A 72,089-nucleotide genomic window follows, 5' to 3' on the forward strand; every position below is an offset into this window, starting at 1 on the left:
GCAGAGAAATTCCCAGTTGCCTTCTGGCTCCTCAGGAGGCTCTCCAAGATCAGTACGTGGGTCTGACCGAGTCTCCTTTCAAACCACATCTTCTATGCTGGGACTCAGAACATATGAGATTTTGTGTGCTTTATTTAAGAACAGAATCCATATCTTAAGTAATAATAGGAATACTTTCAATGCCTTCTACATACTAGAAACTATACATGTATTATCTTATTTAACCCACATAGAAATTCCATGAGGTAGGTGCTCTCAATATTACTATTTAGTAGAGGAAGACCTGAATTGGAGAAATATTAAGCAACAAAACAAAAGCACTCAGGTGGTAAACTACAGAGCTAGGAGTACCTGCCTTCTCCAGGAGTCTTGTAGAAAAACTCTCTGACTCAGCCAAATCTACTAGCATTGAGAAGCTAGTGGTTCAAGAGATACATATGTGATGTACTCCATCGTAGATTCTGTTAAAATTATTACATGTTTGGAAATGTATCTTTACTGTTGACTACATGTTTTACTAATTCTCCTAGTCCTTTTCTCACCCTGATTTCTCAGACAGCATTGTCATAAATGCTGTCACAGCAGTGGCTATCCTAGGTAAAATGACTAGCTATTTTTTGAGGTTCTTTAAAATAAGGTGAGCATCTTGATTTTCCTGAAATAACAGCATGTGATAGAAGATTCATTCATCAAACTAATCACAAATCCCTACAAATAGGGATACATCTGGTTTTGCAGCCTTTGTCACACAGAGGTCATAGATAAGACTTTGTTGAATATATAGTTTGTAGCTGAACTTGGTTTGCATTCTTTTACTGGCTTTCATTTTGTTATGGATAATAAGATAATATCCATAGACCTAAAAGTGCAAAATAATTTTTTTCCCTTTCTTGTGCTTTTTCTTTCTTTTAATAAGAAAATCAGGGCTTCCCTGGTGGCGCAGTGGTTGAGAGTCCGCCTGCTGATGCAGGGGACACGGATTCATGCCCTGGTCTGGGAAGATCCCACATGCCGTGGAGCAACTAGGCCCGTGAGCCATGGCTCCTAAGCCTATGCGTCTGGAGCCTGTGCTCCGCAACGGGAGAGGCCACAACAGTGAGAGGCCCGCATACCGCAAAAAAAAAAAGAAAATCATAAGAGGAACACAGTAGGAAAGTGTCTCCAGTTCAAATTAAGAATCACATATTACAGCCAACAAAGGATAATGAAGAAACAGCTCTGTATTTTTATATTGAAAATTATTTTATTTTTTGGTTCAAAAGCATTAGTAGTTTATGAGATTCTAGGATGATTCATGGACTAAATAGAGGATCGTAGTTTATCTGCTTTGTGACCTATTTGCTAATTGTAAAGAATTAACATTTAAAATTTGATTCATTTTAATTCTTTGTGAATCTCAAATGAGCAGCTTGTTCAATAAATTATAAATGACATAAATGTTGTGTGGTTAAAAAGGAACACCAAGAATGAGATAATTATGTGTAAAATGGAAAATATAATGGGAATTTTGTCTGAATAAAAATAATATAAATCTCATTACTTGTTGCATTTAAGAATATGAAAATATGCATTATGATGAAAAATATAATTTGATAGTGCAGCTAAGCAGCAGTGTTTCTTCACAGGTAGTCATATAGACAAATTAAGAAAAAGCTGATTAGGCCCCTAAAGAATTAATCAATAATTAATGAGAATGAGACAGGAGGATGAGTGCATAGTAGCACTACTGAAGGATTATTTTATTGCAACATTCTTTGTAACTGAAAGTGTAGCTATTTCCTTAAATAAGATTTACAAATTGGAAGAGCAGGATAAAGAAGTGAAAAGAGAGGAAATAAACAGATACTGCCTAGAGGATTATTAAAAATGGATAAGGCACTAAAGTAACAAACATCTATTCTGGCCATGGACTTGCCTTTGGAATTTCACTCAATTAGAATACAGTATTGTCAATCAGTCACTCCTACAAAGACAAAAAAGAAAATGTCTCAAATGTTAAAAAAAGAGAATGATTCTCCAACTAGGTAGTGTCAGCCTACAACAGAGACAGGAAATACAAATGACATACAAATAAGTCTAAGGAATTTCATCTTAAAATGAAACCTCTTCTAAAATTGTCAAACTGCAAGTAAGGTTTTATTAAGATTTTTAACAAGCATAATACTTTTTTTAAATATTACAATGCAACTGATTATTTCTTCCAAGTAAGGAGACGGTGACCTGGAAAGTTAAGACAAGTCTTTGAAAACTTCAGAGAGATAGTACATGGGAAACACCTATAATTCTTTAAGAAGTCTTTCTCTCTCTGAAATTAATTTATGTTTTGCACTAAGAAGACCTAAAATATTAGTTCGTTAATATTTATCCCAATATAAAATATACTATGTCATCATTTTATTGGTTTCTTATACTAGGTAAGGATTCTTGGGGTCAAAAATTAATTCATAGGCTCTCAATTTTATTTTTAATTCTACCTGATTACTAACACCTTTCTCATCTGAAGAAATGTAAGAGGCATTGTTTTAATTAGAAAAGAAATTTAGCTGATACAAAGTTGGCAGATATACAGTTTTACTGATTTTTTTTTCTCTTCCTTAAGGAAACTGTTTACATGGTTAAGCATGAAGATCAAGAAATAACAATCGTTATGAGACTTTTACATAAGTTAAATAAAGTGGTCAATTCAATAGAAAAGCGAGATCACCCCACTCAATAAGTGCAGTTTTTTTCTACCTTGGGAAAAACAGCGATAAATATGTCACCTCACACTGTTAATGACTGTACATATTGTTATAAATAAACTTGCAAGATCTGAAATAATCAACCAAACTAAAAAGACAGCTTGACAAATTTAAGCACCTGCACTGAAGAAAAAAAGTCATTTAAGCAAATCTTTCACAAGGTGGCTCAGTTTTAATGACAGCATTTGAGCTTTGGTTGAATGCCCAGATGCTGTAATTTTTTTGCCTTGCTAGTATAGTGAGAGCTGAAATCCTAAAGTAGCAATGGAAGCAAGTGACAGCACACAAATTAGTAAGAAGTCTGGAACAGCTGACTCTTTTTACCTTTCACTACACTTGACTTCATGGGTTTTGGATTCATAATAATATATTTTTATTAAATATTCTCCTTGTGGAAATGACTGTCCTACTAAAAGTTAAAGAAATTAACAAAAAGAAGATATGATTTTGCCCTCCAAAAACTGTCAGGATTTTAGAAGCATAGCTATATCTAAGTAGGCAAAGTGAAATTGAAAGTTAAATTTATCTACTTAACTTAAGGAGAAAATGTCCTCCTCCATTAAAGGAAAAAGAAAACATTTCGACAAGAATGAATATCTATATTGTCCAGATACCTGCTCTACCTCACCACACCTGGTAAATACAGTGTTGTTTTAGCCTTATTATACTTAATATATACATCCCATTAAAATTAAAATGTAAATAGTGCTCCTGGTTTTTTTTAGTCACACCTTCTCATTAGACTTACCAGTTATTGTTCAGTAGTAGAAAAGTTTCTGGAGGTGCTTTTGAAGATTATTTTGATACTAGCTGGCTACCAAGCTGAGCAAAAGTCTGAATAATGGGTTTTAGAAAGTAAAGCTTCTTTTCTGTCTTATATGCAATGGGAAGATGGTATGAAGGGTCAGTGGAAGACTGTGCTGTGGAGTGGAACACAGCTCTGGTAAAATCAAAATAGCTGCCATTTACTGCCATACTGCCATTTACTGGGGATCTGCTGTTATGCAGGAACAATGCTATCTTTAAATAAACTTAGATGTTAAAACTTAACACTTTTGCCTCAGTGTGCCTGTTGAATTATGAGTCTACTATCAACACAAGAGCAACAAAAAAGGTTTTTTTCCTTATATCCAGCTAGTACATTAACACTTACAAAGAGCCTAATTTATGATCTAGTCACTTGGTAGATGGTAGAAACTAATATAATTTTTGAATTTGTTTTTCTTCCCCACTACACTGTACACAGAAAGTGTCATATTGTATTCATTGGTATATCTCTGGTGCCTAGCATGGAACATGGTAAATGTTCAATAAATATTCTTGAATGAATGAACAAATGAATGAATGTGGTTTTTTTTTTGTTTAGATGACAAAGCAAAATGAAGGAAGGGAAGGAGGGAGGGAGGGAGAGAGGAAGGAAGGGAGGGAGGAAGGGAGGGAGGGAGGGAGGAAGGAAGGAAGATTTACTCCAAAAATACTAGTATCGTACATTGTTTTTGCCAATAAAGCTTACTCAAATGGGCAAGTATAATAATACAATGCTTATGACTATACAAATATTTTTCCTTGGGAAAAAGTTAGCTTCTCTTTTATGGAGGAGTTCAGAGATGTAACAGTGTGATTAGTATTTAGCAAGTAGAAGTATGCTCTAGGAGAGTCATTGGAGCCATCAGTGGGTTTAAACATTTTAAGCAAGAGTCTGGCTTAACTGTGTCTAACTGGTCTAGCTGGGGGTGCTTTGATCAATCAAAAAATTAGAAGTTCACCACTCATGGGTTAGCTAGGTTAAAGGGGACTGCTTTAATTAAAGGGGACTTCTAATGCAGACTAAAAGAAGTACCTCCACTGTCTCAAGCTTCCTGAGTCAATGCACGATCCACATGAACAACCCTTGTCTGCCAATGAAAGAATAATTTTGGCTTTTTGTCTTTGGCACAGTCCTCTACTAGAGGGAAGGGATGTGAAATTAATTTTGTAGAGTAAATATCACTTTGAGTGAATTTGTTTGCATGTGTACCCTCAAAGGATTTCAAAGAAGGGGTTTGTTTAATAAGTGGAAATAATAAGTAAGTAAAATGAACAACCTAATTTCCACCTTCTGGCTAAGAATTTATATATCTGCTCCTGACCAGCCACTAGAAATGAAATAAGTAGCTCATTAATGAAGTTATGTGGTAACATGGATAAGTTATAGATTAAGTTCAATTTTAACCATATTGAAGCTTTGTATTTAAAGTAATATACATTAAATGTGTAAAAGACTCTGAACTATTCAGAAATTAAACAACGTGGCATGAGTTATTCAAAGTAGGATATATATACATAGGTCCTAAATGTATAGACATTATAGCAACAAATATAAGATCTCAGTTAAAAATTATCTTAGGAATTATTATTAATTTGGATGATCCCTCAAATTTTCAGTATCCAAAATTGTCATAATTGTACAATAATCATTTGGTAAAAGTAAAAGTACATTCAGTGGTATACCTTTTATTTGTGTCATTAAATTAATACTTCTATTTCAACAATGCTCTTAGTATTTTTGTTTTAAAACACACTACAGTTACTAAGAAAAAAGATTTGAGTAGACTTGATTTTTATAAGACATATTAATATGCATGTTTTCTTTTTTTTTTTCTTTTTTTTTTTTTTTTGCGGTACATGGGCCTCTCACTGTTGTGGCCTCTCCCGTTGCGGAGCACAGGATCTGGACACGCAGGCTCAGCGGCCAGGGCTCACGAGCCCAGCCGCTCCGCAGCACGTGGGATCTTCCCGGACCGGGGCACAAACCCGTGTGTCCTGAATTGGCAGGTGGACTCTCAACCACTGCGCCACCAGGGGAGCCCCGGAAGCCCCTACACACTTTCCTTTTACATGTAGTTATACATTCAAAAATTCAAAGAATAACAACCAGACAAAGGCTTACAAATGCAAGTTTTTACTATAAAGGAAAATTAATTGGAGCTTGTTCTCAGCCAAATTAAACAAAAACAAATATTAGGGCTTCCCTGGTGGCACAGTGGTTGAGAGTCCGCCTGCCAATGCAGGGGACACGGGTTCGTGACCCGGTCCGGGAAGATCCCACATGCCGCGGAGCGGCTGGGCCCGTGAGCCCTGGCCGCTGAGCCTGCGCGTCCGGAGCACAGAGGTCACAATAGTGAGAGGCCCGTGTACCACAAAAAAAAGAAAAAATATATATATTAGTGTGGTGTAAAGTGATTCAAATACTCAGAGCCATAACATTGAGTCTACTGCCCAGTGTCTGGTTGACCCACCCAGGGGAACACATGTTCATTTTGAGAGAGGTGGTGCAGGGAGCAGATAAAAATTACAGAGTGTCAGGTGAACTGGAGCAAGAAAAATACTAGTATTAAAGAAATTTTTTTTTTAATATTTAAAATGCAAGGTATCTGGAATTGGTTTTGAGAATGTGTATAGCCAAACATTTATTATAGATCTAGTAATGCATATAGTCATCCACTAGCAATGTTTTCTCCTAACCTAATTGGTTGGATCACACAACCACAAAACTATAAACTATTAACAAACAAAATCTGTCCATAATATTGGCTAAGTAAGTCATGTTTTGTGACTTATTTCCACCTTTCTACAAATGATAACCTATCAATAAAAATTTCAGAGCAATCCTGATGTCCTGTTGCTTAAACCAAGTGAAACACTCTTGCAGCTTGTTCGTCACAGGTTGTCTCATTCCTATAGTTTTTTAATAATAAACTTCTTGACGATATGCCTTGTTTTGAAAAAAAAACATTGATCTTCCTTCAGTGAATAACATGAAAATCCCAGCACTATTCCATTATTTTTAATTTAACCCTTTAGTGATGAACTTGCCTCATTTATTTTACTTATACATAGGAGCTACATCAAAATTACTTTGGAAACTTTAGGAAAAATAAACTAAAGCATGTCTTTTCCTACTGCGGTAATGTAAGCCTTCCATTCTGTTTCTTCTTATGAAACAGACAACTCCTAGTCTCACTCCAAGGCCAGTGGTAAAGAGAATGGAGGGAGGAGCCCCACTTCCCTGCCAGTGAATGTGTCACATGCTCATTTTGAGGTCTGGTGAACTCACTCCCAATAGCACATCTCCCTTAGAGGCCACAGCCAGACTCTTGGATTTTTTTTCATATTCAAGTATGTCAAAAATATTAAGAGACTGTGTGTTTCTCTCTAAAATGTTATTAAATCTGACTTCAATTTTTTGTGTACTAAATAGTCATAATATTCATATATTGCTTATCTTTTGGGGAAAGTATAAAATTTGAGAAGAGAAATAAGAGGAGGAGGTAAAAGTCTTTTATACTAGTTCTCCTTGTTGGTTACTTTTTCAAAACTTCAAAAGGCTGTGAGTTGGTGACAGGAGAGCAGGAAAGAAACTGTGTGATTGCAGTGGCAGAGAAGAAGAGAAGAAACCACAGTCAGAAGCAGTATGCAACACTAGCAGAAAAAGTTAAAGCAATAAAATGTAACCTAGGAAAAGGCATGGGAATCAGAATGTAGATGGGAAAAAAGGCTTTTGTGACAATAAATTAAATATTAAATCAGATATATAGAAAGCACCAAAAATGCACACGGGAGAATCAAGATTCAATATTTAAGTATTGTCCAAATAGAGCCTACAACCTCCTTACTATGATGCCACTTAGGCAGCTGAGTCAGTTTTGCGTGTAAAAGGGCTCAGTTTATCCAAACTTGGTCAGGAGCAAGCAGAGATAAGAAGGAATTTCAGCAGGAGGTGGCATGTCCAGTGAAGTTTGAGAACAAAATTAGAAATGAGATGTTTAGATCTTGACTGTAAAAATGGTCAGTAGTCAAATGACAGAAAAGTCAAGCAGAGACACAAATAGGCCAGAATCACAGACCACAAGTAAGATAATTTGTAACTGTGTCTCTGCGAAATTGTGTTGACCAAGTTCTACTGCCACAGAAAGATGAGCCTATGTTTCATGCATTATGATTTTCCTAGACCTGACATAATGCTAAGAACTATGCAAGTGTTCAGTACATGCTCCTTAGACCGAGATTCCAAATTAAGAAAATGGAGTCAAGACTGATAAAGAAGTAGGAATACATGTAACGACTAGGAAACATACGATTACAAGATCGGTTTCTTTGAAACACGATAGGGACATAATCTAAACCTCACTGTACATCCTTAATATGGACTATAGAATTTGACATCAGCTTTCTCCAATTGTTTCCAATTCTTTCCTAGCATTAATATGACCTTTCTAGCTTTTAACTGAGCACAGAATTACCCAACATATGTTAGAAGAAAATTGTCCATGGGTCTTTCAGGTTTCTACATATCTTTTGTTCCAGACTATCATTTCAAAGACGTTGAGGTAGCAAATAGCCTTGGAAGACAAGCCTGTCCCAATGGACAGAAGTGTTTCCCAGTCAGATAATAGAAAACAATGTCTTCCTCTGGGGCAAAGTTTGGGCAGGTTTTCTGGAAGTCCCTTATAAGGTTGAGGTTTCCTGAACACAGTGTACCTCAGCTGTGACATGGACCCACTGTGTGCATGGCATCCATATCTGTGAGCCCCAAGTGGGTGCTGGGGAGCAAGGGAAACTGATGCCCACATATAGCTCATGCTGCCTGCTCTGCTGTGAGTAATAAAGTCCTTTGCCTTTTCCCCAGAAAATCATGTGTTCTTCCATCATCTATGAAAGTTTGGCAGCCCAAGTGATTGGCTTTTAAGTGGGGTCAAGTCTCAGATACTTTACAGTTTTTGGTGGAATCAAGATTACATTCCCCAGCTTCACCTTCAGTTAAGTAATAGCCACAGAACTAACTTCTGACTAATGGGGTTTGAGCAGAAGTGTTTTTTTTTTTTTTTGTGGCGATACGCAGGCCTCTCACTGTTGTGGCCTCTCCCGTTGCGGAGCACAGGCTCCGGACGCGCAGGCTCAGCGGCCATGGCTCACGGGCCCAGCCGCTCCGCGGCATGTAGGATCTCCCGGACCTGGGCACAAACCTGTGTCCCCTGCATCGGCAGGCGGACTCTCAACCACTGCGCCACCAGGGAAGCCCCGAGCAGAAGTGTTTTATGACTGTCAGGACATGTTTTTATAATTAGAGACTATGGGCTGCTTATATTCTTCCTACTGGATGAAATGCAGATGGAAGTGTTGACGCTTTAGCATCCATCTTGGAATATAATTTGACTTTAGGAATAAAATCCGTGCAGTACCGAGCAATAAGATAGGTTCCATACTCTCTGACACTGTATAGGATTTTATAAAATACATTTGTATAATTTTCTTTTTTATTAAGCACTATAATATGCCTGTCATCTTGTTAAACAGTTACCACTAATTAACTCAATAAAGCCTCATAAAAACTCTGTAATGCAAATATTACTGTAATCTTCATATTAAGATGAGATAAATCAATGGTTATCAAACTTAAGAAATTCAGCCACCTAGTAAATTACACACAACCAGAAAGTGGCACACAACTAGCAAGTGGCACTCAATTAGAAAATAGGAGGACTGGAGTGCGACTCAGTCTTCCCAATGCTGCCAAACACTATGTCACCCATTAAAGTGCCACATGGGAAAAACATGCTTGTTCATCCCACTACCATATACCCAGCACCTAGCAACATGCCTGCGACAAACTAGGTAATCAGTAGTAGGTAATTAATAAATAGTTATTAAATGAATTAGCGAGTTAGTCAGTTAATCACTCTGACCCTCACTTCCCTCGTATATTAAACAAGAATTATGAAAAAAATTATGGAAATCTTGCAAAAATTTTATTAAGATTAGACAAAATACATAAGTTTTATTATATATCAGGTACCCAATTAATGGTTGTTGTAATTATTACATATGCATTAAGAAAAGTGGCAGTTGACTCACTCTGTTCTGACCTCTAATGACCAAGTTTGCTTCCAGGAATTTATTATATAAATATATTAAATAAATACAAAGACACTATATTTTATGCAAGTAGAGGTGATATTTAAATGTTAAAGCCATGTATTGCTACATTAAAGAGATATTTATAGCTGACATAGGAAATAAACATAGAGTGGATTAGATTTTATTGTCCTTGTATGTTTTATTCTTCATAATGACCATTCAGGTCAGAAATTGTCTCCTCTACAACAAATGACACATTATTTAGCCCTTACACAATGGTGAAGGCTAGAGATGAATACATTCTCAAACAGCTGCAGCACATAATTAAAATGCACATGTTGGTTGACAGCCTGCATCTTCCTAACCTCTAGCATTTTCATGGGTCTCTTTGTTAAACGCAAATAGAAATAATAAACTATCGCTAAATAAATACAACTGAGGAACACTCTAAACCCAAATTTCCAAGTATTGAGCAATTACAGTTGGAGACACTGAGAACTCCATAGATAATCTATCAAATCCAAAATAAGGAGAGGGTCATTCCAAGATGAATGGACACAAGTCAACATGAGGTATAGGAAAGGACAAGGATGAGATAGAACTGGCATGATTAAGGGAGAACAGGATCTGCATGGAAGCAGGAGAGAGATGAGACATTCCTTCTGTTCTTTCTGGATAAAGATTCAATCAAGTACCCAGTGGGAAAGAACTGGGTTAGTATCAAACAAAAATCACTTAGAATTATTTGTATAGCTAGGACTTCATGTTTACTGTATTGTAACTCATCCAATAACATGACTGCATTACTTATCAAAAATATATATATTTTTGTTCTTATAGAGATTTATGTAATGACCCTTTCAAGAGGTTTATTAACAACAAGTACCTGATGCTGATTGACACAAATGTCAATTGTCATTAAGTTTCTACTAAATAAGTTCTAGAGATCCAATGTACAACATGGTGACTATAGTTATTAATTACTGTATCATATACTAGAAATTTGCTGAGAGAGTAGATCTCAGGTACCTGACTGTAGTAACCATTTCACTGTGTATATGTGTATCAAAAGATCATATTGTACACCTTAAATATATATATATGTATATATAAAACTTTTGTTTAAAAAATAAATACAAATTGAAAGAAAAAGATTCTACTAAATATATGAGAATAGTATATTTAAAGAGCATCCCTTATAGATGGTGACTGAAAGCGTCCTTCTAAATTGAGAGTGCCCTTTCTTAGTAGATATACGAAAGATTTTAATAGTTGCAAATAGGAAGAAATAGCAAAGGATATACCTAACTCATACATGCAAATAATATTTTGGATTATTATTTGATATTTCTTTTTAAAATTATTCTCTGTCTGATTAAACAAATGATATATATCCTACAAGACATATTCCTTTAAAATTAGGGGAGAAATTTAGTAGTTCATTAGTATAACATTGTAGATCCAGTTCTCCCTTACATAGCAGGTACCATAAATATTGCCGTCCTTATTTCCTGCTACAGATTTTATAACTATTTTGGGATATGGTCTTATTTCAGTCTGATTTATACTCATTACTACATGCACTTGGTGGATGAGAAATTATCTGTCATCTTATATTTGACAGGATGTTCTCCTGGGCTGTATATTTTAGGTTCAAATATAGACTCTGCCTCCTTCTGTCATTTTGAGTCTTGTCTAGTTGGAATGAGTAACTGGGTGGAGAATACTATATTTGTTTAATGCTATACCTAGAAATGTTACTAACCTAACATAATCATTGATATACTTTATTTCAACATGTTAAGTGATCAATTTTTCCACTCTTTGTTACACTAGCTTCAGCTGGTGCCTGAATCTAAAATGCATACCAATCATTGTTTAGGAAGTAGGATCCAGACACTCCATATCGCTATGAGAGCTGGGACAGCTGTGTTTTGGACTAGGCACTCGATGACTGGTTCTGATATTTTTGTAAAAGCTACTATCTTTGAAAGCATCTTAATTAAGAATGATCATCACATGGCTAAATGATGAAGTCATTTCAAACTACAAAGTGGGAAGAAAAATTAATCTTTCCCTTGAAACCAGTTCTACAAGTGTTCAACAGAATTATTGGCTATGAAGTCAAATGTTATCTACTATTTTTTTCTTAGCACTAGATTTAAAAAAAAAAAAAATTCAGCATGGTTAAAATTTTGTATCTCTTCCAGGGACATATCATCAATCTTCTATTATAACATTATTTCCTAGGTTTTTTTTAAATATTAAAGTATATTATTATAAAATTTACATCCTTTATTAACAAAAGTTTTAACCTATTTCATTCTACCACTGGGGTGTCTTCTATATCAATAATTATTGAGTTCTGCTGTCTCTCAGTTAGAAAAGCCTTATTTCTAATATTTTCTATGACAACGTCCTGAAAACAAAATAAATTTACTCTAGTATGATTAGTCTAATTCACCTTAAAATGTGATTCAGATCATAATTATAATTTTTCAAATCTATTATTTATATAAAATAGGAAAATATTCTAACTCAATATTCCTGGATATACAACTCTGGTGAAAATATCAAAATTAAAAAATGACAGCATCAGGCTTCCCTGGTGGCGCAGTGGTTGAGAGTCCGCCTGCCGATGCTGGGGACGTGGGTTCGTACCCCGGTCCGGGAGGATCCCACATGCCACGGAGCGGCTGGGCCCGTGAGCCATGGCCGCTGAGCCTGCGCGTCCGGAGCATGTGCTCAGCAACGGGAGAGGCCACAACAGTGAGAGGCCCGCGCACCACAAAAAAAAAAAAAAAAAAAAAAAGACAGCATCAAATCCAGATCATTAATTTCCAAGGGAAAATATTTGAAAGACTATTTTGACTATTGCGAGAATTGAACAGTATCTAAACCAGAGCCAAGTATTGCCAATATATGTGGGTATATTAAAAAATATGTACATATCTGTAAAACTAAACTTGCAATGTTGATGTTGTTTCCTGGTGGATAATAAGGAAGAAATCTCTGCAAAGTAGTCAGACAGCATTGCAGTGAGATAGGAAAATGACATTGGCTCAAATGTTCTGGGGGAAAAAATTGTGAATAAATGTTTAAAAATTCAACTGGCAAGGCGAAATATAATAAAACATAGTCCTTCTTAGTAGGTTTTGTTTGAGTGGGAAGTTGATGACCTAGAGATTTGCCTTTTACTAGAGCAACCAAATAAATATGGTCCAAGCTCACACACTTTTGAGAGTGAAAAGGGACACTACTAATAATCACATCAGGACAATAAGTGCAAACATAGACCATCCCAATTAAACCAGGTAAGCAGACTGCCATAACTAGATGGATAATTTATAGAAATACTAGTAAAAGAAGCTAGAGTAGTACTGTGTGAGGCCAACTCAAGTACATGCTGAGATTCATGGACTACAGTTTGATAAATATTTTTAAAGAGGAGTTAATCCCATTCCATAAATTAGTTAAAGATTTTACTCCATTATAATTTAGAATACATCTACTGACTTCAGTTACATGAAATGTAATTTCTGGATGTTTCTCTTCCATTTCCATTGACCCTCTTCTGTCCATATTAAATGCCAAATGGGAATCAAAGGAAGAAAATATGGCTGAAAGAGATATCCATAGTTTTGACTATTAAATCATAATCAGAAAAAAGAGAAGCAAGAGATTCATTAACGGGATTGCAAAGGAGACTATGCGTTATGAAGAATTCTGAGAGTTCTATAAATGGCTGTTGAATCACTTCTGAACAAACAGTATAATCTGAAATACTAATAGGTTTAATAAGTAATATTATATATTATTAGCATTGATAATGGTAGCTAACACAGAAAGAATTTGGTACATACTTCTAAATACATTATATAACTTCTTTAAATTTCATAACAACCTTATGAGGTAGGTATAACTATTATCCTGATTTTGCAGATGAAGAAACTGAAGCACAGTGAGGTTATGTAATATGCTCAAGGTCACACTACTAGCAGGCATTTGATTTGCAATTTAAACCCAATAGATTTGTATCTGAAAGGCTTGCATTTAAATGTCAAACAACAGAATTATGGTTCTAAAGACAGACTTTACCAAAAATAGAATAAGCCTCCTCCAGATGTAGAGAAATTCCACTAAATAAGAACACATACAAATGAGTCTTTCAATTGATTGTTAGATGGGACAAAATTGTTAGATGGGACAATAAGGTCTGCCCATGCCCTCTAAGATTTTAGAGTTAAAAGATACATTGCCCATATTAAGGTAAAAAAATATATATATGTAAAGAGGAAAGTGGGTTACAGAAAATATTAGATATTCCTATACTTATAGCTCAGGCTAGGGACTGAAAGTTAGTTGTGATTATTAGCAGGGTTTTTTTGTCAATGTAGAGAACTATACTGCAACCTTCAGTTTTAGATGATATTAACATATTTATATTTAATATCAGCTACTTGATATTGACCACTAAAACAAATAATTTAATATTTCTGGATTCTAACTTCCTCATTTATAGAATGGGTAAAATATCTCAACCAGTAGTAAAATTATATATATAAAAAGTGCTATATTGTTGGGTATTTTTACTATTACTTTTTTACTGTGGCACATAATATATACATAGTAAGGGCACAAAATATGAATGTGTAACTCAATAAATTATCACAAAGCAAACATCCATGTAACCACCACCCAACTCAAGAAGCAGACTATTTCCAGCATCTCAGAAGCCTCCCTGCTATCCACTCCTACTCATGATTCTATCACTCCCCAAATAAAACTGGCATCCCAGCTTCTCACAGTAGAGTTTATAGTCTGCATTTGAACTTGATAGGAACTGAGTTTGTACAATATGCCTTCTTGGATTGGCTCCCTTTGATCAATATCTTTTCCTAATGTGTTTCCCTTTCTGTATACTGTCCCATTGAAAGAATACACCAAATTTATTAATCCACTATACTCTTCAGAGACGTGTTTTTTTTTTTTCTGGACCTTTACAAATAACACTGCTATGAACAGTCTTCTTCATTTTCTTTCTCTTTGTTGGCATTAATTTAAATTGGAATTCTGCATCACCGTGTATCTGCTGTTCAAATATAGGTGACAATGTCAAATTCTAGAGAATATTTAACTTCTAGGAGCTCTAGCAATCTAAGAACCTGTTAATTCAATCAAGGGTTGAGATATTAAAAAGCTGTTTCAGTCCTTGTGAGAGATGATCTATTTCTGGTTCACTCTCACTTGGTTGGTTCTTTATGCCACCAAAGGAAAACTTTGCTGTTTTACCAGGGTTCTTCCTCTTTGGCTGAACCTAGATCCAAATTCTTCCCACACCATGTGTCAGTCAAAACCACCACTCAGCTTTTGAACCTGCCAGCCATAACTTTTGGAATTAGAAAATTACTACAAGGAAAATATTAACTCCATTCTGGATTGTTCTTTTAGCTCTGTGCTTACAATTACTCAATTCCTTAGTGACTTAGAAGCTCTTTTTCTGTGTTCAATCATATTTACTTTTTAACATAATTTTCTTTAATTTCAGCAGAAGTTTTTTTTGTTTGTTTTCTTGGTTTTTTTTTTTTTTTTTTGCGGTACGCGGTCCTCTCACTGTTGTGGCCTCTCCCGTTGCTGAGCACATGCTCCGGACGCGCAGGCTCAGCGGCCATGGCTCACGCACCCAGCCACTCCATGGCATGCGGGATCTTCCCGGACTGGGGCATGAACCCGTTTCCCCTGCACCGGCAGGCGGACTCTCAACCACTGTGCCACCAGGGAAGCCCCAGCAGAAGGTTTTGCCTGAACCAGCTGGTCTACCACTGTGAGAAGTGAGACTTTTCAAGTAATCAAGATACAATGGCAACAGTAGTGTAGAATATCAGAAGAAATATAGCAGAAAAAATCAAATCAATAAAAAAAATGCAATTTATTGTATAAAGTGCTACTTGTAGTCATTCAGAAAGAAATCAACCAAAAATTACAAAAACAGAATTACTAAAGAAGATTCATTTGAATGAAAAAATGAAGAGTCAAAAATGCTTTATAAATATGCTGTAGTATCAGGCAACGGGAAACATATGTATAATTAAACATTAGCATTGTCAATTACAGCTTGCAAGTCACAATAAATGAAGCTATATGTTTAAAATAAAATTCAATAAAACTTCAAATTAATGAAAGTTACCTTAAAGCCAGTATCTTTCTTTCAATCAATGTAATAAGTAGACTTAGAGATTATCATACTAAGTGATGTAAGTCCAAAAGAGAAAGACAAATACCATATAATATCACTTATATGTGAAATCTAAAATATGACAAAATGAATTTATGAAACGGAAACAGACTCACAGACATAGAAAACAAACTTATGGCTACCAAAGGGGAAAGGAGTTTGGGATTAGCAAATACAAACTACTATATGTAAAGCAGATAAAAAACCCGGTCCTGCTGTATAGCACAGGGAACTATATTCAATATCTTGTAATAAACCAAAATGAAAAATAATATATATATATATATAACCGAATCACTTTGCTGTACACCAGAAACTAACACAACATTGTAAATCAAATATACTTTAGTTCAAAAAATTCAGTGTAATAAGCATTCCTAACATTAAGTAGAAATAGAAAATGTAATTAGTCATTAACTCTCCCCCAGTGGCATACAGTAGTAGCTTATAGTATATAATTGAAGATATATTCAAAGGAAAATTTTCTGCTTTGACATTATCATTGCTAAGAGGAAACAATGAAAAGAAATTGTGCCTTCACTACAGAAAGACTATGATGGAAAAGCAAGTAAATAAGAAACTACAGTAAGTCCCCTACACACGAACCTTCAAGTTGCGAACTTGCAAAGATGTGAACGTGCCCAGAGAAAGGATGAAGAGAGACAAGAGGAAGAAGTACTTGAAGAACAAAAAAGATTCATGACGCAGAAAATGGCAAGAGGATTTTCTGTATTTGAAGAGGCACTGTTAGTTTTTGAGGCACAGGACCCAAACGTAGAACAGTACACCAAGGTTGCAGAAGCTGTTTGGAATGCAATCCAGTGCTACTGTGTCATCTATGACCAGAAAAAAAGAGCTACTACCCAGACATAACTGGGTCATTTTTCAAGAGGGTAGACAGAATTGAATCCAGAAAGGAACCAGAAACTGTGCCATCAATGTCACACGTGAGTGAAATTGCAGCCTGCCCTCCCTCTCCTATTGCTGATGATCCTTCAGCTCTACCATCTCCCACCTTTTCTCCTTCCTCCAGTCAGTAACTCTTCTTGCCTGTTCACTCAATGCTGTCCCCTGTATGTCAGCTGTTGTACTGTACTACTCTACTTTTCAAGGTACTGTACTGTAAGACTAAAAATGCTTTCTTTATTTTTTGTTTGTTTTTTATGCATTATTTGTGTGAAAAGTATTTAAACCTATTACAGTGCAGTACTATATAGCTGGTTGTGTTATTTGGGTACCTGGCCTAACATTGTTACAAACAAATTGAACTTATGAATGTGCTCTTGGAACTGAACTCGTTCATATGTAGGGGATTTGGTTTAATAATAGAGATTAATTAGAAAACAGGAAAGCAAGAGAAAGTGTTAAAAATTAGTTCAAACTCTGATTCTTAAACTCACAGAGAGAGAGAGAGAGAGAGAGGAGAGAGATCCAGGATAATGTATTTAAAGGAAAAAAGAAAGAATGTCAAAATATATAAATTAGAAATGAGGAAGGCAATATATTCTCTGATATGGAGAAGATTTAAAATGAGATAAAGGATTGAAATATCTATTTCAATAGATAGTTGACATTCTCTATTAAGTAAATATTTTTCTATGAAGAATAATTAATAAAATTTATTCAGAAGAAGGCAAACCAACAACCATAAAAAATAGAAAAAGTTATATTTTGTCCAAGAAAATCAGTGAGATCAGCTGATTTAAAAGTGATTATTTGGGGTTTCCCTGGTGGCACAGTGGTTGAGAGTCCTCTGGCCAATGCAGGGGACACGGGTTCGCGCTCCGGTCCGGGAAGATCCCACATGCCACAGAGCTTCTGGGCCCTTGAGCCATGGCCGCTGAGCCTGCGCGTCCAGAGCCTGTGCTCCGTAACGGAAGAGGCCACAACAGTGAGAGGCCTGCGTACTGCAAAAAAAAAAAAAAAGATTATTTTTTCAAATTCTTCAAAGAAGTTAATTTTCATGATACATAAGCTGGTTCTCAGTATTAAGAAATGATAAGATGTTAATAAATTGAATTCAAAAGATACAAAAACTGATCAAGTACAAAAATAATAGCATTTACCAATGTTTCTTTCAAAATAAATACAAAAATAATAAATTAATATATGAGTAAATTGATTTTGACATTATATTGGGCTGGCCAAAATGTTCATTCAGTTTTAAGTAAAAATAAAAGACACACTTTTCATTTTCACCAAGAATTTTATTGAACAGTGTATTCTTTAACCAAATAAACTTTTTGGTCAACCCAATATTTCATGAGTTATAGCATGGGTAACATAACACTTTGGGCTCATTGTGTACGAATACAGTGCTGGTTTAACATTAGCAAATTTAATTTATAAATAATAGCAAAATATTAATGTAGAAACATAATCATCTGGATCAAAGACAAAATACATTTTTTTATCTCAGAAAAGATACTTCTAGACAAACCCATAAGGATGGATACTATCAAAAAACCAGATAACAAATGTCGACAAGGATATAGAAAAATGAGAACACTTGTGCATTGTTAGTAGGAATGTAAAATGGGAGAGCCACCCTGGAAAACAGTATGGCAGTTCCTCAAAAAATTAAAAATAGAATTACCACATGACCCAACAATTTCAATACTGGGTGTACACAATAAAAATTGAAAGCAGGGATTCAAACACATATTTGTACACCCATGTTCATAGCAGCACTATTCACAATAGCTAAAATGTGGAAACAACTCAAATGTCCATCAACTAATGAATGGATAAGAAAAATGGTGTATACATACATATTCAATGGAATATTACATGGTCTTAAAAAAGAAGAAAATTCTGACTCTGGCTACAACATAGATGATCAATAAGAAGAATTATGATAAATGAAATAACCCAGTTACAAAAAGACAAATACTGTATCAGGTACATAGAGTAGTCAAAATCATAGAGACAAAAGGAAGAATCGTGGTTGCCAGGAGCTGGTGGCATGGAGGGGTATGATAATGGGAGGGTTATGTTTAATGGGTATAGAGTTTCAGCTGAAAAGAGTTATGGAAATGGATGGTGGCGATGGTTGCACAAGTGAATGTGTTTAATACCACTGAACTGTATGCTTAAAACTGTTTAAGGTGGTAAATTTTGTGTGTTGTGTATTTTACCACAATTTTTTTTAAAGAATACATAACAAGAATCAAGAGAACATAATTTTGGATTAAAAAAACTAAGTATTTATGCAAAAATGCATATTTACTCAAAAATAATTTATAGATTCAATATGATCACAATCAAAAATATGAAAGACTTGTGAGAATCTAGCAAAGTAATTCGCAAAGTCATCTGGGAAAATCTGTCTAGAATTGTACCCCAAATGAGTAGGATGTGTAAATATCTGTCTTAATTCTCTACTGCTGCATAAAAAATTACAACAAGTTTAGCAACTTAATACAATCCAAATATATCATCCCAAAACTTCATGGGTCAAGAGTGGGCAGGGTCTAGCTGAGTCCTCTCAGGGTCTTGCAAGGTTGCAATCAAGGTGTCAGGCTGCATTTTCATCTGGAAGCTTGACTGGGGAGGAATCTGCTTCCAATCTCATTTGCTTCTTTAAGGTTAGCAGGAGAATTTCTGTCTCTTTGGTTGGCTAAAACAAAGTCATATAATATAACACAATTAAAATAGTGAGACCCTTTGCCCCATAAAGTAACCTAATCAAGAAACTGGCATCCCACTACCTTTGCCATATTCTATTGACTAGAAGCAAGTCACAGCTTTCACCCATACTCAAGAGGAGAGAATTATACAAGGACACAATTTACTGTGAATCACTTTAGGGTGTGTCTGCTACAATGTATACATTAATTGATATTGCTAAGTATAACAACATTTAAAACAATCCAGGCAACAGCATAACAACAGTGAAACAAAATAAGTTCAGCAATGAACTCTGTGTATGTTTATGTGTTTGTAAACAATTTAATATATGCTAAAGTTAGCATTTAATATAGAATGCAGCTTAAGTATTTATGTTTGTATAGATAATGAAACACTGAGTTATGTCAAAGAGAGTGGGGAAAATATGAAATGACCTTTCAATTGTTTTTGTTTCATTATGCAGAGTCTAAGTATACTTGGGCAAACATTTCTCAGCTCAGCTCCTTCTGCCTTATAAATGGAGAATTTTCTCAAAGTCTAGCAATAGATTATCTTGTCTAGCAATAGGTTTTCTTTCCATCATACTTTTCAGCTTTGTTCTAAGTGAGTGAATATATGTGTAAGTACATCTACGTAGGTATTTTAGTGTAAACTGCTAATACTTGCATTAGTGCACCAAGCCAATATAGATTTCTGACCCTCAGAATTTTATTCTTCATTATTCCATGGTAATGGTGCATATATAGAAAGCAAAAGCCCTTAAGAGCCAAAATTACTGTGGACATTGTCAATATTGGAATGACAATCAATTCAAACATGGGTTTATAGATCGAAACATGTTTATAGTTTCAAACATGTTTCTTTTCCATTCTGTTTCAAACAAAACAAACAAAAAAACTCAAAAAACCTCTTAGTAGACAACTTACTTACTATCACTACCAAAAGAAATAAAGAAGTTGTGAAATGAAGAGGTAAAGATAGCATTAATTAGTTAATTAAAACCATATAAAATATAATCTAAATAGCAGACTAAAATCTTTATTTTAGTTATCTTACTAAAATTCAAAATGTCCTTTGTTCCTAGCAGTTTTATTTAAGTATCTCAAAAAAGGCAAAAAAAAAAAATCCTAATTGAGTCACATAAACATAGTCATACTAAGTCATCTCTTAATTTCTCAAAATCATGATACAAATAAGTGGCAAATTATAGAACATTAACATTCTCACAACCAATTGATAGTTCACTCTAGAGGGATATATTTCTAAAAAATGACACCAAAGTTAACAAAAAAAAAATATATATATATATATATATATATATATATATATATATATATATATTTGTGGTACCCGGGCCTCTCACTGTCGTGGTAACAAAAAGATTTTAAGACAATGAAAATGATCTGCCAAAAAGAAATTAATAAGCATATAGTAACATAAAGAGTAAACTTTATAAACTCAAAAAATATAAAGTGATTAGAGAAAAGACATAAGTATAATAGGAGATTAAAAGAGGAAGAAAGTAAATATTTTTTTCTTTTCTGAGCTATGAAAAATTGTCTTTATAATATTTTTATTCAGTTGCATTTTCCTCACAAAAATCAATGGAAAGATTTGTCATGTAATGTTTTTAAAGGATACTTTTGAGTTGTAGTTAAAGTGTATTCCTTCTAAGTTCAGCAACCATTCTAAGTTCTGAAAATCAAAAATTAAAACAGTTTTTGAACAACTAAACATTTCCAAAAGTAGGATCTAAGATATTTATTTGGAACAGATTATGTGTTGATTTAATTTAAAAAATACATGTATGATGCATCTTGGTCACAGAACATAAAATAACAGCATCATCTTCTAAGATTTTTAAAAGATTATAAAAGCTATTTGTAAAAGAGTTAATTGTAAAATGTCTTATTTTAAAATATCAAATATTTATTGCCTTTGTGTCCCCCAAAAATGTACAATTAGAGGGAAAAGTCACGATTCACTCATAGCAGCCTCATTTATGTGAAGTGGTGATACGGATTTTTTAAGAGTTTATATTTTAAACTTTAGAAAAAAGCAAGGCCTCCAAACCTCTAACTTTCTGGTACCACATGTCTTCAGACAGTGAATTCAAGAGCAAGACTCAATTTCAAAGGGATGACTTTTTTTTCCTTTCATAACTTCATATTCCAATGACAGGCAAGAACAGGACAAATTAAAAACCAATCTTAAAAGTCACTTTAAAGAACCCTTGGCAAGTGAAAGAGAAAGCACTCAGTTGTGCTTAGCCAAAATGAGCATCACATACCTATATAAAACACTCATGCATGGGGACACAACTAGTCCTAATCCATCTGTTGTTGAAAAATATATAAAGTAAAAGAGGAGATGAAATAAATGGGCTAAATCTCCCTTTGAAGAAGATTTATCTGTTCTATGTTCTGTGGCAGCTGTTCTAAACAGATTCAACTGGTCTCCTTTTCATTTTTCTTACATTTTAATTTGGGTTTGTTTCATGCGCACTTTTTCCTGTGAAACATGGCATATTTTTCTGATGACTTCTATGTTGTTATGAATGTGATGTCAGTGTCATTAAAATATCAGTAGATGAAAAACCAAAGGAAATCATTCTTTAATTTGAAATTAAGCTAGTTTTCCACAAATATTTCCAAAGATAGAAAAACCTTGGAGGAGATACATCACTTGTTTTAATAATGTGCAATTTATTGGTTAAATATCAAAGAATAAAATTTGGTAAAGTGATTTACGGCTTCACCAATAAAAATGTACAAGTAATTACTGCTAAATTATCAGGATAGCTTATCAAACTTTGCAATTAATGAAGCCTTTATAATCCTTGCCTTATTTATTTACTTTTGAATGATTTATGTACTTATAATCATTGTTACATTAATTTAAAAAATGCCAAGCTGAGCTGATGATAGACGCACAGACCAAGATTCAGAATTGGGCATTAACTTGATCCAGGAATTTGAATTTATCATTCATCTACAACAGATATGTTTTGAGGAACTAATTAGACTTATACAAAATTTTACCCCATTACAATGAGCAGGTCTCTAAAGGAATCAAAGCCATTTACTTAATTAGTTCAACATATATTTATTGTGTAATACTATGTGTTATGATAACATTGGGGAATTTTATTGATTAGGAAACATTCCCACCTCTTGATGAGTTTATAGTTTAATGGAGGGTAAGAAAAGAAATTTCAGTTTAATATTATGGCATACATAAAATTCAAAATTCCACCTCTTTAAGGCTTAAGAGTTGTAGTAATTAGTGAAATCCATATGAGAAAAAAGTATGATGAGCCATTCATACAGAATCAAAATTCACTGAGTAGGTACTAACAGAAGAGTGGTCTCAGAAACAAGATAAAGGCTAATGCGACATTGCCAGGCACTGATCATACTGTTTCTTAATTATTGTGTCCCATTGTATCTGAAACTCCAGAGGATAGTGACCACAAAACAGAAGGAACATGGAAGTTATGTTATGTGGAGGTGTGAGTGCACCAAATCTAATTAATTTTTTCTCTATTTTTAGGCATTTATAAGGTCTTCATTTTTCCAGTTCAATAAACATTCTTGTATACACATTTTTTGTACTTATCATTCTATCTTCTTACAGTAAAAAGTTAGATGTGGAATTTTTAGGTCAGAGAGAAAATACCCAGAAAATTTGTACATATGGCCAGATTTCTTGAAAAATTGTGATGTTAACTCCTTTACTGATGATATGGGAAAAAGCCTATATTTCAGCTGAAACTCTATAACTGCAATGTTCAGCAACTAGCCATCAGAGACTATTCCAATTTAAAATTTAATTAATTGAACAAATAAAATTAAAATTCATTTCCTCAGTCACACTAGTCATATGTCAAATGGTCAATAACAACATATGGCTAATGCCTATTTGATATTAAAGATATAGAAAATTTCCATCATCACAAAAATTTCTGTTGGGCAGATATAGAGTTCAGTCAATGTTTTTAACTGTTTTCTATCTGTTATAATAAAATAACATTTTGTTTTACTATTTTTTTTTACTAAGGTTCAATACCCCCATGCTTTTTTTTTTACATTTTAAGAAATATTTGCATATCATACATGTGAACCTGTTTCTTTCAGATGTTGATGTTTTTTATTTATTTTCCAGAGAAAAATTGTTTTTTTCTTTGTGTAGTAAGGTTGAGGATGGAGATGTTTAAGTATGGAAAGATAACAAAGATTTTCTCTTGTTTCTGAGTTTTATATCTTAGGAAAACTCTTTTTAAAACAAAAATTATGATTTTTAAAATTTATTTCTTTGATAAATCTGGAAAGATTTCATGTGATATATGAAACAGAGATGTAACTTTTTTCAAATGGCAAATCTCCTGTCTATGTAACGTTTATTGACTAATTTTTCCTTACCTCACTGTTTTCAAATATATCTATGTCTTTTTCTAGACATTCATAATTTGTTCCACTGATGAGTCTATTTTTGTACCTTGCTGATTTTTGTTAAATAATATAGTGTTTAATTGTTTTAAAATTTGACATCTTCTATTAATCTTTGTCTTAAACTTCCTAGGTATTTTCACATTTCGCTTTATAGAGGATGTCTGGAATAATTTTTCCAAGTTCAAAAATTTTGTTGAATTATTTTGCAAATTATATAAAATTTTAATTTAGGAATTATATATTTTTAGAGTATTCTATTTTTATCAATTACATGGTATGCTGCTATATTTACCTCTTCTTTCTTGTTCCCTGATAGAATAGTATGTGTTTTCTTTACATGTAAATCCTGTACATATTTTAAAAATGTATTCCCTGCTATACAATTATCATTACTGTTACTGATGACTATTTCAATCTTATTTTCTAAGCAATTATTGGTGATATATTTTTAAAATATTGATATTTACACATTCACATTGCAACTGACCAGAACACTGACTTATTTTATTTGCTTTAATAGTTTTACATTGATTCTCCTCTTTAATGCACATGATCATGACATCTGAAAATAATGCTGCTAATTTAAAAAAAAAGTTCCATGGACTTAAGTAATTTTTGGTGAGGAGACTGTAACTTCTTTGTGCTTTGGCACCTCCCTTATGGAAATATCTCAAAAGGACCATCTTCTCAGTGGTGTCCTCTTGTCTCCAGACCTAACTCTCCTAGACTAGGCAGCACTGTAACAAGTTGGAGTAAATCCCTGCTACTTTTAAGAAATTGGCTTAGAGAAAAATGGCAAGAAGAAAGCTTTATTCTTGAACTCCATTTGAACCCTTAAATGCTATTTATCCATAGTGAGGGAAGGAGCAAAACATATGACATATCCCATTTATTTTATGGTCTACCCATGCATCCTTCAGTAATACCTCCAAAACAGGGAATGTTGATAGAATATACCAAATTTCTTTAATTTCTTTCCTGGAAAACTGTAATGCTTTCCCAGAAAAGGAAGTCATTCATCAGCTCCTAGTGTTTTCATCAATTTATCTAGAGCATTTTGTATGTTGCAAAATTTCCTTGAGGTTGTGTTTTGCTACCTTCTCATTTTGCAGTTTCACTGCCCATAAATTTTTGGGTTTTTAAAAGTTTTATTCTGTTATCTTCTTCCTCTTTTCTTTCTATATTTGTGTACTTTTGCTCAAAGAGGGCAGATGGTCTTATCAATCTCATCTTCACCTCTTATGCTATAGAGTTTTAGTATTTATCTATACCTAAAAGCTACTTCCTCCCCCAAGTAAAGCTGTGAAACTGTACATAATTCCCAGCTAATCTCAAACACCAATTTAGTATTTCTAAAGGTTTTTAAAGTCACATACTACTGTGAAACTGAAGTGAGAAATATACAGTTATTAAGATTTCAGAATTGTATAAATATTTTATCAAAATGATGACTAGTATTTCTAATCATGTTGATAAGATGGCATCTTTAAGCCCCATGGGATCTTCAGTCTTAGATTCTTCCAGCTTAATTAATATTCTTTTCTATATCATCCTTCTGGGACAATATGGTTTGTTATTCTCTCTACTTCCTGAAGAGTCCTATCCCAGCTGAAAAGCCTCCTGGGGTAGACAGGGCAGAAGAATAATGATCTCCATCTTTAAAGGCCCTAGGCAAGATTTGACTCTTTTAAGATCCCCACCGCCATCACAGATTTTCATATAGAAGAAGAGCTTTTCTTATTCCATGTAACTCCTGAAAGAACCAGCAGTCCCCAGTAATGCACATGCCAAGGAGTATATGCATGCCAACATCTTCTTACATTAACATTTTCTGAATAAGGAGGCTAGAATTTCAGCTCATGTTAGCATCTTCATGAGAGACTAGACTGGTAATCACAATATCCTTGTATATTGGAAGCTGTGACCAAAAAAAAAAAAAAAAAAGGTGATACTGAATAAAGTGGAAATTGATGTCTAAAATTAGACTTAACATTGTATTTTAAAATATCATTTATTGTTTTTCCAAAATACAAAGTTGTGGTTAGATTTTTATTATTTCAAATCACTGAAGAGCTCATCTTTTTCATTCCTACATAGAGTTAAAATCAACCAGAATCATGACCTGTAGGGGTGTTTCAGCTATTGTAGCAGTCAGTACTAATCACTGTAGCTAAATTGGTCTTTCCATAATCAATCCCAATTGTGAAGTTACAAAGTTTAGTGACAGCTCAAGCTGCGGTCAAATGGTCCTGTGCATTTGATAAATATCAATGGGAAAATATTATCAATAACAATTGTGATCTTGTTTTTCTATTACAATTCTTTTTTTATTGTATTAACAGGCTAAAATGTAGGTTGATTTTCTTAATTAGAAAATAATTTTTAAAGTTTTAAGATTTTTCAAAAATTATGTTAAAAATGATGTCTTCTCTTCCTTCCCACTTCCCACAGAAAAAGAGAATAAATGTGTTAGCATCCATATCCACCACAATTATAATGCTGCTTACAGCTATGCCTTAGGCCCAGAGGAGAATGTGGGAAAAAGAAAGCAGTTTATTCATAAGTGTGATGAAAGTGTTTTGGTGTTTCCTTTATATTCTACTCTTCTATTATTATTATTATTATTATTACTTCTGATTTCTCAATATTTAAATGTACCCAATATTGTGATTTTCTTGTTAGTAAATTATTATTTTCCCTCATAGTTTACAGTATTTCACACAATGTTAACAACATGCTCTTAACTGTTGTGAATCTATCTAAATACTTTTATGGGTATTTGTTCTTAATGTATCACATTTTATGTAATATAAATAATGTTTTTAAAGCCTTTCCAAATATCTATAGAAGTTAAGGAACTATAATTGAAGCATTGTTATATATCTAACACCAGGACATTGTGCTCTTTTGGTCTTCTCTGAAGTCTTTTCTCTGATCAGCAGCCCTTAATATTCTCTTTGAGATAGAAAAAAAAGGGAGATTTGATAGATGTCAAAATTGAAGGGAAGAATGAGAGCAAGGACACAGGTTTCCATCAGTATCAACTCCCAGTGAAAAAGAATGCCTTTGGGAAATCTGTTTATACTTGTGCAATAAACATAACTGTTCTATAGTCGTCACGGCTCAATCTAAAAGTAACACATACACACACAAAAGAGACAAAACCATGCTGCACATTGTAAAAATAAGACAGTTCAACTACAGATTTATAGTCCATAATAAAAAGATAATCTTAAAATTTTGAAGTTACAGGAAAGATGATCATATACTTTTTTCAGTTTATAAATCACATAGCTAGTTAGTCAATGGGCTGGAGTCAGAACATAGGCCTTGAGAAAGACTTGTGTGGTTTCCACTACAAGACACTTCTAAATATGTAAGCAGAACCCATTAGAGAAACAACCTCTGCCCAAAGAAAACACAGTTTTCCTCAAACAGTACTCTAGATTTCAGAAGAGAAAGCTTTTGAAATCTTGGTAACTATGGCATATAGACTTCTGTCTTCATGAAGATAACAAAGTCATTGATTTGCCTTTCCTTGTAAAATTGTATGAGAATAATAAGGCAATTCTACAACCAATGTCAAAGAAAAGTATGCTTTAGTTTGGTCTGTATCCACTCTGGATACAGAATCTGTCACTAGAGTGTGGTGCTCACTCTCCTCACTTCATCTGAGCTTGCCATGTTCCCTAAAGATGTACTTCAGATTATGCCAGTATTTCTTTATTATTTTTGTTTTGGTCAATAATGTCAAATATCTTTGTTAACTAATACAATGAAAGGTCTTATTGTTCTTTAATATAATTTCACCTTATGCAGTATTGGGAATAATATCATTTTTGCTCACCAGTGGATACTAAATTTTCATAAAAGATTATGGTGTTACATTTGACACTGTCACTGACCAAAAAAAAAAATTAGCCAAGATATGGTCAGCTACCAGTAATAGTACTATGCTGTGGTGAGATCTATTAGTTTTCCTTTCAACAATAATGTCTTAGACTTTGGTGGCTATCATTCAATGTTCTATATCCATTTGTAATTCATTAGTTCAGCAAATATTTATTGAGCATCTAATATAGTTTTCCTAAGCTTTGGGTAGAAAGATACAAAAATCACTACTGTCAAGTCTCTCATCATATATTTTAGGGCATATTTGTCCAGAATATAATTTGCTTAAATGATATTTTGGGTTAAAAGTGGAAATATAGGGCTTCCCTGGTGGCGCAGTGGTTGGGAGTCCGCCTGCCGATGCAGGGGACGCAGGTTCGTGCCCCGGTCTTGGAGGATCCCGCATGCTGCGGAGCGGCTGGGCCCTTGGGCCATGGCCGCTGGGCCTGCGCGTCTGGAGCCTGTGCTCCGCAGCGGGAGAGGCCACAACAGTGAGAGGCCCGCATACCGCAAAAAAAAAAAAAAAAAAAAAAAAAAGTGGAAATATATATTTTAACATTTAGTAGTCATCAATTTTATCTTTATAATTATATACATCTACCCCCACAATCTGCTCTTGCTTTGGAACTTAAAAAAAATAATGTATTTGAATGGCTTAGTCTCTCTTAGGTAATGCACTAAGCTACAATCGGTATTAACAGCCTTATCTGGTAACCAGTTCAAAAGCAGGGTTCAAATTCTTACAAGTTACACGAGTTGAGGTAGATGTATCAACTTTTCCAAGTTTTGTCCAATGTTTCCAACCCATAAGATTGTTTTAAAAGCATTTCACATGAAATAATGGCTTTGCAGAAGGGAAGTATGATAATAATATTATTAATAAATGATAATTAAAGAACCACGTGTAATCTAAGATTCACCGATCCTGCAATTTAATCTGAAGGAAATATAATGCAAGTTTGAGGTCAAGTACACACTGCTATCTTTCCTAGAATGTAGATCTACATCCTAAAGTTTTTGAAGATTGGGGTACATGCTGTGCTAATATGTAGCCAGTACATACAGAAGCTGATAGTTTCTAAGTCAAATATCAGAATAAAATAAACTTGAATTGGAGTTCTATTCAGCATGAATTATATGAGCAGTGAAAAACTTAAGCCCATATTCCAGTACAAATCTAGAGACATTTTAAAAATTAAAAAATACATTTTAAAATTACAACCTCTGCACACCAATGTTCTTTATGGTTATAGTGTTGATGAGCTATTTGTTTCAACACTAAAAAATCCATACAAAATTTGCAATATAAAAAATCAAGAATGATGTTGCAAAAATTGAAAAGGAGTACTGTGACACGTTTAAAATCAGAGAAGATGAAAATTCCAGAACTTTTTAAAGTGAATATTTCTTATTTCCAGAAGAAAAAAGATTTCATGAAAAAAAAAAGACATGCAATTATATAATACAGTTAGGTTTCTTATCTAGAAAATATTACATATTACCATATATTTAAAGGTAATATTTTTTATTACTTTTTCTAAATTTGGTAATTTTAAAAATTTGTTTCACATTCACATTTTTTTAGTAAAGTATTATTTCTTTTCACTTCTCTAATTTTTTTTTAAATTGTGGTAAAATACGCATAACTTAAAAATTTACCACCAGAGCCATTATGAAGTTTACAGTTCAGTAGTATTAAGTACATTCACACATTGTTGTGCAAAGTATCTCCAGAACTCTTTTCATCTTGCAAATCTGAAACTCTATTAAAAAAAAAAAAAAGAAAAAAGAAAGGAAAAGAAAAGAACACGTTTTGGCCAGGATGTAGAGAAATTGGAACAATTGTCACCTGCTAGTGAGAATGTAAAATGGTGCAACCACTATGGAAAACAGTAGGGGAGGTCCTTAATAAATTAAAAATATAATTATCATATGACCCAACAGTTCCACTTTGGGGTGTATAAACCCAAAATAATTTAAAGCTGGATCTCAAAGAGATATTTGTACACCTATGTCCATAGAATATTATTCATAATAGCCAAAATGTAGAAGCAATTTAAGCATTCATCCAATGATGAATGAATGAGTAAATAAAATGTGTTTTATATATATATATATATATATATATACACATATATATACAGTGGAATATTATTCTGCATTAAAAAGAATATTCTGATACATACTACAACTTGGCTGAACCTTAAAAAGCATTATACAAAGTGAAATAAGCTAGTCACAAAAAGTAAATATTATATTCCACTTATATGAGATACTTAGAGAAGTGAAATTAATAGGGACAGAAAGTAGAAGGGTGGTTGCCAGAGGCCTAGGCAAGGAGGCCAATGAAGGATTGTTGTTTAATGGGTATAGTGGTAGGAGAAATGGTTATGAGTGATGTGTACTCTCCACTATTAGCACCATAAAGATGTTACAACATTACCAAATTATGAATGACTGAAGCAAGAGCATACAGTGGAAAATTGATGTATTCATTCCAAAAGATAAGATTCTTTTCATGGATCTTAAAGTATTACAATGTTTCTTTATCTTGGTATTATGTTAGAGATCTATAAAGAAGAACGACTCTGGGGGCTTCCCTTGTGGTGCACTGGTTAAGAATCCACCTGCCAATGGAGGGGATATGGGTTCGAGCTCTAGTCCAGGAAGATCCCACATGTCGCAGAGCAGCTAAGCCCATAAGTCACAACTACTGAGCCTGTGCTCTAGAGCCCATGAGCCACAACTACTGAAGCCTGCATGCCTAGAGCCCGTGCTCCACAACAAAAGAAGCCACCACAATCAGAAGCCTGTGCACCACAACGAAGAGTAGCCCCCACTCACCTCAACTAGAGAAAGCCCACACGTAGCAACAAAGACCCCACGCAGCCAAAAATAAATAAATTTATTTAAAAAAAAAGAATGACTCTGATCTCAAATAGATGCATCCAAATTCAGTTCTGTCACTTGTTAGTACCCATATGAGTCCTGTAATTCTCATTTTTCACTACTTTATAGTGGAAGTAATACCTTTCTAGAATGGAGTTAAATACAACTATCTTTATTTACAGGAGACATAATCTTATGTATAAACTGAAGGACACACACAGAAAAAAATTAGAGCTAATAAACAAGTTCATTAGGGATGCAGGATACAAGATCAATACACAAAAATCTATTGTATTTCTATACATTATCAATAAACAATCAAAAAATGAAATCACAATTCAATTTACAGTGGCATCAAAAAATAAAACACTTAGGAATAAATTTAACACAAATGCAAAGGTTATAACCTGAAAACTTTAAGACATTGCTGAAAGAAATTACAGAAGACTTAAATAAATGGAAAGAAAACTCAGGTCCATGGATTACAAAACTTAATATTATTAAGATAGCAATATGCCCCAAATTGATCTATAAAGTTAATTCAATTTCTATCAAAATCTTAGCAAGCTTTTATTGCAGAAGTTGCCAAGCTGATCTAAAACTCATAGGGAAATGCAAAAGAATCTTTAAAAAGATAAAGGATACTGAAAAAGAATGAAGTTGAAGGATTCACAATTCTCAATTTGAAAACTTACAATAAAGCTACAGTCATCAAGAATGTGTGGTAATGGGATAGGAGGGATAGATAGATAGATAGATAGATAAATTGATCAAATAGAACTGGGAGTTCAGAAATAAACTCTTATATTAATGGTCAGTTGAATTTTGACAAGAGTCCCAAGACAATTCAATCAGAAAGAATAGTCTTTTCAACAAACAGTGCTGGGACAATTGGTTATTCACATACAAATAAATAAAGTTGGACCCTTCCTCTTGACATACAAAAAAATGAGCTAAAAATGAATAATAGATCTAAGCTAAAACTATAAAAGCTAAAACTATAAAAGTCTTAGAAGAAAATATAATAGTTAATTTTCAAGTTTGTGGGTTGGGCAAAATGTTCTTGGCTAACATTAAAAGCAAAAGGGACAAAACAAAAAGCAGATAAATTGGACTTAATCAAAATTATTTTTTTTCTGCTTCAAAGGATACCATCAACAAAGTTAAAAGAAACCTAGAAAAATGGAGAATATATTTATAAATAACTCATAAGAAACTTGCATTGATAATATAAATTATTCTTCTAAGTCAATAATAAGAAGACAGATAATCCAAGTTAAAAATAGATGAAGAATCTGAGTGAATATTTCTCCAAAAGATATACAAATGGCTAATAAGCACATAAAGTGCTGAACAGCATTAATTATTAGGTACTTGCAAATGAAAACCACTATGAGATACCACTTCACATCCACTGGGATTGATAAAATCAAAAAGATAAATAATACAAAAGTTGGCAAGGATATGAAGAAATTGGAAAACTCATAGACTTCTCATAGGAATGTAAAATGATGCAGCCACTTTGGAAAAAGTGACTGCCAGTTCCTCAAAATTCAAATATACAGAAAATGTATAAAGAAGTCTTTGCACTCCTAGGTATATACCCAAGGGAAATAAAAACAAATTTGTGTACCAATGTACATAGCAGCCATTATTCATAATAGTCAAAAAGTGGTAACAGAACAAATGTTCATAGATTGATGAATGGATAAACAAAATGTGGTGTATGTATACAATGGGGTATTGGTGCTTAGTGACTTACTTCAAAAGAGTGAAGTATGGAAAAAGAAAGAAAGAAAGAAATTCATTGTAGAAAAACCTGGAAAATACAGTCTTGGTCAACTGACCAAAGTAAACATCATCAGTGATAAGTAATCTTGATAATATGTAACCTGTTACACTATGAGAAGTGTGTTTCACCTCTACGATATTCTCACTGAAAACCTTAGCCTAACCATGAGAAAAATATACAATAAACCCAAATTGAGGAACATTGTACAAACTGCCTGTTCAGTACTCAAAACTGTCAAGGTCATGAAAAACATAGAAATTCTGAGAAATTGTTACAGCCAAGAGATGCTTAAGGAGACATGAAAACTAATGGAATGCGGTGCCCAGATGGAATCCTGGAACAGAAAATTGTTAGGTAAGATGTAAGGAATCTGAAGAGAATACAGACTTTAGTTAATAAAAATGTATCAATATTGATTTATTGATGGAAACAAATTGACCATACTAATGTAAGATGTTAATAATATTAGAAATTGGGTATGCTGTGCTCAGTGAAATCTCAATTTTTCTCTAAATCTATAAAGTTCTAAAAAAAAAAGTCTACTAAAAAAATCTAATTTATAAGTAAAAATATGTCATCAAATAATAAGCCCAAGCAAAGGTAAGCATGAAGTGCTCACTTCGGCAGCACATATACTAAAATTGGAATGATACAGTGAAGATTAGCATGGCCCCTGTGCAAGCATGACATGCAAATTCGTGAAGCATTCCATATTTTTTGTAAGAGGGAGAAGATATGGAGAGATATGTATATATGTATGTATATGTATACATATAGCTGATTCACTTTGTTATAAAGCAGAAACTAACACACCATTGTAAAGCAATTACACTCCAATAAAGATGTTAAAAAAAAATAAGCATGAAGCTCATGGACAAAATTGTTTAAATTTATTGAATTAAACAAATGGTGAATTTTCTACAATGTTTATAGATGAAAATATTTAATAAATTCGGATCTCTCAAAATCATTCTACTAATTTAATGCAATCCAATAAAATTCAAGCAGTGTTTTTCACAAAATTTGAAAAGAAGCTGCCTAAAATGTACATGACATAGAGCCAATAATAGTCAAGACATTTTTAAGAACAAAAGTTGTCTCTATTATATTTCAAGACAAAAGACAGAGCATTTCAAAAATTGTGTAAGAAATAATTAGACCAATGAAACTGAATAAGGAAAACAGATGCAAATCCACCCTCTATGAAAAGTTTGTGTATGACAGCAGAAGCATTATATATCAGTGGAAAAAAAGATGAACTATTCAATAAATGGTGCTTGTTTAATTGGAGGTCCATATGGAAAGAGACTGAAACATAACTTTATCTCATACAATATAAAACATAAACTCCAGATTTAATTTCAAAACAAAAGTGAGGAAAGCAAAACACCTGGAAGAAATTAAGATATTACCTCCATAAGATTATGAGTGCTGAATGTAAAGGGTTTTAAGGAAGGTAGATTAGCCTTTATTTGATCAACCTCATCACCAAAAATAAAGAAATGCCAGTTAATTATATATGATTGAAAGCATCAGAGAGAACCAAAGTAGCCTTTAGCCATGTCCAAAAACATCCATATCCCGAGGAGAAGGGAAGTACGTTATGTGAAACCAGCATTTGGTGCTACCTTTTCTCTCAAGGCATTTGCAATCTACCAATGGCAAGATATGCATCTGAGAATCTGGGCAGCACTTGCAACCATCTCACAGAACTAGAGAAACAAGAGTTAGAGTTCAGGATTCAACAAGGTAGAGGCTCTCTGGTAATGAGCCTTGGATTTAAGGTGGGTCTCCCAAAGGAGTAAAGACAAACCAGAAATAGATCACCCATACAGAAAAATAAAACCTGTCACTAACACACCTCACTTCTTGAATTTAATATGGATATTTACCTTTGCTTTAGCTATGAATGAGAAACCAACAGACTTTTGGCAACCCCACATGTCTAAAAGACAAAGAGTGGAGTTCACACTCCCAAAGAGGACGGCATTATAAATACTCTAGTTTTTCAGTTGAAACTAATAAAGGACTCAATAGAGAATTAAAGGATAAGTGACAAAAAAGAGCAAATTATAACAGAAATGAATAATAGAAACCCACAGGGAATCCAGATATTGGAATATCAGGTATACCCTTTATAGTAACAGTAAAACATATGAAGTTAATTGAGAAGATACAGAATTTCAGCAAAGAAAAGGAATATATAAAAGGAATATAAATAGAAATTTCAGATCTGAAAATATAAAAAAACTAAAATAAAGAATTCAATATATGAGTTTAATGGCAGATTAGCCACAGTGCCTTCTCTCCAAAAAAGAAATCAGATTAATGAGGTGGAAGATAGTTCTTTGATCCAGTTCCAAACACAGAGAGAGATGAGAGGAAAAAGGATGGAAAATACACCAAAGTACTTAAGAGACAAAGGGGATATATTAAAAATACCTAACATAACCTGTAAATAGTCTCAGAAGGAAAGGGCAAAGAAAAGAGTACATAAAAAATATTTGAAGGAAAAAAGCAGATAATTTTCCAAACTGATCAAAGGCACAAATAGAAATAAAATAAATAATCAAAGACAAACAAATAAGATCATAAAAGCAGGAAGGAAGAAAAAAATGGACCAGCTAGCTAGAATAAAAACAATAGAACTGACAGCTGACTTTTCTATAAAAATTATGGAAGCAGATTTTACAGCGGAAATTTTTTTAAGTGAAAAAAATGCACTAACAGAGAAATCTATTCACAGAGAAAATGTGCTTCAAAAATACAGGTAGGGACTTCCCTGGTGGTCCAGTGGTAAAGAATCTGCCTTACAATGTAGGGGACGCGGGTTCGATCCTTAGCCAGGGAACTAAGATCCCACATGCCGTGGTGCAACTGAGCCCGCATGCCACAACTACTGAGCTCGTATACCTCAACTAGTGCCTGCATGCTGCAAACTACTGAGCTCATGTGCCCTGGAGCCTGCACACCACAACTAGAGAATAGAAAACCCACATGCCACAACTAGAGAGAAGCCCATGCACCACAATGAAGAGCCCATACATTGCAACAAAAGATCCCGCATGCCTCAATGAAGATCCCAAGCACCACAATTAAGACCTGACACAGCCAAAAATAAGTTAAATAAGTAAATCTTAAAAAAAGAGAAGAAGGTATATTTTCATTATATACTTTTTCAGATATATAAAAATTAGGAAAATGTATCACTATTGGATCTATATTAATGAAAATACTTAGGGAATACTTAAGACAGAGGGAAAATGATCTAATAGAAGTCTGGAAATTCAGAAAAGAATAAAGATTGAAAATATTGAATGTATAAATAAATCTAAATGAATATTGACTGCATACAAAAACATTGCTGTCTTGTGGGATTTAAAAATTATGAATAATTAAAGTAAATGACAACCATAAAAGAAAAATCAGAAAGTGAAAAATAGAGTTAAAGTGTTTTAAAGTCTTTGCGTTGTCAGGGGAATATTAAAAGCATTACGTTAAATCAGACTTCAATAAATAAATAATAATTTCTCATGTGACAACTCAAACAATATTTTTAAAATATGACAGACAAGAGGATAAATATTAAAAATGCTTAATTAAACCAAAGAATGAAAAAAAGGAGACAAAAGAATGTTTAAAGCTTATGGGACAAAAACAGTACAAATAACCAGGTGGTACATTTAAACACAAACTGATGAGGAAATATACTAAATACACCAATTAAAAAATAAAAATTGCCAGACTTAACTTAAACAGACATAATAAATGATGATAAACTGAAAAGAAGGTAAAAAAATCAGAAAAAAATAATTTCAAACAAAAGAAAACCAAATAGATGATAAATCTAAATAGAAATTTATCAAAACTTATATTCAGTATAAACAAAATCAATACTCCAATTTTAGAAAGATCATGATTGATTAAAAAATAAGAATCAACTGTATATGTTGACATTAATATTAGACAAAATGGACAATAAGACAATAAACATTATAAGAGACAAAAATGGGCATTTTAGAACAATAAAGGAGCCAACCAACTTAGAAGTTATTCAATTCAAAATATACTAGTTGACATGGTCTCAAAATATATAAAGGTATAAGGATACTGGTAGTAGTCATGAAGCTGCTAGGTCAAAGACAAAGGTCAGTTTATTTCTCACAGCAAGAGCAATAGAGAGAGTAATACTCATACCAGTTCCCTGAGCCCCAATACCTAAAGAACAGTGTGACTCATCAGATGATGCCTCTATAGCTGTGGGATGCACTACAGGAGTGAAACCCAAGCTAAGGAAATCTACAGTCTTATAAGAAGGCCACTAGAAAATGTAGCCTAGAAGGTGTCCCAGAAGAAGACATTATTTTTATTATAATCCTGGTCAGGAAACAAACCTTCCTTCTGCCCCAAAGCGCGGCACTATGTCTATCTTCCAAAATTATTTTGTATAAATTCTTGAAAAGATACTCTGAAAAAGAAACAGATTCCAGATATGCAGAAGCACCATGGGGAGTTGTCTTCCACACCATTAAAAGAGTGAAGAAGCAAGCCTAACAGAAGAAGATATTGAAAATGCATATGACCTAAAAAGGACTTGCATCAAAACATAAATAACACATACAAATCAGTAAGCAAAAGAGCTCAGAAATGAGCCAAAAGCAAGACTTTCTTTTCTAGTCCAGTGTAATCTACTCACACTGAATCTATGTAGAAAAATCAAAAATGTTTCAAATAATTTAGGCATATTTAGTAATTAAAATTAAAATTATAGAGATCCAATTTAGTGAGCACTAAGTCATGTGTTTAAGAGAATTTTTTGCTACTATATAAAAATGGAGAAGACTTTTGAAGTTCAAAAATAGTAGAAAATCACTTTAGATATTAATCCTTTATTTTTAAAAGATTCATATACTTACTAGAAGACAAAGTTCAGAAAATAGAACTTCTCTTGGTATTTTCTCCAAACTAACAGGCTATTCTCCTTTCATTTTTCAAAAGATATATGGGAATTTTAAACATCCAAAATTCTTCACTTTTTTTTGTGATTTCAATTTGACATATAATTGCTATTATTTAGAAGAGATTGTAAAGATGTCTAAAGACATCACATAAATCTTAAAATATAACAACCCAAAATAGTAATACTTTTGACTTATGATGTTAAATGAACATTGGTTGAAAGAAAGGAATCTTCTAAAGTGAGATTTGTCTTAATCTGTAAAATGCCTTTTTGATTTCACTAAATTTTCTTTTATCCTAAAATACGAGCTTGATGCATTTCCAATAAAACAGCTGGGTTTATTGTGGTTAGGAAAACTATTCCATCTTACTGAGTTCCCGTTTGTAATCCTGTGATTGTTTAAGCATTACTTTAAGAATAGCAGCTACTGGAAATTTGCAGTTTAAGACTGTGATAAGATGCCATATTCATTCATTATTTTAAATCATATTTTTATATATAAAATTAAAAGCAGAAAAAAAACAATATTTAGGCCTGGTTCCAAAGAAGTTGCATTTCTTGGTGCTTAATTTGGGATCAAAAAAACAAACTGAGCAATATAAACGGGATAATCATCAGTATAATAATAAGGAAAAGAATGTGGATAGTATTCCAAAAATGTTACCAAAATAATCAGTTTGGTAGTCAAAAATAGTATTGGTAATTTGTTTCTTAAAAAAAGAAAGAAAAAGTAGAAAAATTAATGATGCCATAGTATAAGTGTGCTTTTAGCTCTTTTCTGTAATACTGCCCATAAATTTTCTACTCTCACCTGGCAATGAAAATATTTCTAATTTGAACAATTATAAGCCATAAATAAAAAGGAACATAAGTTTCCCCAACCTTATTACCTCTTTCAAAGATTAAGACAAATAAACCTTTTCTAGTTATCTCTTGTTGTATAAGAAAACCACTCCAAAATTTAGCTGTATTCACTTAATGAGTTATATTTTCTACTTCGCATGATGTCCACAGAAGTCACTCACATGGGTACAATCAGCTAGGAGATGTATTGGGTGCCTAGGTTCTCCTGAACATAATCTCCATCTCAAGCTCTCTCTTTCCTCCCCTCCCTTCTCTTCTCATCTCTTCACTCTCCCATAACCATCATTAACTAGCCTAGTTTAAGCTTCTTTACATGGTAGCTGGATGAAAGTGGAAGTGTGAAAATGAAGGTTAAAATGGAAACTGCAAGTTTTCTTAGTTAATAGACCCAGAAATTACACAATGTAATTTTTGCATTTCATTGGTCGAAGCAGGATCGTTCATAAATTCAAAGGGAAAAGAAGTATGTTATCTTATTAATGGAGGAGTGGAAAATTCACATAGCAAACAGACATGCAGGATGAGAGAGAAGGATTTATGTGCACATCTTTGGAAACAATCTACCATTGTCTACCCTCTGACCACAACAAGTTACAGGCCTCCCACATGCAAAATACATTCCTCCCTCCTCCGAAAGCCTCATACCCTTAAGGTATTTTCCCAAAATCCAGAATGTCATTATCTAAATTATGTCCATATATGCCTGAGGATTACTGGATGCAGCTGCTCACATTCAATTGCTGTTAATCTAGAGATGTGAGATATAAAATGACAGATTATCTGCCTTCTGCATACACTGATAAAGCACAGATAAAATAATTGCAATGGACACTTGCATTTTAAAAGAAGAACATATACATATAACTGATTCACTTTGTTATACAGCAGAAACTAGTACAATATTGTAAAGCAATTATACTCCAATAAAGATGCTATAAAAAAAGGCAAAAAATAAAAGAAAAGAAAAGAAAAGAAAAGAAAAGAATAGAAGGACAGAAAGCATTTATTTATCACTGACCCATGGCAATTCTGAATCCAGCTGGACACACGTTACCAGTTCCCTTTCTCTTAGACACAAGGAAAAGTCTGAGTGGAGTGTAGTTCTGGTTCCTAATTCATTGTTTTTCAAAGATCTTGGCTTTGCCTCAGAGTTAGCCAAACTTTTCTAGAAGAAATAGCAGGTATTTACAACTGAGTAGCTCTAAGTCTGTTTCTTATCTTTAGAAGTTGGGAGCTTTTTGCATTTTGAAATATCTTGGTCCCTTCAGTCCAATCAGATGGTGTTTTTTTGGTTCAAGGCTCTTAAAATTTGTAGATTTTTCTATAAATTTCATTAGGATATACTTCATGCCCTCAAAGCAGTACCTATCTTTTTTCTTCAAGGAGGAATTATCTCTATTTTGCATGTGTGAGAACATTGTAGGAAAATGCTATCAAGATTCTCAGAAGTACTTAATGTCTAGCTGAGAGAGTCTACTGGGGACCATCTCAAATTTTTCAGAGGTCTTAACAAAGGGGCTTATAGACAATAAATGTGATCTTTCACGTGACGCCATATTCCACTTGGAGAGTCCCTGGTCAGCTGGAGAAACTATACTGGGCCAGACGTAAGACATCATCTACTTGAATGAGCGAATATAGAGGTCATGTGACAAAAAGACATGCTGTCATGAGAGATCTGGTTGGACACATATGTGTAAATAACCCACCACAACATCATTTTCAATCTAAATTACTTCTAAATGTTGTACTCTGATCATTTTTCTATTTTTCTTTCAGTCCTAAATAAAAACCTGAAAGTGATATATTACACAGAAACAACACAAAACTTTCAACTAAGTCCTAAATATTTTATGCTAATTGCATGTTTCATTGCACAAAAACACCTTTTCACCAGACCTATTTGAGAGTGGGATAAGTGAAACTCGATTTATATTTTTGCTTGTAATTGCATAAATTATTTTATGTATATTTATTTTAGATATTATATCTTTATATTTGTTGACAACAGCATGAATAAAATCATATTCAAAACTATTCAATACCACTTCACACCCATTAGGGTGGCTGTTAAAAAGAAAGAGAGAATAACAAATGTTAGCAAAGATATAGAGAAATTGGAGCCTTTGTGCATTCATTGCTGGTGGAACTGTAAAGTGAATCAGCCCCTGAGAAAAACAGTAGAGCTGATCCTCAAAATATTACACATAGAATAACTATATGATCCAGCAATTCCACTTCTGGGTATATACCCAAAATAATTGAAAACAAGCTCTCAAATACATATTTGTATACCCATGTTCATTGAAGCATTAGTCAAAATAGCCAAAAACTGGAAGCAACACAAGTGTTCATCATTAGATGAATTATTTAGAGTTTAATGTGACATAAAGACTTCAATGCATATTGAGACTACTTTGACTGCTTGGTTCACTGAGGTCAATCATGAACTAACTTAAAAGAAAAGAGGGCTTCCCTGGTGACGCAGTGGTTGAGAGTCCGCCTGCCGATGCAGGGGACACAGGTTCGTGACCCAGTCCGGGAAGATCCCACATGCAGCGGAGCGGCTAGACCCATGACCTATGGCCGCTGAGCCTGCGCGTCCGGAGCCTGTGCTCTGCAACGGAAGAGGCCACAACAGTGAGAGGCCCGCGTACCACAAAAAAATAAATAAATAAAACTAAAAAACTTTAAATAAAAAAAAAAAAGAAAAGAGAAAGTTTAGGGTATAGAAAGTAAAAAGTATCTTGAAAAAAAAGATTAAAAAAATTTTCCATTCCATTATTTCAGAAAAATGACAATGAACTTTTCAAAACAAACTAAATGTAATTAAATAATGCAAAACTTAACTTGAATGAGACTGCAAAAAAATAAAAATTAATAAAAAAATCATAAAATTATGATATGAAAATATTCCAGTTCTGCAAAAAACTTAAAAATATTATTGTCTGCTGTGCTTAAAAATGTTGTGGTGATTGCCTAAAGAGCAAATGTTTTATAACTGTCTAAGTAATAAAGTTCTAATATTGAAAAACACTAACTAGAGTATCTGATCACTAATATTATTATTTTTTTAACATCTTTGTTGGAGTATAATTGCTTTACAATGGTCTGTTAGTTTCTACTTTATAACAAAGTGAATCAGCTATACATATACATATATCCCCATATCTCCTCCCTCTTGCGTCTCCCTCTCACCCTCCTTTTCCCACACCTCTAGGTGGTCACAAAGCATCAAGTTGATCTCCCTGTGCTATGTGGCTGCTTCCCACTAGCTATTTATTTTACATTTGGTAGTATATGTAAGGCCATACACTCTCTCACTTCATCTCAGCTTACCTTTTCCCCTCCCCATGTCCTCAAGTCCATTTTCTACATCTGTGTCATTATTCCTGTCCCGCCCCGTGTTCTTCATAACCATTTTTTTTCTTTTGCTTAGATTCCATACATATGTGTTATCATACAGTATCTATTTTTCCTTTCTGACTTACTTCACTCTGTATGACAGACTATAGGTCCATCTACCTCACTACAAATAACTCTATTTTGTTTCTTTCTATAGCTGACTAATATTCCATTATATATATATATGTGCCACATCTTCTTTATCCATTCATCTGTCAAAGGACATTTAGGTTGCTTCCATGTTGTGGCTATTGTAAATAGGGTTGCAATGAACATTGTGGTACATGACTCTTTTTGAATTATGGTTTTCTCATTGTATATGCCCAGTAGTGGGAATGCTGGGTCATATGATAGCTCTATTTTTAGTTTTTTAAGGAACTTCCATACTGTTTGCCATAGTGGCTGTATCAATTTATATTCCCACAAACAGTGAAAGAGGGTTCCCTTTTCTCCACACCTTCTCCAGCATGTATTGTTTGTAGATTTTTTTATGATGACCATTCTAACTGGTGTGAGGTGATACCTCATTGTAGTTTTGATTTGCATTTCTCTAATGATTAGTGATGTTGAGCATTCCGTCATGTGTTTGTTGGCAATCTGTATATCTTCTTTGGAGAAATGTCTATTTAGGTCTTCTGCCCATTTTTGGATTGGGTTGTTTGTTTTTCTGATGTTGAGCTGCATGAGCTGCTTGTATATATTGGAGATTAATCCTTTGTCAGTTGCTTCATTTGCAAATATTTTCTCCCATTCTGAGGGTTATCTTTTCATCTTGTTTATGGTTTCTGTTGCTGTGCAAAAGCTTTTAAGTTTCATTAGGTCTCATTTGTTTATTTTTGTTTTAATTTCCATTTCTCTAGAGGTGGGTCAAAAAGGATCTTGCTGTGATTTATTTCATAGAGTGTTCACTGATGTTTTCCTCTAAGAGTTTTTATAGTGTTTGGCCTTACATTTAGGTCGTTAATCCATTCTGAGTCTATTTTTATGTATGGTGTTAGGGAGTCTCATAATTTCATTCTTTTACATGTAGCTGTCCAGTTTTCCCAGCACCACATATTGAAGAGGCTGTCTTTTCTCCATTGTGTACTCTCACCCCCTTTGTCAAGTTAAGATGACCATACGTGTGTGGGTTTATCTCTGGGCTTTCTATCCTGTTCCATTGATCTATATTTCTGTTTTTTGTGCCAGTACCATAGTTTGAAGTCAGGGAGCCTGATTCCTCCAACTCCGTTTTTCTTTCTCAAGATTTCTTTGGCTATTCAGGATCTTTTGTGTTTCCATACAAATTGTGAATTTTTTTGTTCTAGCTCTGTGAAAAATGACATTGGTAGTTTGATAGGGATTGCATTGAATCTGTAGATTGCTTTGGGTAGTAGAGTCATTTTCACAATGTTGATTCTTCCAATCCAAGAACATGGTATATCTCTCCATCTATTTGTGTCATCTTTCATTTCGTTCATCAGTATCTTATAGTTTACTGCATGCAGGTCTTTTGTCTCCCTAGGTAGGTTTATTCCTAGGTATTTTATTTTTTTTTTGTTGCAATGGTAAATGTGAGTGTTTCCTTAATTTCTCTTTCAGATTTTTCATCATTAGTGTATAGGAATGCAAGAGATTTCTGTGAATTAATTTTGTATCCTGCTACTTTACCAAATTCATTGATTAGCTCTAATAGTTTTCTGGTAGCATCTTTAGGATTCTCTATGTACAGTATCATGTCATCTGCAAACACTGACAGCTTTATTTCTTCTTTTCCCATTTGGATTCATTTTATTTCTTTTTCTTCTCTGATTGCTGTAGCTAAGACTTCCAAAACTATGTTGAATAATAGTGGTGAGAGTGGGCAACCTTGCCTTTTTCTTGATATTAGTGGAAACTGTTTTATTTTTTTCACCATTGAGAATGATTTTGGCTGTGGGTTTGTCATATATGGCCTTTATTATGTTGATGTAAGTTCCCTCTATGCCTACTTTCTGGAGGGTTTTTATCATAAGTAGGTGTTGAAATTTGTCAAAAGGGTTTTCTGCATCTATTGAGATGATCATATGGTTTTTATCCTTCAATGTGTTAATACGGTGTATCACTTTGATTGATTTATGTATATTGAAGAATCCTTGCATTTCTGGTATAAACCCCGCCTGATCCTGGTGTATGATCCTTTTAATGTGTTGTTGGATTCTGTTTGCTAGTATTTTGTTGAGGATTTTTGCATCTATGTTCATCAGTGATATTGACCTGTAGATTTCTTTCTTTGTGACATCTTTATCTGGTTTAGGTATCAGGGTGATGATGGCCTCATAGAATGAGTTTGGGAGTGTTCCTCCCTTTGCTATATTTTGGAAGAGTTTGAGAAGGACAGGTGTTAGCTGTTCTCTAAATGCTTGATAGAATTCACCTGAGAAGCCATCTTTTCCTTGGCTTTTGTTTGTTGGAAGATTTTTAATCAGTCTCAATTTCAGTGCTTATGATTGGTCTGTTTATATTTTCTATTTCTTCCTGGTTCAGTCTCATAACATTGTGCTTTTCTAAGAATTTGCCCATTTCTTCCAGGTTGTCCCTTTTATTGGCATATATTTGCTTGTAGTACTCTCTCATTATCCTTTGTATTTCTGCAGTCAGTTGTTACTTCTTTTTCATTTCTAATTCTATTGATTTGAGTTTTCTTTTTTCTTGATGAGTCTGGCTAATGGTTTATCAATTTTTATCTTCTGAAAGAACCAGCTTTTAGCTTTATTTATCTTGGATATTGTTTCTTTCATATCTTTTTCATTTGTTTCTGAACTGATATTTATGATTTCTTTCCTTCTGCTAACTTTTTTTTTTTATTATTATTCTTTCTCTAATTGCTTTAGGTGTAAGGTTAGGTTGTTTATTTGAGATGTTTCCTATTTCTTGAGATAGGATTGTATTGCTATAAACTTCCCTCTTAGAACTGCTTTTGCTGCATCCCATAGGTTTTGGGTCATCGTGTTTTCATTATCATTTGTTTGTAGGTATTTTTTGATTTCCTCTTTGGTTTCTTCAGTGATCTCTTGGTTATTAAGTAGTGTATTATTTAGCCTCCATGTGTTTGTATTTTTACAGCTATTTTCCTGTAATTGATATTTAGTCTCATAGAGTTGTTGTGAGAAAGATACTTGATACAATTTCAATTTTCTTAAATTTAGCAAGGCTTGATTGGTGACCCAAGATATGATCTATCATGGAGAATGTTCCATGAGCACTTGAGAAGAAAGTGTATTCTGTTGTTTTTGGATGGAATGTCCTATAAATATCAATTAATTCTTTAATGTGTCATTTAAAGCTTGTGTTTCCTTATTTATATTCATTTTGGATGATCTGTCCATTGATGAAAGTGGGGTGTTAAAGTCCTCTACTTTGATTGTGTTACTGTCGATTTTCCCATTTATGGCTCTTAGCATTTGCTTTATGTATTAAGGTGCTTCTATGTTGGGTGCATAAATATTTACAATTGTTATGTCTTCTTCTTGGATTGATCCTTTGATCATTATGTAGTGTCCTTCTTTGTTTCTTGTAATAGCCTTTATTTTAACGTCCATTTTGTCTGATATGAGAACTACTACTCCAGCTTTCTTTTGATTTCCATTTGTCTAGAATATCATTTTCCATCCCCTCACTTTCTGTCTGTATGTGTCCCTAGGTCTGAAGTGGGTCTCCTGTGGACAGCATATATATGGGTTTTGTTTTTGTATCCATTGAGCCAGTCTATGTCCTTGGGCGGCAGCATTTAGTCCATTTTTATTTAAGGTAATATCGATATGTATGTTCCTATTATGATTTTCTTAATAGCTTTGGGTTTGTTATTGTAGGTCTTTTCCTTCTCTTGTGTTTCCTGCCTAGAGTAGTTCCTTTAACATTTGTCGTAAAGCTGGTTTGGTGGTGCTGAACTCTCTTAGCTTTTGCTTGTCTGTAAAGGTTTTAATTTCTCCATCAAATCTGAATGAGATCCTTGCTGGATAGAGTAATCTTTGTTGTAGGTTCTTCCCTTTCATCACTTTAAATATCTCCTGCCACCCCCTTCTGGCTTGCAGAGTTTCTGCTGAAAGATCAACTGTTAACCTTATGGGGATTCCCTTGCATGTTATTTGTTGTTTTTCCCTTGTTACTTTTAATTTTTTTTTGTATTTAATTTTTGATAGTTTTATTAATATATGTCTTGGCGTGTTTCTTCTTGGATTTATCCTGTATGGGACTCTCTGCACTTTTTGACTTGATTAACTGTTTCCTTTCCCATATTAGGAAAGTTTTCCACTATAATTTCATCACATATTTTCTCAGTCCCTTTCTATTTTCTTCTTCTGCCACCCCTATAATTTGAATGTTGGTATGTTTAATGTTGTCCCAGAGGTCTCTGAAACTGTCCTCAATTTTTTTCCGTCTTTTTTCTTTATTCTGCTCTGCAGTAGTTATTTTCACTATTTTATATTCCAGGTCACTTATCTGTTCTTCTGCCTCAGTTTTTCTGCTATTGAATCCTTATAGAGAATTTTTAATTTCATTTATTGTGTTATTCATCATTGTTTGTTTGCTCTTTGGTTCTTCTAGTTCCTTGTAAAATGTTTCTTGTGTTTTCTCCCTTCTATTTCCAAGATTTTGTATCATCTTTACTATCATTACTCTGAATTATTTTCCAGGTAGGCTGCCTATTTTGTCTTCATTTGTTTGGTCTGGTGGGTTTTTACCTTGCTCCTTCATCTGCTGTGTCTTCCTCTGTCTTCTCAGTTTGCTTAACTTACTGTGTTTGGGGTGCCTTTTTTTCAGGCTGCCAGTTCATTGTTCCTGTTGTTTTTGGTGTCTGCCCCCAGTGGCTAAGTTTGGTTCAGTTGGTTGTATAGGCTTCCTGGTGGAGGAGACTAGCACCTGTGTTCTGGTGGATGAGTATGGATCTTGGCTTTCTGGTGGGCATGTCTGCGTCCAGTGGTGTGTTTTGGGGTGTCTGTGACCTTATTATGAATTTAGGCAGCCTCTCTGCTAATGGAAGGGGTCGTGTTCCTGTCTTGCTAGTTGTTTGGCATAGGGTGTTCAGCACTGTAGCTTGTTGGTGGTTTAGTGGAACTGGCTCTTAGTGTAGAGATGGAGATCTCTGGGAGAGCTTTTGCTGTGTGGTATTATGTGGAGCCGAGAAGTCTCTGGTGGACCAGTGTCTTGAACTTGGCTCTCCCACCTCAGAGGCACATGCCTGACACCCAACTGGAGCATCAAGACACTGTCAGCCACACAGCTCTGAAGAAAAGAGAGAAAAAAAGAAAGAAAGAAAAAAATAATAAAGTTATTAAAATAAAAAATAATTATTAAATATTAAAAAGTAATAATGAAAGAAAGAAGAGAGCAACCAAACCAAAAAAACAAATCCATCAAGGATAGCAAGAGCTAAAAACAATACAAAAACAAATAAACAAACAAACAAATGGACTGACAGAATTCTAGGACAAATGGTAAAAGCAAAGCTATACAGACAAAATCACACAAAGAAGCATACACATACACACTCACAAAAAGAGGAAAAGGAAAAAAAAATATATATATCGTTGCTCCCAATGTCCGCCTCAATTTTGGGATGATTCGTTGTCTATTCAGGTATTCCACAGACGCAGCGTACATCAAGTTGATTGTGGAGAATTAATCCGATGTTTCTGAGGCTTCTGAGAGAGATTTCCCTTTCTCTTCTTTGTTCTCACAGCTCCTGGGATTCAGCTTTGGATTTGGCCCCTCCTCTGTGTATAGGCCGCCTGAGGGCATCTGTTCTTCACTCAGACAGGATGTGGTTAAAGTAGCAGCTTTGGCTGGGTCAGGGCGGGGGCGGGGGTGGGGGGGGAGTGAGGGGTACGGAATGCGGAGCAAGCCTGCAGCGGCAGAGGCCGGCATGACATTGCACCAGCCTGAGGCGTGCCGTGTGTTCTCCTGGGGAAGTTGTCCCTGGATCACGGGACCCTGGCAGTGGTGGGGTGCACAGGATCCGGGGAGGGGAGGTGTAGATAGTGACCTGGGCTTGCACACATGCTTCTTGGTAGCTGCAGTTGGAGCCTTAGCGTTTCATGCCCATCTCTGGTGTCCATGCTGTTAGCTGTGGCTCGCGCTCCATCTCTGGAGCTCATTTAGGCAGTGTTCTGAATCTCCTCTCCTTGTGCACCCCAAAACAATGGTCTCTTGCCTTGTAGGCAGTTCCAGACATTTTCCCGGACTCCCTCCTGGTTAGCTGTGGTCCACTAGCCCCCTTCAGTCTGTGTTCACTCAGCCAGTCCCATTCCTCTCCCTGGGCTCTCTGACCTCCAAAGCCGGAACCTCAGCTCCCAGTCCCCACTTATCCCAGCCAGTGGGTGAGCAGACAAGCCTCTCAGGCTGGTGAGTGCTGGTCGGCACCGATCCGCTGTGCAGGAATCTGTCCACTTTGCCCTCCGCACCCCTGTTGCTGAGCTCTCCTCCATGGCTCTGAAATTTCCCCCCACCCACCCACCCACCCACCCCCGTCTCTTCCAGTGAAGTGCTTCCTAGTGTGGAAACGTTTCCTCCTTCACAGCTCCCTCCCCGAGGTGCAGGTCTTGTCCCTATTCTTTTGTCTCTGTTTTTTCTTTTTCCTTTTGCCCTATTCAGGAACGTGGGGAGTTTCTTGCCTTTCGGGAAGTCTGAGGTGTTCTGCCAGCGTTTAGTAGGTGTTCTGTAGGAGTTGTTCCACATGTAGATGTATTTGTAGGGAGGAAGGTGATCTCCACATCTTATTCCTCCGCCATCTTGAAGGTCTCTATCATGAACTTGGTTTTATCTGTATTTTAATCCTTACAGTATTCTTAGGAAACAACAATGTTTTCTGCTAGATTTACTTCTTCTGCCTAGTTTTCTGCCGCAAATGAAAAGGTGATTCTTTGCTGATATGTCAGATGTGTAGCCATCCGAGTCTCTGTGTACCCTTCCTTAACTTCTACATCCAGGCTGGCCAAGGCGGTCAGGTTGCAGGACCCTGGTCCAGGGCTGGTGGACCCCAGCCTGCCTGGGCTAGACAAGTGCCCGGGGCAGGCGGGTGGGCAGAGCAGCCGGGTGAGGTGACATCAACATGTGCACCCTGAGCACACCCACTCTGATCACTAATATTAAATGAAGTTTCCTGATGAAACTAAAGAATGCATGTACATCCATATGTGATAGTGACATTATGCCATATAATTAATACTGATAGTAACTATTCCTAGCCTTTAAATAACTTGTGAATTTTAAATGTATTAAAAGCAATTATAATTCTCATATGTTGTTTTTTTTATTACCTAACAATTACTATTAGGAAAAAATAATTTATTCCTCTAGAGAGTGTGTCTATTTTTAGACAAAAATGGTGAATTTTGTACCTACTCCACCTGATGTCACTTTGCCCTAGAAGATACAAGTAATGAACCTTACATTGTACCATTGTATGATTGCTATGATTGTTATCCTGATCTTGTTTAATTTTGAAAAGAATTGCCTTTTCTAAGCAATGTCATTTTACAAACAATTTCAAACTTTCATAGGTAATTGCACTGATGGTTCAGAAAATCGTTCTGTCTCTTGAGATCCCAGATTATATCAATTTACAAATTAAAAAGGAGGGAGCAATCAGATGGCAATACAGAGAACATTCTAAAATTTATTGTATCCTAGATATCTTAAGGGGAAAAAAAAAGCAAATTGAGAATGAGCTCTGCCTTCCAAGAAGAAGCTGTTCATTTCCACTTTGGTTTCTGCTGCTTGTGGCAGTTTTTTTGTACACTAACTACTCTTGGTTGCCCTGACTCCATGTTTAGATGTCTCACTGGAGCATATTTCAGATGTAGAACACATTTTGCTTTATACTTTGAGACTATGGCCCTCTTGCTTTATTAGGAAATAATGAAAATGTTCAAAATTAAGTTGGAGGGTTGCCAACTTTTCCATCGTTGCTTAAAGGGCAATGATTTGATAGCATTTGTAACTAGGGAAGCGTTAGGGAGAAAGATGCACAAAAGGTACACTTACATTTTTTTACAAAAATAAATCCTAAATGTAATTACACATAGGAAAATGTTTATTGCTTGAAATAGGAAAGAAATTAGAACCCAAACTTAATGCAAGATAATTAGATGTACTTAAGTTAGCTAAATAGCACCAATATTCTTGAACTTGAGATTTTTTGTTGACTTGACAAAAATTCTAATGTAATTTTCTGAAGTAAAGAAAATTGATAACAAATTGTTCACAGGTTAGAATGTTATGAAAATCTAACTTTAAAGTGAACTTAGAAGAGGAGATTCTAGTGTACTTTATACAATGTATATAAATTATTAAGTAATATCAAATAAAATGTTAAGTATATCCTGTGTTGTATGATGTTTCACAGACTATAGCTGTGTTTCCTCTTATACATTCTGTATAAAATTACATGTGTGTAGATATTATTATTAAGGTTTTCTTTAGAATCATAAGTTTTGTTTCTCAGTTTCTCTAGTTGTTTTTTTTTTTTTTACTTCACAATGTCTTATGTCAAATTTAAACCTCCAGGCTTTTGAGCAAGAATAATAAAATACAGAAGTATAAATGTAAAACATTAGAAAAATATCAAATGTATTAATTAAAAGATTGTTCTTTTATTCTTAACATGACTACAGAATAATCTTAAAGATTATAAAACTATGAACCAGAATTTCAAATAAATGCTACAATTACAGATAATTATTTAGCACTATCAGAACTCATTAGTTATGAACTTTGAGGACTCATGGATGATGAGATATCTAACAAAAAATTGGAATTTGACCATCTTTACCAAAAAAAAATACAGATCTATTAACTTCATGTGAATATCTGAATGCATTATACCACACTGCTAATTTCCTTTTGTTATTTTAATAGTTTATAATCAAATTCTTACATGACAAAAACGATGCTCACTGCTCAGTAATCAACAAAATAAGTCTAAGAAAGAGTTTCTACTCAGCCCTTCTCTTTCCCAACATGAGTTTGATGGCTCATTCTCCACCAATCACAATCTCCTTTCCTTCTTTTTTTGGGGTGTGTGTGTTTGTGTTTGTGTGTGTGTGTATGTGTATACATGCAATGCAATAGTATTTGAGTTTGGTTATATCACATATATTTTTAAATTACATAAATTTAATTGGAATAATCATATTCTCTGATTTGCCACAATTTTTAATGTAATTTAAAAGTTGGCTGGAGCACAGGCTCCGGACGCGCAGGCCCAGTGGCCATGGCTCATGGGCCCAGCCGCTCCGCGGCATGTGGGATCTTCCCGGACTGGGGTACGAACCCGTGTCCCCTGCATCAGCAGGCGGACTCTCACCCACTGCGCCACCAGGGAAGCCCTTGGTTGGTTTATTTTAAGTTTAGAATGCTTTCCCCAGAAACCACTGCTTTGTATGTAATTGAGTATTATATAAATTATTTGAAGGCAAGCACCAAATTTTTTTTTTTATTGCCAGTATCCATCATAGTGAAAACACTAACCAAAAGAAAGCAGGAGTAGTTATAGTAATTTCAGACAGGGCAGACTTCAAAGCATGGGAAAGTTATCAAGGATAAAGAAGGATATTACATAATGTTTATAAAGGGGATAATTCTCCAAAACCTCATATGTGCCTAACAACAGAGCAACAAACTATAATAGCCAAAAATGAACAGAACTGCAAAGATAAACAAATGCACCATCTTATTAGGAAAATTTAACATCTCTCTATCAGAAATGGACAGATTAAGGAGACAGAAAATCAGTAAGGGCGTAGTTGAACCCAACAACAAAATCAATAAGCAGGACATAATCAACATCTATAGATGATTTCGTCCAACAACAGCAAAATGCACATTCTTCTCCAGCTCACATAGAACATTCACCAAAATAGACCATATTCTGAGCCATAGACCTCACATAAATTTCAAACTTAATAGAATAGAAATCACACAGTGTCTTCTCACAGACCACAATGAATTAAACTAGAAATCAATAATAGAACAATAACTGGAATATCCCAAAATACATGGAGATTAAGAAACACACTTCTAAATAAAACAAGGGTCAAAAAGAAATCTCAAATGAGATTTTAAAATATTTCAAACTAAAGGAAAATGAAAATATAACTTATCAAAGTTTGTGAAATGCAGCAAAAGGAGTATTTAGAGAGAAAATTATAACATTGAATGTGTATATTAGAAATGAAGAAAGATCTAAAATCATCATCCAAATTTCTACCTTAGAAAACTAGAAAAAGAACAACAAATTAAACTCAAAGTAAGCAGAAGAAAAAAAGTCATAGAATTAGAGCAGAAATCAATTAAATTGAAAATAGGAAATCAATAGAGAAAATCAAAGAAACCAAAAGCTAGTTCTTTGAAAAGATCACTAAAATCAATAATCCTATAACCAGAGTAACTAAGTAAAGAAGAGAAAACACAAATTACTCATATCACATATGAAAGAGAGGAAACCCTGACAGATCTCATGGAAATTAAAATAATAATAAGGGAATATGATAAACAACTCTATGCCCACAAATTTGTTAACCTAGATGAAATGGACCAACTACTTAAAAGACACAATGTGTGAAAACTCATACAAAAAGAAATAGACTATCTGAATAATGTTATACCTCCTAAAGAAAGTTAATCAATTACTAATAACATTCCAAAACAGAAAACACCAAGCACAGATGTGTTTACTGGTGGATTTTATCAAACATTTAAGGAAAAAATTATATCAATTCTCTACAATCTATTTCAGAGGATAGAAGCTGAGGGCATACTTCCTATCTCATTCTATGTGGTCAGTAATATACTCTAATATCAAAACCATACAAAGATATACAAGAAAACTTCAGTCCAATATCTCTCATGAGCATAGACATAAAAATTCAAACAAAATATTAGCAAACTGAGTCCCCAAAAAAGTATAAAAAGAAGTATACACCATGACCTAGTTGATTTATCTCAATCATGCAAGGCTGGTTCAACACTCAAAAAGCAGGTAATGTAATCCATCACATCAGCAGATTAAAAAGGAAAAATCACATAATCATTTCAATAGATGCAGAAAAAGCATTCAACAAAATCCAACATCCATTCATGATAAAAACTCTCAGTAAACTAGGAATTGAGAAAATTTTTCTATACTTGATGAAGACTATCTACCAAAATCTACTAAATCAGGTAACATCATAATTAATGGTGAGAAACTCTAAACTTTTCTCTCGAAGATCAGGAGCAAGTTATTTTGTAGATATCAACAAATTGTTTCTAAAATTTATGTGGAGGGTCAAAATACCCAAAATAGCCAACACTGTATTGAAAAAGATGAACGAAAGTGGAAGACTGACATTACCTGACTTCAAGACTTATTATAAAGCTCCAATAATTAAGGCAGTGTAGAATTGGTGAAAGAATAAGCAAATAGATCAACAGAACACAATGCAGAGATGGACCCACATAAATATGGTCAACTGATCTTTGACAAGGGCGCAAAGGCAATACATTGCAGTAAAGATAGTCTTTTCAACAAATGATGCTAAACAACCAGATATGCATCTGAAGAAAGAAAAAAAAAAGGAAAAGAAAAAAAAGAATCTAGATCCAGACCTTATATCCTTCACAAAAATTAACTTTAAATGGATTATAGACCTAAATATAAAGTTCAATATTATAAAACTCTGAGTAGATAATACAGGAGAAAACCTAGATAAACTTGAGTATGGTGAGGTCTTCTTATATACAACACCAACGACACAATTCATGAAAGAAATAATTAATAAATTTGACTTCATTAAAATTAAAAACCTATAGAATGTACAACACTAAGATTGAACTCAAAGGTAAACTTTGGACTTTGAGCAATGAAGATGTGCCAGTGTAAGTTAATCAGTTGTAGTAAATGGATCACGCTGTTGGAAGATGCTGCTGATAAAGGAGGCTATGCTTTTGTGGGGACCGGGGATATATGGGAAATCTGTGTACATTCCCTTCAATTTTGCTTTGAACATAAAAACACTAAAAAAATTAAAGTCAATTTTTTAAGGAAGCATATTTGTGTAACTATAAATAAAGTAATTGCATTTCTTATTCTAGATAGTTTTATTCACACATATTATAGTTTCTCTCCATGCCTCTTGGAATGTGATTCCGAAAACTCCATGTAAGGTCCTCTAGGGCTAGTATAACATATGTTAAAAATAGTGTTTCTAAACTTGTTTTAAGCAACCTTACTGTTTAGTCAATTTGTATTGCTATAACAGAACACCACAGACTGAATGGCTTATGAACAGCAGAAATTTATTCCTCACAGTTCTGGAGGCTGGGAAGTCCAAGATCAGAATATTAGCATGGTGGTGTTCTGGGTTGCAAAAATGACTCCTAGCTGTATCTTCACATAGTGGAAGAAGAGCATGGGAGCTGTCTGGGGTCCTTTTTATAAGAGCATTAATGCCATTCATGAAGACTCCACCATACTGGTCTAATTACCTCTCCAAAGCAACCTCTCACAATACCATCACATTGGAGGTTAAGATTCAACATATGAAGGGGTATGGTGCACAGACATTCAATCCATAACATTCTGCCCCTAGTCCCCCAAATTTTATGTCCTTCTCACATGCAAAATACTCTCACGTATACTCAACAACTCCAAAATTCATAACTAGTTCCAGCATCAATTCTAAAGTCTGAAGTCTAATCTAAATGTTATCTCAATCAAATATGAGTGAGTCTCAAGGTACAATTTATCCTCAGGCAAAATTCCTCTCCAGCTGTGAACCTGTGAAACCAAAGAAGTTGTGTGCTTCCAAAATGCAATGGTGGCACAGGAATAGAATTAATGTTAGTATTCCAAAAGGGAGAAATAGGAAAGAAGAAATGGATGACAGGTCTCAAGTAAGTTCAAAACCTAATAGGCATGCTCCATAAGATCTTAAATTTCAAGAACAATCCTTTTTGGCTGGATGTTCTCCCTTCCATACCTGTTGGGGTGACAGTGCCACCCCAACAGCTCAGCAAAGTGTTGCCTCCACTGTGAATCTCTGCAGTGACCCCAGCCAAATCAATCTTCTCTGTCTGGGCAGAGATAAGGCTCCAAGAGCTGAGCTTTCAAGTCTCAGCTGGTTGGCCCCAACCCCATATCTCCACTAGTCATCTGGTCTCCCACCATTTGATATTGAAGTGGAAGAAATCCTGGCCTCTGGCCCCTGAATGCTGAGCCTGTGGTGCAAGTGGCCTCCCTGATGATCTCTGAATTGCCTCTGGGATTCTTCTCTTACCTTGAAGAATAGTCTGTGACCACAGCTGAATAGTTTTATGCTTTGGTCTTATTGGTTCTAAGAAATCTAAGTCTTCCTTCATTTTCCCCACTTTCTCTGTTTCCTTTAGTCCCAGTGGCAGTGTTTCTGCTAGCATAAGCCCATCTCTATTTCTAGCTTTTGTCGAGATGGTTGATTAAATCCATGGTTCGCACCCACAACTAATCTTATCAAATGGTTGGTATGCCATGCCTTTAGTATTCTCTTCCAAACATTCTCATTTTTTATAATATGGACAGGTTGAGAATTGTCCAAAATTTATGTTTTGGTTATTTTTTCCTTAAGAGTTCCATCTTCAGTTTATTTTCTCCTCTCACATTTTTCTATAAGCAGTCAGGAGGAACCAAGTCCTCTTCAACAGTTTGCTTAGAAAGCTCTTTATCTAGATATCCAATTTCATCACTTGTGAGTTCTACCTTACCCAAAACACTAGGTCATGAACACAATTCATCCAAAGTCTTTGCCACTTTTTAACAAGAATTGCCTTTCCTCCATTGTCCAATAATATGTTTCTCATTTCCACCTGATATCTCATAAGAATGACCTTTACCATCCATATTATACCAACATTCTGTTCATGGTTATTTACGTATTCTCTAACTTTAATGTTTTCTCTACAGCTCTCTTCTTTCTTAGCTTTCACCAGAATCACCTTTAAAAGTTCATTCATGGAAATCTAGGCTTTTTATAGTATGAACCTCAAAACTCTTCCAGTCTCTACCTATTTGGGAGGAAGGCTAAATGTTGCCATATTTTTATATATGTGTTATAGCAGCACCCTGTCTTCTCAGTACCAATTTCCGTCTTAGTTTTAGCTGCTCTAACAGAATACCACAGACTGAGTGTCTTATAAATAACAGAAATTTATTTTTCACAGTCTGGAGCCTGGATGTCTGAGTTAAGGGTGACAGCATGGTCAGGATCGGGTCAGAACCCTCTTCCAAATTACAGAGAGCTTACTTACGTGGTAGGAAAAGAGCAAGAAAGCTCTCTGGGGTCCCTTTTAAAATGACACTAATCCCATTCATGGGGTCTCTACCCTTATGGTCTGATTACTATCCAAGGCCCTCCTCCTAATGCAATCACATTGAGAGGTAGGATTTCAACATATGGATGGGGTGGGGGGCACAAAGATTTGACCATAACACCTTCCTTGATAAACCCAAATATTTCCTTCATTTTAAAATGTTATTTGACATTCCAAGTACATAATCCAGAATAACTAAAAACAAAAGAAAGCAATTGTAAAAAGTCTAACTTTTCTATTGTCTCCAGATCCAGATATTTCTCTCCCTACAATGGTCATGTTCCTTGCCTTTCACAAATCAGGATCTGAAAACATCTTGAGAAAGAGGAGTTCTGAGTTAAATTTAACAATGTAATAAATGTACTGCATAGAAATGAAACAAACACAGAAAAAATTCTAATAACCAAAAACTGCATGACTTAGTACAACCTATGTTGATCCCTTCCTAATCCAGCTTTATCCTACTTATATAGAATATTGACTCTTGAAGGACCAGGCCTGTAAGCATATCAGGAACCCTTTGCAAAAGTTAATGAAGAAACTGAAGAATCTGCTTCCATTTGTCTAGTTTCTCAGGGAGAAAATCATCAGATATCCTGGAAGGTATAATTCCTATTTTATCCTTAATATTCTTTTTTATAATGTTTAACTCACATTATCTAGGTAGACTGTGCCTAGTTCTAGCCTTTTTGCTCCAGTCTCCATTTTATTTCTCCAGCTGGGAGTAGAAAGAAAGCTAATAGTTTTGTAAATTACATTTTACTTCACAATAATGATATGACTAATCACATAGCTGAGAAAACTGAGTTCAAAATAAAAGTTAAACACATACTTATTGAGTTACCTCTGTATCAGGCTTTGAGCATCATATTGGGAATTGTGAGAGAAATGTGTTAATAGGCTCAAGGAGCTAATAGGAGATGCAGGGAGACAGATGGGAAGTCAGGTAATTCCAATACGGTGGGACCACTGCTATGATAGAAATATGCACATGATATTACAGCAAAAATCAGAAGATGCTGTTTTAACCCAATCTGCTTAGGGAAGGTAATTCCTGAGTTTCATCTTGAAGGCTGAATAGGACCAAGCTAATGAAAAAAAAAAAAAATCCTCCCATCTTCCCCCACAGAAAAGGCATTATTTGAAGCACAGTCTTTGAAACTTCATCCTATATATGTATATTTATATAGTCCAGTTTTTCTCACATAGAAAATGTCATGTAGATGAACATGGAGACAGGAAATGGAGATGGTAAAGCTGGATAAGTTGGTGAGGGCCAAACTGAAAAGTTCTGTGTCATACTAGCAGATTAATTTTTTTATGGATGAATCAGTCAAATTTTTAACTTAGTTAAAAATTTTAACTTAGTAGTAAAAATTCAAGGAGGGCTCAGAATAAAGCCAGATAAACCAGTCAACCAGTCCGGGCAAGAACTAGCAAATGTTTGAGTAATGAGAACAAGCAGCAAGAGGAGATATTTAATATGTTAGATTTATACCAAAAGATTTATTAGATAAGGATTTTGAGGAACAGCAGGATTCAAGAGTGACCCATAGGGAATTCCCTGGCAGTCCAGTGGTTAAGGCTCAATGCTTTCACTCCTATAGGCCCTGGTTCAAAACCTGGTCAGGGAGTTAAGATCCCATAAGCAGAATAGCACAGCCTAAAAAAAAAAAAAAGAAAAAGAGTGACTGCCAGATTTTAAGGTTAGGAAATTGGTGGGTAGTGGTGCCAATAAATGAATTAGAAAACACATAGTGTTTTTAAGTTTTTAGATGTTTTGAATTAGAAGTAATTATGGGACATTCAATCATTGATATTGCTTAAAATTTAAATTTATGGCTTTGGGATCCTCAAGAGAGACTAGAGCTAAAAAATAATTAATCTGTCAGTCATAAATATAAAGAAGGCAGTTAAGGGCTTCCCTGGTGGCGCAGTGGTTGAGAGTCCGCCTGCCGATGCAGGGGACACGGGTTCGTGCCCTGGTCCAGGAAGATCCCACATGCTGCGGGGCGGCTGGGCCCGTGAGCCATGGCCTCTGAGCCTGTGCGTCCTGAGCCTGTGTTCCGCAACGGGAGAGGCCACAACAGTGAGAGGCCCACGTACCAAAAAAAAAAAAAAAAAAAGAAGGCAGTTAAAACATTAAAAATAGAACATTAAGAAGTTATTCTAGGACAGTTAAAGAATGTGAAGAGAAATTAGTGACATTAGGAATTCTGGTATATCACTCTTTTTATTGCTGCATGTTAAACCACCCCAAAACTTAATGGATTAAAACAAAAATGATAAAATACATATGGAGTTAATTAAATTTTTCTTTTTTTAATGCTTAACAGTCTTGTGATAGTTTCAGGTGTACAGCAAAGTGATCCAGTTATACACATACATGTATTTATTGTTTTTCAAATTCTTTTCCTATTTAGGTTATTACAGAATATTAAGCAGAGTTCCCTGTGCTATACAGTAGGTCCTTGTTGGTTATCCATTTTAAATATAACAGTGTACATATGTTAATCCCAAACTCCCAGTCTATCCCTCCACCCACACTTCCTCCCTGTTAACCATAAATTCATTCTCTAAGTTTGTGTGTCTATTTTTGTTTTGTAAATAAGTTCATTTGTATTTTTTTTTTTTTTTTTTAGATTTCACATATAAGGGATATCTCATGATATTTGTCTTTCTCTGTCTGACTTACTTCACTTACTATGATAATCTCCAGGATCCTTCATATTCTTCAAATTACATTATTTTGTTCTTTTAATGGCTGAGTAATAATCTGTTGTATATATGTACCACATCTTCAATATCTATTCATCTGTCAATGGACATTTAGGTTGCTTCCATGTCGTGGCTATTGTAAGCAGTGCTGCAATAAACATTGGGGTGCATGTATCCTTTTAAACTGTGTTTTTCTCTTGATATATGCCCAGGAGTGTGATTACTGGATCATATGGTAGCTATATTTTTCGTTTCTTAATGAACCTCCATACTGTTCTCCATAGTGGCTGTACCAATTTAAGGACATTCCCACCAACAGTGTAGGAGGGTTCCCTTTTCTCCACACCTTCTCCAGCATTTGTTTGTAGACTTTTTGATGATGTCCATTCTGACTGGTTTGAGGTGATATCTCATTGTAGTTTTGATTTGTAATTCTCTAATAATGAGCAACGTTGAGCATCTTTTCATGTGCCTCTTGGCCATGTGCATGTCTTCTTTGGAGAAATGTCTATTTAGCTTTTCTGTCCATTTTCTGATTGTCTGTTTATTTTTTAAATATTGAGCTGCATGAGCTGTTTGTAAATTTTGGAGACTAATTCCTTGTTGATCACATCATTTGCAAATACTTTCTCCCATTCTGTTGGTTGTCTCTTTGTCTTGCTTGTGGTTTCCTTTGTTGTGCAAAAGCTTTTGAGTTTAGTTAGGTCCCATTTGTTTATTTTTATTTTTATTTCCATCACTCTGGGAGACAGATCAAAAGAGATATTACTGAGAATTAAGTCAGCAAACATTCTGCCTATGTTTTCCTCTAAGATTTTTATAGTATCTGGCCTTCCATTTAATCCATTTTGAGTTTATTTTTGTGTATGATGTTAAAGAATGTTCTAATTTCATATTTTTATATGTAGCTGTCCAGTTTTCCCAGCACCATTTATTGAAGAAACTGTATTTTCTCCATTATGTATTCTTGCATCCTTTGTCATAGATTAATTGAGCATAGGTGTGTGGTTTATTTATGGACTTTCTATCCTGTTCCATTGATCAATATTTGTGCCAGTACCATACTGTTTTGGTTTTGTGCCAGTACCATACTGTTTTGATGAGTGCAGCTTTGTAGTGTAGTCTAAAGTCAGGGAGCCTGATTCCTACAGTTCCATTTTTCTTTCTCAAATTGCTTGGGCTATTTGGGGTCTTTTGTGTCTCCATAAAAATTTTAAGATCTTTTGTTCTAGTTCTGTAAAAACTTCCATTGGTAATTTGTTAGGGATTCCATTGAATCTTTAGACTCCTTTGGGTAGCATAGTCATTTTGACAATTTTTCTTCTGGCAGTCTTGCCTGGGTTCATTCATGTGGCTGCATTTAACTTACAGATCACCTGGAGGTGAGTCTCGGGTGAGAAAATTGGATAGACTGGGCTGTATTTCTATACAGCAGTCTTTGATCACAAGCTGCTTTTCAATATTCCAAGAGAGTGAGGGCTGACCCTGCAAAGTCTCTTGAGGACTAGGCTCCAGATCTCAACAATGTCACTTGTACCACATTCTCTTGGTGTAAGCAAGACAAAAGGCTAGCTCAGATTGGGGTGAAGAAACATACTTCACCATCTTTGGTAAGGAGCTGAAAAATATTTTGGTCAATCTGTCACATTTGGGAAACACCAATATGCAAGAATAAGACTAGAAATAAAAGGCTGAAAAAATTAGACACAATATTAGTAAGTGTAGAAGAATCATTAGAGAGCTATGTCATGGAAGCCAAAAGAAGAAAGAACATTAAACAGAAAAGGTTGCTTAAGAGGGTCAAATTTCCTAGAGAGTTAAAGTACCACTTGTGTCTATTAGATTCAGTAATTAGAGGCCCTTTTTGAACAGAATGAGAACAGTTTTAGTGGCAGAGTAGGGATAAAAGCCAGTTTGAAGTTTATTGAAAAGTAGATGGAGTAAGAAATGGACATAGCCATATTAGTTTACTTTCTAGAGTTTTAGATGAGAGGGATGTAGCATGAGATTCAGAATCATATAATGATTCTCTTTTTTAATGGGAGAGATACGAGTATATCTATAGGCTTAAGAATAAGAGCTAATAGAGAGATAAAGATTGGAGAAAGACAAATATATACAAGGAGATAGAGACAGAAACAGGGAACAGTGATAGTACTGGAGTTGGAGAGAGAGAAAGGAAAAGCAGAAGAGACAGAGAGAGGGAAATGCAGAGACAGAGAAGAAGACACAGAGAGAGATATGCATATACACACAGAGACAGAGACAGAGAGAAAAAAACTCAGGAAGAGACATAGAAAAATGGAGAAAGAGAAAAAGAGATAGAGAGGCATAAAGAAACTGAGAAAACACACACTCAACACACCACCCAGATGGGCACAAAAACATAAAGAAAGACACAGGGAGACACGGAGACTGGGAGAGGCATAGACACAACCTCCCCATGCATAAAGTAAGTCAGAAACAGAGAGATGGGTGCAAAAAGAGATGAGACAGACACAAAGATAGAGACACAGAAACTGACACAGATAATAAAAATAAATGGTTTCAAGGACAAATGGGAAGGATTTACCATGGACAGGACCAAAGATTTCATCCTTGAGAATGGAAACGGATTAGAATGAGTGTTGATGCATTCAAATTTACAGGAGTTGAAAGAAACAAACAGGGTGAATTCAAGATTAGGAGATGAAATATTTCTGCTGAAAACATTGGGCAGTGGTCATTAGAGCAGTGGTTTCAGACATGGCTGCATGTTAGAATCAACTTGGAAAGAAATTTTAAATTCAATTTCTTGGACCCAACCTTCAGATTCTTATTTAATTGCTCTAGTATGAGTTTGATCATGAGAAAATAAATATCTTTGGGTGACTCAAAAATACAGACAGACTTAAGAACCCTTAGTTAGAGCTTTAAGGATAGCACTAAAATGTTGGAATCATTCCTGTGAATAATGTTCCAGGGAGCAGACCATAACAGAGTGAAAGGATTGATGGGTGTACTCACAGCCGTAAGGAGATTAGACCCCCCTCAACAATCTCACCGCTCTACCTGGTCATATAGTTTCTGTATTAGTATGCAGATGTTCAAGCAGTGAGGAGGAAGAGATTGTAGAATTTTCTAGGAATGGTGAGACCCAATAGGATAGAATAGAATAGTCTGCTGAGACATAGTGCAAGTGAACAAGGATCTAGGTTTGTTAAGGAAGGGAGCTGCAAGTGTCCAGATAGGTTGGAAGAAAGTAAAAGAATCATGAAACCATAGGAATAAGGAGAAAGGACAGATATAGCAAGGGCATATTTGAGGTAAATGTACAGACTTTAGGCCAACAATGTGTTATTTAGGAAGGTGTTTAGAAATAGCTAAAATGAAACAGCTATGAGTCTAGGGTGTGGAGTAAGGTTAAATGAAGGCAAAAATCAACTGAAACCGAGGAGACTACAGAACTGCACCTACAGTGGCACAGAGGCTGCCAATATTGAAGATAAAGTCACTTGGGTTGGTTTTTGTAGAAAAAAATTTTTTTTTGCATGAGAGAGATCAAATAATGGTTTGGAAACCAAAATAGGAAACTGAAAGAATGTAGATGGCTTAAGTCACTTGCTTAGAAATTTAAAGAAATGTTTGGCACGTAGATCAGAGCCTCGTTCATAGTAAGCACTGAATAACTATTAGTATTACTATTAAGATAAATAAATAGAGCCAACACTAAACCTATCCAACTCAAAAGACCATTTTTTTTTTCAAATATACTAAGAAATTTCATTTTCTACCATGTAACTATCCACCAAACCCAGCAGTTCACTGTGGAGAATAAAATTCTACTCTAAACTCAGCAATCTGGCTAGAATTGCCAGCATAAAAAACCTTGTCAGCCTCATTACAACACTCTTACACACAAATCTCTCAGATTAATGGAGGTTGGTAAAGGCCCAACTCTCCGCAAGGAGCCCTTCCTCTCTGCCCTTTTGCTAATTACCACTGTTGTAACCACAATGACCTCAGGGAGGCACAACTTCTAGCACTCTTACTTGGGTGAATACTGGCAGGCTAGAATATTAAACACCTTCTATAAAGTCTGGGGAATATCTCTTAACTCGCATCAAAAAGTAGCACTCATAATCAGTGATTCACATGCCTGGTGTGCATCAGGGTCTTGGGGAGATTTGAATTCTAACATTTAGTGAGGACATCCATGCTCATTTTCAATAAGAATTCAGGAGAGCAGATCCTTATGTAAGCTGCTTGGTTGTGGTCTGAAGATCAACTCGGAAAAACACTGCATTATCTCCACGTTGTGTAAACTTGTTAACCATAGGGCACACCTGGGTAATTACTAAAAATAAAATTTTGGCCCTTTTCCCTAAAGCATATTATTTCATATATAGAAATTAGATGTGGGAATCCATATTTATGAGAAGAACCTCCAGGTAATTCTTTTGATAAAGAAAGTTTGGAAAATTCTGCATTAACTTGACTAACTTGACTATTCTGCACTAACTTGACTCAGTAGATTCTCACATTCCTGAATCAGTAAGCACTGTGAGTATCCTAGAGCTTTGCTGCTCAAAGTGAGGTCAGAGAATCCACAGCACTGGTATCACCTAGAAGAGTTTTAGAAACTCAGAATCTTGGACCTAACCCCAGACTGGTGAGTTAGCATCTACATTTTACCAAAATCACCAAGTCATTAACAGGTATGTTAAATTTTGAGGCTAAATAGCCTCCTGCCTGGCTAAAGAAACCTTATCTCCTCACCCCCAGCCAACTTTAATTTGGAAGAAGCTATCTTTCTTTTTCCACTGGAAAACATGGTCCTAATTCCTGTCAGTGCCTTTTCTGCAGGGATGGGCCAAACAAGATTCTTATATCATTCACTACTTCATCTTAAATAGTATTTTCCAAGCCAACCCCCTCACTCACAAAGGGGGTGAGAATCACATCACAATGTGATGAGAATCACAATCAACTCATTATCTTGGATGATATCTCTCCATGATCCCTAACACCTCTGAATAAAAAGTACAATTAGGACCAATGAGCAGGTGTGGAGCAATATATACCAACTCAATATTGGAAACCAGGGAACTAAGAATCAGAGCTGTCCACGGATGGCAAAAGGCAGATATCAGAGAGTAAACTGAGTTGTGCTTCACAGGAAGCTTCAAAGAATATGCTGGAAGATTATCTGATGGAATGCTGAGGAAAAGATTCAAGAACCTAATGTATAATTTCTTACTTTCAATACCCCTGCCAGTCATTATTTTCTATGCTTATAAGTATTAGTATGTAATACTTTTCATGTCCTAAAATACAATATTACCCTTTATATCAGTATTTTTCAAAGTGTGTTCTACATTTATGTTTATGTAATGTTATATATTAAAAGTTTCAATAATTAAATAAGTTTGAGAATCAGTCATTGAACTAAAAAGTTTTCATTACTGAGCTTCTCAAAGCCTTTAATATGTTGTTTCTTATGACTTTCCAAGGTGAGGACAAAGAACGCAGTGTTTTTCAATATTATTCGACCATAGATTACTTTTTTTGTACAGAACTTCTCATAGCACTATGTTCTGTGGAACACAAATTGGAAAATAAAAATATATAAAGTAAGTCCTCAAATGCATAAAATCCAGTAAGAATGTGTTCAGTATTTTCCTACCTAACATAACATCTATATGCTCTGCCACCTTACATGGGAAAATGATACTGCAAATAAACATATATCATCACAATTATGTAGTTTGTGACATTTTAACTTCCACATCTTTCAAAATATAAGCTACTCCAGTTCTATTAATAATCTTAGTATTTTTTCACATAGGCTTCACTGTGTTTGACATTCTTGAAATATTATAAAGCAATAAAATATTGGATTTTCCCCTTTATTTACAAATTGAATTATTTAGGACATATAAACATGTTTTTAGTTGTTGCCATAGTATCAGATAGTATTATCTGATTTTATTTTAATTTGGTAAGTCAGCATTTTTATTAATGAATATTAAAATAATCATCAAAACTGCAGAAAAAAATGTATCTCAAATTTAGAGTGTCTTCCTTTTACATTTGAAAAATCTGACCCTTTCTCAAATTCTGCCACTGGTATAATAATTCAACATGAGCTTATTGCTTGGCAAAACTCAGATTATCCCACTGACCTCTGTATTTGATGATAGCAAATAAGCTATGTAATGTGTGAATACATACAGGCAAACACATACACCCTCACACACTACAATCTGATGGGAATTGCCAATCCAATCATGTGGACTCTCCTAATGATAAATGCTGATGATTGCATCAGCAGCTGCCATTGGAATCAATTACTAAGATGGCTAAAGCAGTCACATTGGCTTTATTGTATTCTGGTCATTTCATGTTTATAGCTCAGTCCTTTCAAAGTCACTTTAAATGGATTTGAGATAGGAGCATTTCTTCAATCAGCTTTCATGACAACTATTTCCATGCTCCATACTGATGCAATAAAAATATTGTCATTTTTCCCTTTGCACCTCGAGAATGAAATAACACATGCTATATAAGCATTCCGATATTGCAATGGTTTATCATCCGGAAAAAAAATGAGATTCCAATATTACTTTGAAGGAGATGGGGAACTGCCAATGTAAACAGTCAGAGAGAATTCTCATTGTGCTGAATTAGATGCATCTGAGCCCTTTCGGTATTTTTCAATCCACATTTTATAGTGTAAATATACACTTAACGTGATAGTAACGTTAAATTGAAATGTATAATTTTGAATAGCCAAAATAATATATTTTTAAAAATCTAGTTCTAAGTTGAAAAATCTATTGGAAAAAAATTGTAGAGATTCCTTTAAAAATGAATTAGTTGGGCTTCCCTGGTGGCGCAGTGTTTAAGAATCTGCCTGCCAATACAGGAAACACGGGTTCGATCCCTGGCCCAGGAAGATCCCATATGCTGGGGAGCAAATAAGCCCTTGTGCCACAACTACTGAGCCTGCACTCTGGAGCCCATGCTCTGCAACAAGTGAAACCATGACAATGAGAAGCCCATGCACCACAACGAAGAGTAGCCCCCACTTGCCTCAACTAGAGAAAGCCCATGCACAGCAACGAAGACCCAACACAGCCAAAAATAAAAACAAATAAATTAATTAATTTAAAAAATGAATTAGCTAAAATAATTTCAAAAGTAAAACAGTAATTTAGAGACTTATTTTGATAACATTAGAATACTTGATAACTCCAGTGCCCAGTTTCCTGGGAAACAGAATTATAGTTCAAATAACAAGAAGTGTATGAAAGCTATAGTTATAGATCTTGTTTATGAGACTAAGGTTTGGCAAATTGAGTCATGGTGTCTGTACATCAGCTATGCATATTAAAACAATTTTACCTTTTATTATTTATATCTGTGGCATGGACCCAATCATACAGTTTCTGTATAGATCATACAGAAATCTATACAGTTTCAGTTGCTTAAAAATGTACTACACCACCTTCTATACATTTTCTCTCCCTTATCTAGTGCTCAAAATACATTATTGTCCAGATTTAGTTGAGATTATTACTGCATGCTTTTTCCTGTTTCCTCAGGTCCAATTTTGTGTTTCTAACTAGAAACACTGATTATCAATGTAGGATAATATTATGGACTGAATACTTGTGTCTCCATAGAATTCATATGTTGAAGCCCTAACCCCATTGCAATGGTATTTGGAGATGGGGACTTAGGGAGAAAAATAGGTTTAGATGAGATCATGTCATGAGGGTAGGGCTATCATGATGGGAATAGTACCCTTATAAGAAGAGACACTCTCATTATTTTTATTTCTATATGCTTTCATTCTAAATCTGGAAAATGTCCTCAAGTTTGTCAACTCACTAGTGATCTCTTTTCCACAAGATCATTATTACTCAATAAATGCCCTAATATTGATTTTGACTATTTTATTAACCTTGTTTTCTTTCAATCTTTTAGTTTAATTATTTTACTTCTATTTTCATCTTAGACACTGACTTTGAAATTCATCCTTTTCAATATTTTTTTTTTCAGCTTATACAGTTGAAACTTGAACAACATGGGCTTGAACTGTGTTGATCCATTTACATGTGGATTTTTTTCGATAAACACGTACTATAGTACTACACAATCTGAGGTAGGTTAAACCTGTGGATACAGAGGGTGGACTGTAAAGTTATAGGTGGATTTTCTACTGTGCAGAAGTTCATTCCAACCCCTGCAATGTCCAAGGTTCAACTGTATTTTCCATATACCTTCTGGTTTTTGCTTTTTCACAGAAGCAATATGCTTCTAACCCATAAAAACACAAAATATTTTTTAAACTTTGTTTCCTAAGATGTAACCTATTTTACAAGGTTTACTCTTCCTCTAAATCTTCCAAATAAGCTTCTATCATTCTATAGCCTCTAATGATAGGCCATAGCATTTTGTTTTTTCTTCCTCAAGTTAGAAGAGATTTGTCCAGATAGGGGTTCACTAATCAACATTAATATGACTCTATTTAGTCCACTTTAGGTTCACTTAGATGTGAGTAAAAATGTTCTTGTGAAGTCTGCACATGGAGGGTGGGTTGTTTTAAACAACAACTTTGCAGTGTGGGTAGGCATAGCTCAGTAGAGTTCTGCTGAATGCAAGTAAAGCATCCAGTTCCTTCATGGCTGAATCTCCCATATGGTGAATGAATGGACAACAAAAAGACACTGACTCTAATTATGCTCTGTGGCCAGCACTCTTCCTTTGCCCTCCATCACACACCCAGCCATCCCAAACCTGCACATGGAGAGTTTCACTATTTGAAGTAAGAGGCACTGATTCTCTGTCAGTATCCCTACTCAGGTTCTTTTTTTTTTTTTTTTTTTTTAGTTATCCACATAAGCCATAAAATGAGATGCCAATATAATTTGGGTCAGGAAAACAATACTTTGGGTTCCCCTTCAAACAATGCTAACACAATAGATGTTTGACTATTTAGACTTGACTTGCTGGAAGAATCTTTGAAACAGTGCCAATAGAGCACAGAACAGACATTTCTTAACTCTACTTATTTTCAGGACAGTATATTTGGGTTTGCTGTATTACAAATGGCAAAACATAGCTGCATCATCAACTTCAGAAGTCATTTCAGTACCAGAAGTTTTGTAGTTAGTGGAAAAGCATTTCACATTTTGCCAATCTGTTCACTCTTAAAAAACTTCATGGACAATGCTGTTAAAAGTTTTTTATCCTCATAAGTATGTTATATAATTGGTTCAGGCAAACAAAGAAACAGCTAAGGAGATATCATTTTATGAACAGTCACCCTTAAACTATTTCTCACATAATAAAAAATATATTTACACATAATTAATGAGGTAAACAATGGATTATCATTTTAGGCCTGAAATATACAGATATAATTAGATTTATAGGGAAAGAGTTAAGAAAGTCGCCATTCGTTTTCAAGCTGTAATTGAATCAAACACACGTGTTGATAACAAAATTATATGGGGTGCTACATTTACAAACTTTTAGCCTCTTGTATTGCCAAGAAATGTTCAAAGGAAGAGAGGAGGCAGAAGAAAGTTGAACTAATTAGAGGACATACTAATTGCTATGTTGATGTTTCAGCACAGCCAGTTCACTAATCAATAGCAGAGTGCAAGCGAATGCCTACAATTTTATGTTGTCTTAAAAATCTCTGTGACAAGGAAATATAGCCATTATTTTGTAATAACTTCGAATGGAGTATAATCTATAAAAATACTGAATCACTCTGTTGTACACCTGAAACTAATATAATATTGTAAATCAACGATAATTCAATTTTTAAAATTAAATAAATAAAATTATTTCCTTGAGCGTAACTCTTAATCTTGAGGCTATGCTTACTTAATGATGTTAGAGGAAATTATGTTTGCTGGAATATAAATTTTGTAGCATTAGGAATACACCATTAAAGTAGTATGTAACGAAAAAAAAATCTCTGTGAATTTTCATAGACATATTTAGCATCCTGGTAGATTTCCTATGACCTTGTTAATCTGTAACAAAGCATCTCTAATACACATCTAAAAGTTTTCACCATTAAAAGGCAGGAATCTAAAGATCTGGGACTTTGTAACACACAAGTGTTTACCTGCTGGTCTGGACACTTTATACAGCTCCTAGATGACCCTCAGCATTGACACAGCAACATTTAGTTTTGTGTTTGTCTTCTTAGGGGAGCATCTGGTATTAACCCCAATCTCTTGTTTTTATTGCCTGGTAATAGGTATATACCTATATTTCTCTTTAGATAAGCATAAACCAATTAACTTAAACTGTTCTGATATAAAACTTTTATTTTCCTTAAGCTAGGAACACTGAGTACTTTGAATTGACCTGACAGCTGACATCAGAATTTCTACACAGACCGATATGTGTTTTCTCCAGCTTTGAGTTATAGCTTAGTGTTCTCTGGAAGAACCTTGGTCAAATTTCGCTGTATGGGCATAAAAAAGACAGGACAGCCCTCTCCCTCAGCTCTCACCATACAATTAATTTGCTCTCCATCTTCAGAAAAAAGAGTAAATTAAAACATGAACCTGCATAGTATAGTAGAAAATAATAGACTCTGAAGCCAGGGAGCTTCAGTCAGAATGCTAGCTCACTTGTTTATTAAAGGAGTGATATTGTACAGGATATTTAAACTTCTGGTATAATTGAACAGACATCATAGGATAGCTATGAGGATTATATTACTTAAGAACAATTGAAGTTGCAAATTTTTTGTGAGGAATTGCATCTTCTAAAAACTCTGCCTCCTCAATGTTTTCATATATATAATATGGAATGGAGAAGGAAATGCCCACTGGACTATCTCAAAGTCAAGTCTTCCTGTATATTATCTGTAGTCATAATTTTTGTAAAATAAGTTTAATAAAAGGAGTTAGAATATTTATCCCTTTAAAAGCAGTTGCCCTGTGGTAAGCAAAAACTGCTAAGTTTATTTGCCTTTTTGTATTAAAACAACAACAAAAAAAGTCCTTATATTTATAGTCTTTTGAAAAAGTAAACTTTCAAGCAGAGAGCTGAAGTTAGAGCAATAATGAATGGCCATTTGCTTATTCATTCATAAATATTTATTGAGTGCCTACTATGCTCTGAGCATTATTCTAGGCACTGGGAATATAAGAGTGAGCAAAGCAAACAAGTATCCCTTATTTATGGAACTTGGATTCTAGTGGCAAGAGACAGACAATACAATATTTAAATTATAATCTACACATGTAGAAGTAAACACATATACACACATATTAGAAGGAAATAAATGATAAGTTAAAAATAGAAAAGCAAAGTTTAAAAGTAGAGGAGACTCTGGAGGTAAAGGGGTTTAGGAGGGCTGGGAGTGAGATTACAGTTTAAAAAAAATGGTCAAGTCAGTCCTTACTAAGAAGGTGAAATCTGAGAAAAGACCTGAAATAATGTTTTAACATCATTTTTGATAATAAATAAAGGGATCATTGGGGTGGGAGACTAAAAACTTTCCATGATCCTGAAATGTTGCCTAATTACTTAAGTAGGCCTGGCCTAGAAAAGTAAAATAAACTCTGGTTTTCATGAGAACCTAAAACACTTAAACAAATAAATGTTGATAATAGCATCAGATAAGGGCTGTAGTTTGGCCCATTCTGGATACCAAGCTCTTAACAAAAATTGTTGTATGCGTAAAGAACAGACTTGTGGTTACCAAGGGGGAGGGGGAAGGAAGTACTGGGAGTTTGGAATTAGCAGATGCAAACTGTTATATATGCGATGCATAAGCAACAAGGTCCCACTGTATAGCACAGGGAACTATATTCAATATTCTGTGAAAAACCATAGTGGAAAAGACTATGAAAAAGAATATATATATATGCAGTAGAGTCACTTTGCTGTCCAGCAGAAATTACACAACACAGTAAATCAACTATACTTCAATAAAGTTTTTTAAAAGGGTAATGAACATATTCATCACCTCCAAAAAACTATCATATGCAATTCTCCTGAGCCTTGTTTCTATCATCTATTCATCATTCAATCTAAAAACATTATTTTAGTTTAGACCATATAGGATTATCAAAAAAAGTTCATTGAAATAGAAACTACACACATTTTTTTCAGAGTTAACTTAGGCTTATATGTATATTTCACTAACAATGCAGGGTCAATAGCTGTAGCTAGGACATGAACACTAGACTCAATTGGGGAAATGCATCTGCCTTATATGTCTATTTCTTCTGCAGGTTGCCTTTATTAATTCTTGTCCCATGGTAAGAGTGGTTTGTGTTTTTCAAGCCCTTATTCTCACTAACCAATCAAGAGCTTGAAGAAAATTTCCTGAGTGAATTTCATCAATTGATTGCTATATGACTTGTTCCCCACACTACAGTTTACAAAAAGCTAAAGACCTGCTTCCTTACTCACCCATGAATGGATAAGTTCTGCTTCAGCCATTTCTATGAATTAGAAATGCTGAATTCTGCCTCCTTAGTAGAGCCAGGAGAGCGTGACAACTTTGTACTAAAGTCAGAATTTTGACAGCTGCATCTAACACACAACCAGCTGTGTAAACATTGGCAACTTTTTAAAGTTGTCCAAACCCAAGTCTCTTCCTGTATAAAAATGAGAAGTAGAATATCTACACCAAAGTGTTATAATGATAATTAAATAAGATAAGGCATATAAAGTTTGAGACAGTGCTTAATACATCGTTAAAGATCTATAAGAGTAACTCTTATTTTTTTTTGCTAAATTCTCTTCCAGACAAACTCAGATAAACCCCATGTGAGAGAAATTAGATCTAGATATCTCTGGTATTCAAACTACTCCTCTGGGTTAGTACAGTCTAAATTGCAAACATCTCCCTTAAGGGTTTGTAGAATTTCTGGACAGCCCTGGTATTCAGTCTATAACCATTCCCAAGAGACAAAGGCACCGGTATCCCTAGTCAAAATGATTACACAGAACCAAACCAAGAAATGTCATTTCAAGCTTAACTGTTAACTGAAATGAAAGCAATTAGGTACAATAGGAAATTCTTTCCTATCTCAAAGTTGCATCCTGCTGTCACTGTCAACAAAGAAAATGTTAGATGACTAGACTGACCCCAAATATAAGAGTAATTATTACATAGAGAATAATTAGGAGCTGTTTTTCACTTTAACAAAAAGCAGAACAAGAGGAAATAGATCTCATTTGTAACATCACCAAAGGAGAAATGGCATTTCACACATTGAAAATCTTTAAGAAACTGTCTGCC

The 72,089-nt window shown here is 34.6% G+C and overlaps 1 non-coding gene across 1 annotated transcript; it reads left to right on the forward strand.

The window, feature by feature from the left end:
* Positions 1 to 33,137: 33,137 nt before the first annotated feature.
* LOC117203806 (U6 spliceosomal RNA) lies at positions 33,138 to 33,244 on the forward strand. The gene has a single exon (XR_004486703.1). It is a non-coding gene; the product is annotated as a U6 spliceosomal RNA (small nuclear RNA).
* Positions 33,245 to 72,089: the final 38,845 nt, after the last annotated feature.

The sequence above is a fragment of the Orcinus orca genome, chromosome 17 (assembly GCF_937001465.1).
Source record: "Orcinus orca chromosome 17, mOrcOrc1.1, whole genome shotgun sequence".
Lineage (NCBI taxonomy): Eukaryota > Metazoa > Chordata > Mammalia > Artiodactyla > Delphinidae > Orcinus > Orcinus orca.